This window comes from Hevea brasiliensis, chromosome 11 (assembly GCF_030052815.1).
Source record: "Hevea brasiliensis isolate MT/VB/25A 57/8 chromosome 11, ASM3005281v1, whole genome shotgun sequence".
In the NCBI taxonomy this organism is placed as follows: domain Eukaryota; kingdom Viridiplantae; phylum Streptophyta; class Magnoliopsida; order Malpighiales; family Euphorbiaceae; genus Hevea; species Hevea brasiliensis.
The window spans coordinates 73,793,129-73,865,217 of record NC_079503.1 but is presented as its reverse complement, the minus strand read 5'-3'; the positions used below and the strand labels follow the sequence as shown (position 1 = coordinate 73,865,217).

The 72,089-nt window shown below is 31.7% G+C and overlaps 5 protein-coding genes and 1 long non-coding RNA gene across 6 annotated transcripts; 3 read left to right on the top strand and 3 right to left on the bottom strand.

Moving 5' to 3' along the window:
• Nucleotides 1-21,503: 21,503 nt before the first annotated feature.
• Nucleotides 21,504-22,084, top strand: LOC110664087 (uncharacterized). Its single transcript, XR_009141194.1, has 2 exons — nt 21,504-21,862; nt 21,943-22,084. It is a non-coding gene; the product is annotated as an uncharacterized LOC110664087 (long non-coding RNA).
• Nucleotides 22,085-28,739: 6,655 nt separating this feature from the next.
• Nucleotides 28,740-32,474, top strand: LOC110664084 (receptor-like protein kinase). The gene is made up of 2 exons (XM_021823614.2): nt 28,740-31,777; nt 31,861-32,474. The coding sequence occupies exons 1-2, from the start codon at nt 28,816-28,818 to the stop codon at nt 32,238-32,240; spliced, it is 3,342 nt and encodes a 1,113-aa protein (XP_021679306.2). The 5' UTR covers nt 28,740-28,815; the 3' UTR covers nt 32,241-32,474.
• Nucleotides 32,475-32,557: 83 nt separating this feature from the next.
• Nucleotides 32,558-35,469, bottom strand: LOC110664085 (uncharacterized). Its single transcript, XM_021823615.2, has 2 exons — nt 35,171-35,469; nt 32,558-32,978 (listed from the first exon to the last, which is right to left on the bottom strand). The coding sequence occupies exons 1-2, from the start codon at nt 35,369-35,371 to the stop codon at nt 32,778-32,780; spliced, it is 402 nt and encodes a 133-aa protein (XP_021679307.2). The 5' UTR covers nt 35,372-35,469; the 3' UTR covers nt 32,558-32,777.
• A 1,126-nt stretch (nt 35,470-36,595) lies between these two features.
• On the top strand, nt 36,596-46,314 carry LOC110664083 (glutamyl-tRNA reductase-binding protein, chloroplastic). Its single transcript, XM_021823613.2, has 5 exons — nt 36,596-37,082; nt 37,203-37,283; nt 43,014-43,118; nt 43,261-43,410; nt 45,894-46,314. Exons 1-5 carry the CDS (start codon nt 36,708-36,710, stop codon nt 46,131-46,133), a joined length of 951 nt encoding a protein of 316 aa, XP_021679305.2. The 5' UTR covers nt 36,596-36,707; the 3' UTR covers nt 46,134-46,314.
• A 3,883-nt stretch (nt 46,315-50,197) lies between these two features.
• Nucleotides 50,198-52,464, bottom strand: LOC110664082 (exocyst complex component EXO70A1). The gene has a single exon (XM_021823612.2). It carries the CDS (start codon nt 52,237-52,239, stop codon nt 50,263-50,265), a length of 1,977 nt encoding a protein of 658 aa, XP_021679304.2. The 5' UTR covers nt 52,240-52,464; the 3' UTR covers nt 50,198-50,262.
• Nucleotides 52,465-66,042: 13,578 nt separating this feature from the next.
• LOC110664081 (D-3-phosphoglycerate dehydrogenase 2, chloroplastic) lies at nt 66,043-71,412 on the bottom strand. Its single transcript, XM_021823611.2, has 4 exons — nt 70,772-71,412; nt 67,656-68,032; nt 67,469-67,579; nt 66,043-67,344 (listed from the first exon to the last, which is right to left on the bottom strand). Exons 1-4 carry the CDS (start codon nt 71,358-71,360, stop codon nt 66,577-66,579), a joined length of 1,845 nt encoding a protein of 614 aa, XP_021679303.2. The 5' UTR covers nt 71,361-71,412; the 3' UTR covers nt 66,043-66,576.
• Nucleotides 71,413-72,089: the final 677 nt, after the last annotated feature.

Sequence of the window (72,089 nt, the reverse complement as noted above, 5' to 3'; positions counted from 1 at the left end):
AAGAGGGGAGATCGGTAAAAAGCCCACAGTGCGGTTTGGCTTGGAAAAACCAATACTCGTCATCCTTTCGACGAGTAAGTCTATGCAGCTCGGCAAAAACCTTTGCCGTGGGCTTGAGCTTCTTGGCTAGGCATAAGCCTCTGAAAGCCACTAGAATTCACCATGAGTTCGGATGTACTTGCGCTATACATACTTGGTGGAATTTCAGGACATCCTTGAAAAAGCTATCAAGAGGAAACCGCAGCCCGGCTTTTAATTGCTCTTCATATATCATGATCACATCATTTTCTTCAAAGAAGTGATTGGCTCGGAGATCGCCATGACATCTAATAAGCTCGTATGAGTCAGTCTGAAGGTTGTATTCTTGGCTAATCGACTGCAGATCGGTTTCTTGGAGGATTGACGGCAACTCATCCATGGGAAGGTTTTCCCTCCCAGAGGAATGCGTTCGTCTTGAGGGTGCCGCTTGACCACGGGCTGAAACGGAGGTCGTAGGAGGTTTAGATCGCCCGCTTGGTCCGACCACTTCAACTTCATCCGATGACCACGAAACATGGACGGAAGGGGGGCTCGTCGATCTCTGATCCTCGGCGCCGCTCATTTTCAAAGAAATGGAAAAAATTAACTAAAAGAAAGATCAAAACCCTTACCGGAGTGTGATCGGTGTCGGAAGAACTTAAAAAAATGAGAGAATTTTGGAATCGCTCGCGAGATGCTGAAAATGACATAAGGGAGCAACTGGCTGACCCATCCCCTATTTATACTTGTCTGAGCATTCAATGTTCACGGTGTCCCAAGCGGCGCATCGGTTAACGGGATTCGCCAGCTTTTCTGACACGTCGCAAGAACGTTCCAGAAACTCCATAAATAAATAAGGGGAGATCGGCTAATTAAAGATCGGCGGATTAAGGTAGATATTCAAAATTACAGATCGGCTAAGGGCTATTCAGTTAGGAATCAGATCGGATAAACACATTATAGATCGGAAAATAACCATTGCAATAATAATAAAATGATAATTATCAAAATAAAATTTCATTTCCAAAAGGTCAGATTACATCATTTAGGCGATCTCAAGAGATCGGATTACATTAAAGGTCAGATTACATCATTTGGGCGATCTCAAGAGATCGGATTACATTAAAGGTCAGAATTACATCATTTGGGCGATCTCTAGAGATCGGCAGTACATCCTACCTAGAAAAGACCTATGTCAAAGCCTAGTCTCGTGGCTAAATCAAAAGATGTGTTTCATTAGGAAACCAGCCATTGACATCGGATAGATGTACAGCTCAGATGGGGTGACTATGACTCTCATGGTGATAGGAGAGGTCATCATCAATGTTATCGCTCGGAACCGAGCCGCTGTCGGGACACCCGATGTGGTGAGGAGCCAAGTGAACTTCGAAGGGCAGTCACCAATGATAAGAGGGAAATTAGCAGTCTTCTCGCCTGAAATCGGTTCGCCAATTAAGAAAAGTTTTTGTTCGGGTTCCCAGCGTTTTCGGATGCCCGAACCCTTTGTCTAAGGTTCTTACGATATACGATCATAATTAAATTTAAAGAGATCGGAGGAGAGTTCTTATCTGATTCTCAATCAAAATTTTAATAAATACGTGGAGATCGGAGGAGAGTTCTTATCCGAGATCCTCCATTAAAACTCTGAAATTACAAATTTAAAGAGATCGGAGGAGAGTTCTTATCCGATTCTCAATCAAAATTTTAATAAACGCATGGAGATCGGAGGAGAGTTCTTATCTGAGATCCTTCATTAAAACTCTAGAATTACAAACTTAAAGAGATCAAATGAGAGTTCTTATCTGATTCTCAATCAAAATCTTAATAAATATGTGGAGATCGGAGGAGAGTTCTTATCCGAGATTCCTTACTCAAACTTTAAACAGATCACCCCTAGAGATTGGGAGAGATTTCTACCCGGACTCTCTCAAATTTAAACAACACGATACGCAAAGTAATCCCTTAAACCAAAACGCTGTGCAACACCCACTCACTAAAGGTCGTCTCATGTACTTGTGTATTTGGGTAACCCGAAACAGTGAAAAATTAAATATTCCCTTTTATCAAAGGGATTAACATCTTCATTCTAACCCCCCTAACTTTCGATTTCAATTTATGAAGAGCATAATGTTTTATCTGTTTACCCTCATAGAGGGACAAGGCAGGGTGCCTAACACCTTCCCCGCCCGTATATGGATAGAAGGAATAAATGCTTTGACTGAATCAGCCCGGATAGAGGAGAAGGTTCTGGAATGGGAGAGATCGGGAGAGGGGCCCGGCATGAGAGATCGAAAAAGGATCGCATTAGAAAGATCGAAAGGAATGGGAGATTGGAAAGCAAAGAGAGGATGGGACAACTTCCAATAACTGTCGTCATAATCAGAGCCGAGGTAGTTAAAGCATTGCAGACGAGATCAAATCTCCACCGCACGCCTCATTTGCAGAACCGCCCACATTGCTGACAGGTGCCAGGATATGTCATGACAGTCCTGTACATCTCGATCTCCACCGTTGATCTTACTTGTAAGGACAAGCCCAGAGCCCTTGGATCAAAGAGAAGACGACAAGACCGGCGCCTTTTATTCCCGGCCCTCAAATCTCCCTTGATAAGAAGATTTTGAGCCGTTGGATTAGAAAAGAGAAAGGACAAATATTCTGAATAGGATCTCAGCCATTCATTTTGATTCTCTTCAATTCTCAGGCATCAGATCATGTCCTTTAAAATCCAAACCTTCCATCTCCCTCAGGGAAAATCGGGACCCTTCATTGGGAGCACCCGTTCCCTATAAATACCTGTATGAAAAAAACTGTTAGGGGGGACGGAAAAAAAGGGTGGTGATTATAGTGGAAAGGCTCTGAAACTTGATTTAGTCTTGCTACTCTGCTATTTTGAAGCTTTCAAAATAGAAAAACTTTAGAAACCAGTTTTCTAAAGTATTTCCATTGAAGGAGTGTTGAATACTAAAACTCTTCATTTTCAGTTTGTTCATTACTCTGTGATACCATCTCTCAGTTTCAGTTTTGTCTTCATCATCTCTGTATCCACTTTTTATTTTTCAAGCTCAATCTCATTTCAACCCGGTTACGGTTACTTCGGTCCGACTGCATTCTAACTTGGTATTCGTTATTCCAAGGCAAGCATTAGTCCCCAGGCTATTAGCATGCATCTCTATAACATTTGTGACCCCATGGTTAGCTCAACAGGTTCAATCCCCTACAGGTATGTGTTTAGACTGTTGCTTCATCAAGTGCTCGCTTTTTATTTTCCTTGTTTTTGTGCTCGTAATTCTCGTTAAATTTATGTTATGTTAAAGAGCCCTGCGTAGATAGTTATTCTCTTGAGTTTACCTTTATTTCATCAGTTCATGTTATTTATTTGTTCTTAACCTTTATCACCTTCAAATGTAGTTGTTCTGGTTATGAGTAATGTGTAGGTAGTTTGATAAAATGTTGGTAGCTGTATCTTAACATGAGAGTTTCTTTAAAATAATAAAAGTCTGGATAATAAATCGGGGGAAAAGTTATGAAGTCAAACCACTAAATAAGCTCAGGAGATAGCCTGGTATAGTGGGGGAATCGAGGTAAGATCGGATCCCAGACTAGTAAACGAAAGAGATAGAACATTGTCTATCAAAAGGTACTGGTAAGGCGATCACAAAGGAGATCGGAAAAGATTCAGTCTGGTATCCCCTACCTAGTTATAAGGTATCAACGGGTTAAGAAAAGTTTTTATTCGGGTTCCCAGCATTTTCGGATGCCCGAACCCTTTGTCTAAGGTTCTTACGATATACAATCATAATTAAATTTAAAGAGATCGGAGGAGAGTTCTTATCCGATTCTCAATCAAAATTTTAATAAATACGTGGAGATCGGAGGAGAGTTCTTATCCGAGATCCTCCATTAAAACTATGAAATTACAAATTTAAAGAGATCGGAGGAGAGTTCTTATCCGATTCTCAATCAAAATTTTAATAAACGCGTGGAGATCGGAGGAGAGTTCTTATATGAGATCCTTCATTAAAACTCTAGAATTACAAACTTAAAGAGATCAGAGGAGAGTTCTTATCTGATTCTCAATCAAAATCTTAATAAATATGTGGAGATCGGAGGAGAGTTCTTATCCGAGATTCCTTACTCAAACTTTAAACAGATCACCCCTAGAGATCGGGAGAGATTTCTACCCGGACTCTCTCAAATTCAAACAACACGATACGCAAAGTAATCCCTTAAACCAAAACGATGCACAACACCCACTCACTAAAGGTCGTCTCATGTATTTGTGTATTTGGGTAACTCGAAACAGTGAAAAATTAAATATTCCCTTTTATCAAAGGGATTAACATCTTCATTCTAACCCCCCTAACTTTCGATTTTAATTTATGAAGAGCATAATGTTAAATCTGTTTACCCTCATAGAGGGACGAGGCGGGGTGCCTAACACCTTCCCCGCCCGTATATGGACCCCGAACCTAGAATCTCTATTTTCGAAGTGGTTTTTATTAATTTATCCCTTTTTACAAATGGTTTCCTTTAATTTCCCTTAAAATTAAAGTGGCGACTCCTCACTCTTTCCCACTTCGGTGAGTGTTCGTCCAGGCGACCGCAAAATACCTTGCGACCGCAAAATACCTTGCGACAATAGTGAGAAGAAGGTAACCTTCTTATTCTCACTTTCTCATCTATACCCAAAAACCCATGTGCTCACTTCATTCTAACTGTTAAAAATGGTATCTAATTGTTCTTTTCATGATGTTCACTTTGTGCCTAATCGTGAGTAAATCTAGTATCAATATGGTTGGATGATTATTTTTATATTTTTCTTTTTCTTTACTAGGTATGCCATTTTTTTATCTAAAGTCTATTTTGTCAAAATTAAATGGGGAATTGGAATATGTATGAAACTGTGCATAGTTGGAGTATGAGATCTTTCGACATTAAGAGACAATATTTGGATCTTTTGAGATTATTAGGATATAGTTTTTCCTTTAAAAAAAAAAATTGAATGCACAACCCTACCATTCTCACAGGACCTCACTTGGGTATTCAACATATATTATTTCTAAAATTAGATTTTCATTTCAACTAAGAATTTTTTTTCTACTAGTTGGTAATCCATAATTTATAGTTGTTTTTGAGCAATAATTGTTGATTAATGGTTCAAAATTATACCTAGAAAGCTATTTCTCAGAAATTGGTTCAATGCATTTTATTTTCCTTTAGGGAAAATGTGATTCCACTTGAAATTAATGTTGGGATTGTTGTGATGGGTACAATTGATCTTCATACCATCACCACCACTCGATTTTGATATGACTGTGCCATTACATTCTAATGGAAAACTAATATGTACCTCACAATTGATTCAATTTTGTAATTAGGATCTCTTTGGTTAAGTTAATTAAAAATTTGTTTAGAAGCTGGCTGTAACTATTGAATTCCATCATTTTTTTGCGTCTACTTTTGCACAAAGCTTTATTGAAGAAAATCTCTTGTATTTGGCATATAAATGAGCATCCATTAGATATATGGTCAATATGTTGTCCAATATTGCAACTTCATGGAGATGAGTAGCTTGTATAATGTATGGGAAGTTTTTATCAACTATGGTTTAAAACTTGGCAAATTAGGAATTTGGAAAATAAATGGAAGTTTCTCTCTAGTGATTTTGGGGTTTTAATCTATTTGATGTGGTTTTATAGATTCAAACGACTAGCCAGTCTTCACCAATGCAGTCATGTAACCAGGCTATCAATGATCTATTTAATGAACCTGACCATTTTTGAAGGATGCATTTGAGGTATGACATCCTCTTTTCCTGAACATCCTTTTAATTGGCATTGTAAAAGTTAGGTGTTTTGGATATTATATTATATTATTAAACTCTATTATCATATTTTATAATTGGGCATCATTCTCCGATTTAATTTGTCATCTAGCATGATAATAAGCTTGAACTATATGGATTCACAATGGCATCCAAGTGCCATAATATGCATTCATAACATTTGATAATGGCGTCTAAGTTTAATGAAAAGTGTTGGAATGAATAATTATCAGGGCCGTTGTTGCTGTTGTGAAACTAGCTGGGTTTCTTGCTTTTTGGATCTTGTGCTTATTATGGATCTCATGGCATTTAGACCACACTCATCATTTATTGTATATATTTAATTTTTACATTTATTGTTATTTGTATTAATATTTCTATTTCATTATCAAAGTTAATATAACAGTGATATGATTTAATATAATATTGTTGATTGATTATTATAAATTGAGCTATATTATTAATGTTAAAAGTTCTTGTGTTTGTGTATAAATAATGTAGCAGTGGATGGTATAAGTGAAGGAGTGGAAGCATGTAAATTGTTAGATAAGAGCATTGAATTTAAAAATTTTCTTCTAAGGTTTCATGCATCATACCACATCCATTATGTGCCTAATTAATTTCAATACTCAATTATATATTAAAACACTTTTAATATGTATTAGGATCTACATTTGTCATTTAAGATTTTTGAATTAACAAATTAATTCAATTGAACCCTAGTTTAAAAGAAGAATATGTGCACTAACCTTTTGATGCACTGTTGATGTAATTGGCACCTTTAGAAAGCACCTAAGACCCCAAGTGTTGTCCCTCTAGCTTGTCCACACCAAGATCACCAATGGGCAGCCCCTTCTTTTGCTTCTCAAGCCTTGCCAACCATTTATAAATTGGGGTTTTGCCTTTAGGGAGGTTGTAGATGTTTATAGGACACTAGAAATAATTTCTAGCAATTTTAATTCAAAGTAACTTGGATAATTCTCTTTGAATTGATGAGAAAAGAAGAATAGGAGAGGAAGAACAAAGCGTGCCGCCACTTTGAGAGAAAATAAGAGAGAGTGTTTCTTCTTTTTTTTTTTTCCTTTTATAATTAGGTCATCACTTAAACTCTTTGCCACATGTCATCACCACATTGCATTTTAATTGACTTAATCACATTAAGCCAAGTGTCAAAACTAGATTTAATCTTGACTTTGATCACCTTGCATGATAGGAAGATAAATGGAAAACTTATATGATGCCATGTGTCACCATCTCATGGTGCCACATGTTACCCTGTGAAATGACCAAATTACCCTTATGTTGTAATTTTGAGTTCTCAATCCAAAATCATTATTTCTCCCTTTCTAATAAATTTATATCAAATATAAATTAATTAATTAAACTCCATTAATTAATTTCTCACAATTAAATTCGATTTAAACACTTTAAATATAAATCTAACTTATACTATACATTCAATAACCTAGATTTGATTTCAAGTCATGCTAGAGACTTTGTAATCTTATTACAAACCAAACCTAATTAATTAATTAATTAAACTCTTTAATTAATTAATTAAATCACATTTTAGTTGGTGATTATCTTGTGTATGTGTGTGACTCATTAGGCTCATCACTAATTGACAATGAGATATGATATTAACTCTTAATATCATCAGAACTCTTTCTTACCATAAATGATTTCTTTAAATCATTTTAGGCATCTCATAGACCATGGTTGACACTTAGCATAGCGTGCCATGGCCACCCAATCAGTAACAAGGAATACCTTAAATGAACCTTTAATCATATGTTACCATGCACTAAAATCTCTCTGTTACAAAATCCCAATTCAAGTTGGAGTCATGGTTTATGTCAAACCCCATTTGCTATGAATATTATATTCTCTTTTAATTCCAGTTTTTGATTAATTAGATTTTCTTGTCAAAAACTCTTTTCTGACTAAATCTATCTGTTCTGGCTAGGAATTTGAAACATCAAGAACAATTAAATGAACATAAGACTTTATCCCTATTTACTTAGGGTAACAGATTCCATTTTAATCAACACCTACCTCCATATATAACTAGTAGGAGCCAACACATGCCCATATACCCATACACAGTACAAGTATGAAAGTAATATCAAACTCAAACCACCTATATACAAGATAACTGTGTTATCTCAGGTTTAAAGACTATATGCACTGATATGATATATGACAATGCATTGACAAGAGTAAACTCCATGTGCTTGTCATATGCGTCACTGGTTCGGCCTACTTATCATGTATAAGTGCCTATCATGTTTGTTATATGGCATGAGACTCACCATTCCATCTTATTTATATCTCATATAAATACCTTGGGAACAAACATGATTATAATCTTTCTGGATAAGTCATATCCTTATTGTGAAGTATCCTCGATTATGAACCAATTTATAATACTGTGTGCTAGAAATACTATTACTCATATTCTTAACAACTTAAGAATAGAATTTCTAACAAAATATCAATGGACCTTTTCTATTACACATAAATACATTATGTAAACGGAAAAGTGAAATTGCCTTTTATTAATAAAATATGTACAAGATACATACTAAATGATATGCTCTAGGACATACAACTAACAATCTCCCACTAGCACTAGAGCCATTCATTACAATATCTTGGACCCATCTTCTCAAGATGTCGGTCTAACTGAGCTTGTGACATAGGCTTAGTGAATGGATCAGCTAGATTTTCAGCTGATGCTATTTTCTGCATGGCTACATCGCCTCGTCTAACTATCTCTCTGATAATGTGGTAGCGTCTTTCTATGTGTTTGGATTTCTGGTGAGACCGGGGTTCCTTATATCCAAACAGCCTCTTTTACAGTATCTGATGCAGCAATATACTCGACCTCTATAGTGGAATCAGCAGTCGTACTCTATTTGGAACTCTTCCAACTGACTGCACCTCCATTACAAATGAACACAAACCCAGAAGTAGACTTTTTATCATCGATATCTGATTGGAAGTCAAAATCAGTATAACCATCCAATTACAAGTCACTACCTCCATAAATCAAGAATAAATCCTTAGTTCTTCTCAAGTACTTAAGGATGTTCTTGACAGCTATCTAGTGTTCCAAACCTGGATTGGATTGAAAGCTGCTAGTCAAACTAACAGCATGTGCGATATCCGGCCTAGTACACATCATTGCATACATCAAACTTCAAATCGCTGAAGCATATAGAATCCTAGCCATTTTATCTCTTTCTTCAGGTGTCTTTGGAGACATCTCTTTAGAAAGGTGGTAACAATTCTCTCTTGAAATCAAGCATGTTAAACCTCTTTAACACCTTTTTCAAGTATAGACTTTGGGATAAACCAATTATTTTTTTTGTTCTATCTCTATAAATGCGAATTCCAAGAATATAGGTTGCCTCCCCTAAGTCTTTCATGGAGAATGTATTTGACAACCATACCTTGACAGTTGTCAACATACCTATGTCATTACCTATCAACAAAATGTCATCCAAATATAAGACAAGGAAAGTGATAGCACTATCACTAACCTTCTTATATATACATGGTTCATCCACATTTTTTATAAAACCAAATGACTTAATGGCTTCATCAAAACGGATGTTCCAACTCCCCAAAGCTTGTTTCAACCCATAAATGGATCGCTTTAGCTTGCATACCTTAGAACCATCTTGGGATTCAAAATCCCTAGGTTGTTCCATGAAAATGATTTCTTCAATGTATCCATTGAGAAAAGCTATTTTGATATCTATCTGCCAAATCTCATAATCATAGTATGCAACTATTGCTAATAGAATCCTAATTGATTTAAGCATGGCAACAGGTGAGAAAGTCTCCTCATAGTCAATTCCTTGCCTTTGGCGAAACCCTTTCGCTACTAGCCTTGCCATGGTGAAAATCAACTCAAGTTTAAAATATATTTGGCACTTAATATTAGGTCATGTTGCAGAAGATAGGATTGCAAAACTGGAGAAAATGGGGATTTTATCCTCATTGGGTTCTGAACTTACTCCAACTTGTGAATCATACCTTCAAGGCAAAATGACTAGATCACCCTTTGTTGGACAAGGACTAAGAGTTGAAAATATTTTGGAGCTAATACATTGTGATGTATGTGGTCCATTTAAAGTAATGGCTAGAGGCGGTTTTCATTACTTTATTACCTTTACTGATGATAAATCAAGGTTTGGGTATTTGTATTTGATGAAATACAAAATGAATCCTTTAAAAAGTTCAAAGAATTTAAATCTGAAGTAGAAAATCAAACAGGAAAAAAGTATTAAAGCTCTTCGATCAGATCGTAGAGGTGAATACTTGAGTATTGAATTTGATGAATACTTGAAAGAGCATGGCATTATTTCTCAGGTGACTCCTCCAGGAATGCCACAGCTGAATGGTGTATCTAAAAGGAGAAATCGTACCCTATTAGATATGGTACGCAGTATGATGAGCTATACTGATATGCCAGTCTCCTTTTGGGGATTTGCATTAGAATCAGCTTTACATATTCTGAATAGGATTCCATCAAAATCAGTATCTTCCATACCTTATGAGATATGGCATGGAAGAAAACCAAGTCTTAAGCATGCTAAGATTTGGGATTGTCCAGCTTATATCAAAAAGCTAAATACTGATAAATTGGAAACCAGATCAGTAAAAGGTCGATTTGTTGGATATCCAAAAGAGAGTTTTGGATATTATTTTTATTTGCCTACATCACAAAAGATTGTGGTAAGTAGAGATGCCACATTTCTTGAACAACAATTTGTTCAAGAAGGAGGCAAAAGAAGGCAAATAGAGTTAAAATTGAAGAATTCTGACTAACCAATAGATCAAATGGATATAGATCCATCTAGTCAATCTACACCTATTGATGAAACATCTACAGTAATTCCTCGTAGATCAACTAGGATATCTCACCCACCAGTGAGATATGGTTTTCTTCATGAAGAAGAACAAGAGTTGTTTACTCATGAAGAAGTAGATCATGGAGATGATCCACTTACCTATGAAGAAACTATATCAGATATAGACTCTTCAAAATGGATTGATGCTATGAAATCCGAAATTGATTCCATGTATAAGAATCAAGTTTGGGATCTTATTGACCCACCTGAAGGTATTGTACCTATAGGGAATAAATGGGTTTTTAAGAAGAAAATTGGTCTGATGGAAAGGTAGAGACCTAAAAAGCAAGGCTAGTAGTGAAAGGGTTTTGTAACGATCGGGCTCCAACCACTAGAGTAATTGTCCGCTTTGGCCATAAGCCTCACGGTTTTGTCCCATAGGTGGAATGGAGAACTTTCCAGGAGGTCACCCATCCTAGGATTTCTCTCAAGCGAGCACACTTAACCCTAGAGTTCTTCCAACTCTCCAGGCCATTCCACCAAAAAGCGCCTCTAGTGATTAGTTCCCTCATTTTATATATCATTAATTTTTGAATCCAAGACCATCTCCATGCTTTGTCGATATGGGATTTGCCTAAGGAACCTTTATTTTATATATTATTACTTTTTGAACCCAAGACCATCTCCGTGCTTCGCCGATGTGGGATTTACCTAAGGGACTTTTTGGAATCACCCACATCGGCAAACCATGGAGATGGTCTTGGGTTCAAAAAGTAATGATATATAAAATAAGGGAACTAATCACTAGAGGCACCTTTTGGTGGAATGGCCTGGAGAGTTGGAAGAACTCTAGGGTTAGTGCTCGCTTGAGAGAAATCCTAGGATGGGTGACCTCCTGGGAAGTTCTCCATTCCACCTATGGGACAAAACCATGAGGCTTATGGCCAAAGTGGACAATTCCTCTAGTGGTTGGAGCCCGATCGTTACAATTGGTATCAGAGCCGCTCGTGTGTCCTCTTAGGCGATGCTGGGGCAAACCTCAGTAAGGACGCTGAGTCCCGAAAGGGGGGGAGAAAGGTCCCTTAAGCAAATCCCACATCAGTAAAGCACGGAGATGGTCTTGGGTTCAAAAAATAATGATATATAAAATGAGGGAACTAATCACTAGAGGCGCCTTTTAGTGGAATGGCCTAGAGAGTTGGAAGAACTCCAGGGTTAAGTGTGCCCGCTTGAGAGAAATCCTAGGATGAGTGACTTCCTGGGAAGTTCTCCATTCCACCTATGGGACAAAATTGTGAGGCTTATGGCCAAAGCGGACAATTCCTCTAGTGGTTGGAGCCCGATCATTACAGGTTTCGTCAAAGGCAAGGAATCGACTATGAGAAGACTTTCTCGCCTGTTGTCATGCTTAAATCAATTATGATTCTATTACCAATAGCTGCATACTATGATTATGAGATTTGATAGATGGATGTCAAAACAGCTTTTCTCAATGGATATATTGAAGAAAACATTTTCATGGAACAACCTAGGGGTTTTGAATCCCAAGATGATTCCAAGGTATGCAAGCTAAAGCGATCCATTTATGGGTTGAAACAAGCTTCGAGGAGTTGAAACATCCGTTTTGATGAAGCCATTAAGTCATTTGTTTTTATAAAAAATGAGAATGAGCCATGTGTATATAAGAAGGTTAGTGATAGTGCTATCACTTTCCTTGTCTTATATGTGGATGACATTTTATTGATGGGTAATGACGCAGGTATGTTGACAACTGTAAAGGTATGGTTGTCAAATACATTTTCCATGAAAGACTTAGGGGAGGCAACCTATATTCTTGGGATTCGCATCTATAGAGATAGAGCGAAAAGAATAATTGGTTTATTCCAAAGTCTATACTTGGAAAAGGTATTAAAGAGGTTTAACATGCTTGATTCCAAGAGAGGATTATTACCAGTGAGACATGGCATCCACCTTTCTAAAGAGATATCTCCAAAGACACCTGAAGAAAGAGATAAAATGGCCAGAATTCCACATGCTTCAGCTATTGGAAGTTTGATGTATGCAATATTGTGTACTAGGCCGGATATCGCATATGCTGTTAGTTTGACTAGCAGATTTCAATCCAATTCAGGTTTGGAACACTAGATAGTTGTCAAGAATATCCTTAAGTACTTGAGAAAAACTAAGGATTTATTCTTGATTTATGGAGGTGGTGACTTGCAATTGGATGGTTATACTGATTCTGATTTCCAATCAGATATCGATGATAGAAAGTCTACCTCTGGGTTTGTGTTCATTTGTAATGGAGGTGCAGTCAGTTGGAAGAGTTCCAAACAGAGTACGACTGCTGATTCCACTATAGACGCCAAGTATACAGCAGAGATAGTTGGGCGAGGCGATGTAGCCATGCAGAAAATAGCATCAGCTGAAAATCCAGCTGATCTATTTACTAAGCCTATGTCACAAGCTCAGCTAGACCGACATCTTGAGAAGATGGGTCTAAGATATTGTAATGAATGGCTCTAGTGCTATTGGAAGATTGTTAGTAGTATACTCTAGAGCATATCATTTAGTATGTATTTTGTACATATTTTATTAATAAAAAGGCATTTTCACCTTTTCATTTACATAATATATTTATATGTAATAGAAAAGGTCCATTAATATTTTGTTAAAAATTATATTCTTAAGTTGTTAAGAATATGAGTGACAATATTTCTAGCACAAAGTATCATAAATTGGTTCACAATGGAGGATACTTCACAATAAGGACATGACTTATCCAGAAAGATTGTAATCATGTTTGTTCCCAAGTTATTTATATGAGATATAAATAAAAAGGAATGGTGAGTCTCATGCCATATAACAAACATGATAGGCACTTATACATGATAAGTAGGCCGAACCAGTGACGCATATGACAAGCACATGGAGTTTACTCTTATCAATGCATTGTCATATACCATATCAGTGCATATAATCTTTAGACATGAGATAACACAGTTATCTTATATATAGGTGTTTTGAGTTTGATACTGCTTTCATACTTGTACTGTGTATAGGTATATGGGCATGTGTTGGCTCCTACTAGTTATATATGGAGGTAGGTGTTGATCAAGATGGAATTTGTTACCCTAAGTAAATAAGGATAAAGTCCTATGTTCATTTAATTGTTCTTGATGTTTCAAGTTCCTGGCTAGGACAGACAAATTTAGTTAGAAAAGAGTTTCTGACAACAAAATCTAATTAATCAAGAACTGGAATTAAAAGAGAACATAATGTTCAAAGCAAATGGGGTTTGACATAAACCATGACTCCAGCTCGAATTGGGATTTTGTAACAGAGAGATTCTAATGCATGGTAACATATGATTATAAGTTCATTTAAAGGTATTCCTTGTTACTGATTGGGTGGCCATGGCATGCTATGCTAGGTGTCAAGCATGGTCAATGAGATGCCTAAAATGATTTAGAGAAATCATTTATGGTAAGAAAGAGTTCTGATAATATTAAGAGTTAATATCATATATCATTGCCAATTAGTGATGAGCCTAGTAACTCACACACATACACAAGATAATCACCAAGTTAAATGTGATTTAATTGATTAATTAAAGATTTTAATTGATTAATTAAATAGGTTTGGTTTGCAATAAGATTGCAAAGTCACTAGTATGGCTTGAACCAAATCTAGGTTATTGGATGTATAGTATAAGTTAAATTTATATTTAAAGTATTTAAATATAAATTTAATTATGAGAAATTAATTAATAGAGATTAATTAATTAATTTATATTTGATATAAATTGATTAGAAGATGAGAAATAATTATTTTGGGTTGAGAACTCAAAATTAAAACACAAGGGTAATTTGGTCATTTCACAATGTGACATGTGGCACCATGAGATGGTGACATGTGGCACCATGAGATGGTGACATGTGGCACCATGAGATGGTGACACATGGCACCATATAAGTTTGCCATTTGTCTTTCTATCATGCAAGGTGATCAAAGTCAAGATTAAATCTAGCTCTGACACTTGGCTTAATGTGATTAGGTCAATTAAAATTAAGATGCAATCAGGTGATGACATGTGGCAAGGGTTTTAAGTGATGACCTGATTATAAAAGGGAAAAGAAAGAAAAAAATTAAAAAATATTCTTATTTTCTCAAAAAGGTGCCACCACCTATAGTGCACTCCTCTCTTCTTCTTCTTCTTCTCTCATCAGTTCAAAGAGAATTGCCCAAATCTTTTTGAATTAAAATTACTAGAAATTGTTTCTAGTGTCCTATACACATCTACAACCTCTCTAAAGGTAAATCCCTAATTTCTAATTGGTTAGCAAGGCTTGAAAAGCTGGTTTAGTGGCTACCATTGGTGATCTTGATGTGGACAAGCTAGAGGGACAACTCTTAGGGTCCTAGGTGCTTCACAAAGGTACCAATTACATCTACAGTGCATCAAAAGATTAGTGTATATATTCTTGTATCAATCTAGGGTTCAAATGAATTGATTTGTTAATTCAAAAATCTTAAAGGGAAAATATAGATCCTAATACATATTAAAAGTGTTTTAATATGCAATTGAACATTGAAATTAATTAGGCACATAATGTGTGTGGCATGATGCATGAAACCCTAGAAGAAAAATTTTGAATTCAATGTTCTAATATAACAATTTTTATGCTTCCGCTCCTTCATGATGCTACTTCGAACTCACAGGATGACGATTCATAGGAGATCTTAGCAAATGTGAATCGCCTATACTTGGTTATTGTGGGTGGAGAGAAGAAGCGGCACGTGTAAGATTTGGGCTCCTATGCTTTAACTTTGTACCCAGACTCATTCAATAGCTTTGCCACTTCATGCAGGACAGCTGCGGTGACAGAGCATGTTGCTGATGAGTTCATTAGAGTGCTTGAGGAGGAGATCGTGCGCATGAGTGAATTCTCTAGCAACGCGTTAAGGAGGAGTTATCGCGCCTCAGGCAACAGAGTAAGGAGCAGTTTCTGTTAGTAGTATGCCTTAGAGCATATCATTTAGTATGTATCTTGTACATATTTTAATTAATAAAAGGCATTTCTACTTTTCCGTTTACATAATATATTTATGTGTAATAGAAAAGGTCCATTGATATTTTGTTAGAAATATTATTCTTAAGTTGTTAAGAATATGAGTGACAATATTTCTAGCACGAAGTATCATAAATAGGTTCACAATCGAGGATACTTCATAATAAGGACATGACTTATCCAGAAAGATTGTATTCATGTTTGTTCCCAAGTTATTTATATGAGATATAAATAAGATGGAATGGTGAGTCTCATGCCATATAACAAACATGATAGGCACTTATAAATGATAAGTAGGCCGAACCAGTGACACTTATGACAAGCACATGGAGTTTACTCTTGTCAATATTTTATCATAAATCATATCAGTGCATATAATCTTTAGACCTGAGATAGCACAGTTATCTTGTATATAGGTAGTTTGAGTTTGATACTGCTTTCATACTTGTACTGTGTATGGGTATATGGGCATGTGTTGGCTCCTACTAGTTATATATGGAGGTAGGTGTTGATCAAGATGGAATCTGTTCCTCTAAGTAAATAGAGAAAAAAAAATCCTATGTTCATTTAATTGTTCTTGATGTTTCAAGTTCCTGGCCAGGACAGATAGATTTATTCAGAAAAGAGTTTCTGATGAGAAAATCTTTTTAATCAAGAACTGGAATTAAAAGAGAACATAATATTCATAGCAAATGGAGTTTGACATAAACCATGACTCCAGCTTGAGTTGGGATTTTGTAACAGAGAGATTCTAGTGCATAGTAACATATGATTATAGGTTCATTTAAGGTAAACCTTATTACTAATTGGGTGGCCATGGCATGCTATGCTAGGTGTTAACCATGGTCTATGAGGTTCATAAAATGATTTAGAGAAATCATTTATAGTAAGAAAGAGTTCTGATGATATTAAGAGTTGATATCATGTCTCATTGCCAATTAGTGATGAGCCTAGTAAGTCACACACATACACAAGTTATCACCTAATTAAATATGATTTAATTAATTAATTAAAGAGTTTAATTGATTAATTAAATATGTTTGGTTTGCAATTAGATTACAAAGTCCCTAGCATGACTTGAAACCAAATCTAGATTATTGGATGTATAATATAAGTTAAATTTATATTTAAAGTGTTTAAATATGAATTTAATTAATGAGAAATTAATTAATAGAGATTAATTAATTAATTTATATTTGATATAAATTAATTAGAAGAAGAAAATAATTATTTTGGGTTAAGAACTCAAAATTAAGACACAGGGGCATTTTGGTCATTTTGCAGTGTGACACGTGGCACCATGAGATGGTGACACATGACGTAACACATAAGCTTGCCAAATGTTTTTTTAATCATGTAAGATGATTAAAATCAAGATTAAATATAGGTTTGACACTTGGCACAATGTGATTGGGTCACTTAAATCTAGAGCTAATCAAAGGGTGACATGTGGCAAGGGTTTAATGTGTTAACCTAGCTATTTAAGTGTTGTTATGAGAAAATAAAATACAACCAGCAGCCACACTCCTTTGTCACGCCATTTTGCAGCCCTCCCTCTATTCTTCATCATCTCTCATCAATTCAAAGAGATTAGCCATCAATCTCTTGAATTAAGAACGCTAGAAATTGTTTCTAGTGTCCTGTTTACATCTCTAATCTCTTAAAAGGCAGAACTTGAATTTCTAATTAATAGAAAAAACTTTAGAAGCTGTTCAAGGGCTGCCATAGGTGTTCTTGGTGTGGACAAGCTAGAGGGACAACATTTGGTGTTCTGAAGACGAATCTCAAAGGCGCAGACACGCTGCAGTATATCAAGAGGTTAGTGTAATCGTTCTTGATTTAATCTAGGGTTCTAAAATTAATCTGATTAATTTTAAAATCTTAAATGGCAAATACAGATCCAAAAACATATTAAAAGAGTTTTAATATGTTGTTTATCATTGAAATCAAATAGATAAAAATAAATCTTGCATGATGCATGTGACCCTAGGTGAAAATTTTTGAATTTCAATGGTATAAACTTGTGTTTTCAAGCTTCCGTTCCTTCAGTTTCACTCTATGCAGGAGGAGATGAGGCGTATGATGAGGCAGATGATATCATCATGCCGCCCTTCAAGTGATTCTATTGATCCCCATGATCAAAGCACACCAAATCTGTAGCATGATATTGTTTATATATATTTGCTAACTGAACTTGTTATTTATACAGTTAACTTTATATTTTATATAATATATGGTATTTTTATTTACTAATTATTTTACATTTTAATATTATATTTATTTATGCTTATTACTAACTATATAAATATAATAATTTTTAATTCACTATTATTTATTTATTATTAAAAAATTGAAAAATTAATTTTCTAAAAAAATTTAATCCTCACAATTTTGTGACGGACTGACTCCTCACAATTTTGTGACGGAAAGATTTTCTTCACAAAAAAATTAGTCACAAAAAATTTGTGATGGACAATGTTTTGTGACGGATTTGTCGTCACTAATCCATCTCAATTTTGTAACGGATTTGTGTTTGGACTGGCTTACATTTTGTGACGGATGTATAAATTCTGTCACAAATTTTGATAGATATTCTGTCACAATTCTGTCATAAATTTGTGATGGATTTTTCTTAGCTGTCACTAAAAATTTGTGACAAGCAAAATTGTGACGTCAATTTTTTGTCAGAAATCCATCACAAAGTTGGATTTTTTACAGATTTGTGATGGATTTTTCCATCACAAATTTGATTTTTTCTTGTAGTGTGAGGTGACGAAAACTATTACCGCAGATCCAACCAAAATCCCTATCTGACGTCTATTAGGTCTTATCACCTGGACCTGCGAGAGGAGAAACCATCGCGCTAAGCATTTTTGCTTAGTGGTGCACTAGCATAATGAAAATATCATATACAAATAAAAATAATTTCAAGCTTGTATGAAATAAGAGAACGCACATTTAAATATTCATAAATCATTTTAATGAGTATATAATTTTATAACATCAATTTTTGTAGTTATTTCATTGGTTTAACCACATAATTAATTTGGATTCACAATATTTTTCTCTCATTTTCTCATATTTCCATATTTTCATGATCTTTGGAAGAATTTTTCATAGGATCTTTCCCTTCTTTTATTTCGATATTCAACTTTCTTAATTTAGTTTGGTGCCCAAAGTAATCTTTAACAGAACTGTCGAGACTGGATACGCGGGTTTTATTGGCGCTGGACACCTAGTGCCTCAGGCTGTCATACCACCGGATACATCAGTGCCTGTTGGGTATGCAATATAATTGGGCATAAAAGCCATAGGAATAATCATATCGGACACTCGGTGCCTGCTAACTCGGTGTCTGCCAATGGTATCTTAGCATAAAAGCCATATACAATACTGATAATCTCATCACTTTTTGGCATGCCAATCTATCCAACCCATGCACTACTATCTAGGCATACTCAGGCTAATTTATTATCATTAGCAATTCAAGTTCTCATTATTTCATCATTTAGGCACCATTCTTTCATAATTCCTTCATAATCTTAATCATTATGGGAACATAAGTCCCAAACACAATTTCACATGCTATTCATACTTGACATGTCATTGGCATTAATCATAATTCACAATTTACACAATTATGCTTGCATTTCATAAATTTCAGGTTTGATACCTCAACTTTTTTAATATATTTGAGAAGGTACAATAGGAATTAGGCCATACCCTTCTCATGAGAGTTATATATCTATGTCTTATATTTATTTTGGCTTTGAAATCATTCAATTTGCATTTATATAGCTTGAGTTATGGCCATTTTGCCAAAACTGTTCAGGTGACCAATTTCCAGCTTTCAGGTCACTTCCAAAATCCAGGCTGATTTCTGAACTCATTTTTCAAGCAAATTTGGATATGTTACTGTCATAATTTAGCATCATAGTCTCCGTATGAATTGTTTCTCTTTGTCTCAGGATTACACAGGTTCAATAATTACTCAATTTGGAGTTTTGTAGAGTGAGTTATACTCAATTTAGTGTGCACTATTCATTTAGTTATTTTTCAGGGTTCCGGGATTTGCATTTTCGGATTCTAGCCCTAATTCAGGTTTTTTCTAGTCAATTTCAGGTTAAGGGTTTTTCATGAAAGTTATTCTTCTATGTCTTAGCTTTGCAACAAAGTAAATTTACCTCATTTAGAATTATATATAATGAATTATGTCTAAGTGAACAGGACATGTTCAGATGCATTCTTTACAGGGTTTGGGCAATTTTTGAAACCCAGATTTGAACAAGTTTCACTTTGAATTTGTCATTTTATTCTTCAGGAAAGTTGTTCCTTTATATTTTATCTTTTCAACAAATCAAGAATTACCTAATTTGGAGTTTCTTAGAGTGAGTTATACTCATTTTAATCTGAGCTATCCAGGGTGTCTTGCTCCTAGGTTCCAGTTATTGTAACTCAATTTCTAGCAATTATTTCAAGTATCTACACACAAAATTAGGGTAACTTGTCTTCATGAAAGTTTTAGTATATTGTCTTATCTTTAATTTGCCTTGGTTTCACACTAATTGGGGTTATATAGCTCAAGTTATAAGCATTTAATCTCACTGGACTCAAGTTGTCCAGAATTTCCACTTAATGCACAATTCCAATTCATTTGATTTCTTTACCATATCTTTAATGTTTCTCAATAAATACACACCAAATAGTCATAATGTAAACATAATAGTATTAAATAGGCTTTATATAATAAAAACCCTAATTGTATAGAAACCCTAACTTCATAGGAAAAACTTTGAAAAATTCAAGGGATATCTTAGCACTAACCTTGATTTTAAGTCCTAAGCACTCTCAATCCACCTTCAATTCACCAAAGACTTTGATTCTCCTTCTTGGTCTCCCAACCGAATCTCCCTCCTTCAATAACATCCATGATTCTAATCAATTTTCATAGAAATTCCCAAAATCAAACTTGAATTCTATAAATTCATTAATAACTAAGCTCAAATCACCACTTACCTCAATTGGCCAACAAGTCTCCTTCACTAATCTTCCAATTTCTTGTAATCCTTACTTGCTCTCTTCAAATTAGGGTTTAATTCAAGGTTTTCTCTTGATTTCCTATGAAAATTATGGGAGAATTTAAGGGTTTTGAAGCTTGGAATGAAGCTTTAATGGAGTTTTAGAGAGGGAGAGTGGACGGCAATGGTGATGGGGGGAAGAAGATGAAGATGAAGTTGAATGATAGTGGTGATGAGGTGTGTGAAGAGTTGTCTACTTAAATTAATATGTTTGTCTTATTTGGATAAATATCTAAATAAATTTTATTATAATTCTAATTATAATTATTAATTTTTACAATATTTTAATTATTAGTTTCTAATTTCTATTTATAATAGTCTAATCATTTTATACTTCTCTAGGCTAATTTAGTCCCATTCAAATGCATCAATATCACTTAATTTAATTGACATTTTGGTCAAAAGTGATCAAAATGTCATTCATCGGGTTATAGTCCATTTTTTTTAATAATACCGATTAAGTCCATAACTTAATGGTCACTTCGGTTTTTATTTTACTTATCTTAATTAATTTCCATTTCATTTTTAGTCTTCAAGCTGACTTTGAATAATACTATTCACATATTAAAAATAGTACTTTTTAGAGTTTAGAAATTCTCAGGATACTACATGGACGCTGCCTTTTCTATTCTCTCTCTCTCAGTTGCTAGACCCCAGTAATTCTTTTGGCATCTTTCACAATTTATCTATCTCATATCAATAATTATATTCTTTGAATAATATTTGCCTTTGTCTTATCTTGTACTTCTTGTTCAATCTAGTACAATTTTTTTCAATCTTGTATATCAAAGCCCCAGCATCCAGTACATCCTTTCCTCTCTTTATTTGCTTAACTTCTCTTTTCCTCCATTTTGGTTTGCTTTTTTGAAAATGTCTTTCTACTTCTGGCTATTAGCTTCATTTGTTCACTACAGTTTGTTGTAATCATTCATTTTTATTTTATTTTCCTTTGATATTATTGCAGAATAGAGAATATCAACGAGGAAGAACTGTTGAAGGGTTCAACATGTAAGAATGTCTTATTCATATAATTTTTATACTTCTGCTGATTAAGATTTGTGATCATTTTGTACATTTTGGTCTTCCAGGCAACAAATGTTCACTGTACTTTGCAAAATGCTTTTATCCCAAGCTCTTGTTCTGTTGGCATACAAACACAATACCTTTTTTAGACTCTGTTTATTTTGTGAAAAATAATTTATATATGAAAAATATTTTTCATGGAAAATACTTTTTTAAAAAATATTTTCGTAATAATATTTTTCATTATTTGATTGTAATGTTAAATTAATAATATATATTTTAATAAGATTATCAATATCAGCATTAGCATCTCTTCTCATGTGCATGAATGCACAAATTTCTACCATGAATGCACCATCTGGTCATCTTATACTAATTTCTCCAGGACATGCATTTGCCAGCAGCATATGTTGATGTTTGGATAACCGAATAGGTGCTGAAATATATTTACCACTTGCAGAAGTGGTGCTTGCATGGCATTGTTAGGGATGCTTATCTAGATAAACAAAATTTTCTTGTCATCACCCCAGTCTATTATGGATCCAAGATATAAATATGTGGTATCTATATATTTAATAAGTGAGTTTCACCTTCATCTTATATCCTAAATCCATGATAAACCGAATATAGATAATAATTTTTCTAGATAGACATCTTTCTAGTTGTGAAATTTCTCATGATAGTCTTACCTACATTGTTACATTACCTAACATGGCATCCTAAGGCAATTTTTTAAAAATATTAATTAGAGAGTATTAAAAAACATTTAAAATTAAAGTATTCTAAAATAATAAAATAATTTTTTTTAAATTGCTTTTTTCACTAGTATTTAAAATTTTGTTTTTTTTTCCTGAAAAGCATTTTTTACCCTTCAACCTTAATGACAACAGACAGATATATAGAGGAGTATGAGATTGCAACTTTGAGAGAGGTTGGTGGCGTCATTTTCATATTTTCTTTACCATCTTCTTAGTGGTGCTCCTATAATGAAGGGACTTTTAACTCAATCCTTGTGGTAGTAGGTGCCATTAGGCAAACAATAATGGTTTTGAGGGAAAGATATCATAGCAAAGGAGTATAGTTTTATTATTAGTCTTAAACACTAAGTGGGTCTTTCTACCTTAACCCCTCAATTTTTCTATCATGAAAAGCGTTATTGTTCCAATAATATGGTCTTAATTTCTGCTTTTCATAGCATTTTGTTTTTCAAATTTCTCACAATGTTTTCAAGATGTTTCTGTGAGTGATATAAGAGAGAGATATTAGAGGCTTAGGGTTTTTGGTTTAACTATTTACGATTTAAAATGTACTCTTAACTTACAAGGCTAATCCATCCATAGGCCTAATCAGGGCATGTGTATATATATATATATATATATATTCTGAACTAGCGGGTATAAAACTAGCGAGGCCTAAGTTTACATACAGTTACAAGTCCATAATTCAAAAACAAAAGGCCCAGGCACTTTTCACACCTAAAAGCCCATACCCATCTCTAACCCTAGCTATGGCAAACTACAACCAAGCAGCAGAGATAATTGTTGGCTAAGGAAAGTGTAGCTGCCAACTTCAATGGGCAAACTCCGGGTGTCTTTGAACACCAATTAGTGCAAGAGGTTCAAAGTAAGAATAACATCGCAGCAAGAACAACAGGAGCTCAAAAACCAAACCCCTAATAACGATGAGCCGAGCCTTGAGTCTTAGAAACCAAAAGACTCGCATAGAGCCATGGGAATGCTAGGAAATCATAAAATGTAGGGGCAACACAGCTCATTCAGTTTCTTTTGGTTGTTGAGGGTCGGCCACCAATGCGGGGAGACTCCATAGTTTTCGCTAACCTAAGAAATAAGATCCTATTAGTATTTATGCATTATAGCCAAGTCCTAATCTAATTTGGATTAATTAATTAATTGAAGTCCTAATTTAATTAGGATTTAAATTAATGATACACTATAAATAGAGGTTTTAGATAGCCCATAATGGATGATGATGACTCAATTGAAAGAGCTAGTACTCTTGTCTGTTCTCTCCCCTCTGCAGTTCATGTGATCATTGTTAGAGACCAAATGTGTGGATGGTTAATGATTTACAATAATTTAATTGAGTTTATGTTCATCGTAGAATATGCGTTATCTCATAGATTTAATTTAAAAGTATAAAAAATCTGATTGATTATTCTTGTAACATATTCGTTCAAATAAGATCATGTGGAAATTGATTATTTTTATTTTTATTTTTGCTGCATTATTTTTACTTTAATTCCCAACATACCCAGCACCAAGAACCACATCATGGAAGAAACCTGACACCAGCAATAAGATAGAAACTGCAACCCACCAGACCAACTCACAATTCAAGAATAGTTGGGAGTATCAATGCTAGGAACACAAACATAAGCAAATCAAGTAGTAAATCCCTTTCATAGAAGCTTAAATTTACAACCAACTAAACAATAAAAACACTATTTACATCACACCAGATAGTGAGGAGGAACATCCACTACCAAGCAAGAGGAGGAGGAGGCCTCCTCTACACCTCCGCTAACTCGACAAGGGCAAAGAAAGTGTAGCCCCCAAGAAAGAAAAAAAAAGAAAGGTTTTATTTATTTATTTATTTATTTATTTTTATTAAACACATATTTTTTTTTTTTCTGTCGGAGAGATAAGAAACATACACACACTAGATTCAGTGACGGAAATGGACCACTACCAAAATATGGCAATTTTGATAGGATCCTTATTCTCATATAAATACAATTCACACACACTTCCATAAGTGATATGAGATGCCAAAGTGTCAGCCCATAGAGCCAGCAGGAACACTTACACACATCACTCTCACACAACATACTTTTTGTTTTTTTCTGTCGAAGAGATGAGAAATACACGCACACTGAGTTCAGTAACAGGAATGTATCACTTCCCAAACCATGACAATTTTGATAGAATTCTTATTTCTAAATAAATTTAACGCACACACACTTTCACAAGCGATATGAGACGCCGAAGCGTCGACATAATTTTTACTTAACCTTTAATTAGTCTATTCTTGACATGTTGACTCAAGATGACCCATCAACTAGAAACAACCGTAGTCCACATGACAATACCAAAAAGGAAAAGTGTGAAATAAAATATATAACTAAGACTTGATATCAAAGTCACACTTTTATTTCCTAATCAAGCTCATGCATCACTGAGGCCCACACTTAAAATTTAATTAATCTCTTCTTAGCATTTTGGCATGGCAAGCTTAGTCCACATCAAATAAAATATTTAATTAAATATAATTAAGAGGTCAATTCAGACTTTTTATTTTCGCTTTTTTTACTATTTATTTCCTTTGTCAAAGTCATGCCCCAAAAATAACGATAAAGAAAATTTCCTGTGGTGAGGATGGTTTTCCTTTCACGTGCCGTATGGGATATAAAATTTTGATGTCGTTTTATGAATACTTAATTTCATATAAAGTATAATTATTTTATTATTAATAAAATAATTTAATATAAATTTATAATTTATTTTATAAAATTTTTGTGAAATAATTCTTTTTATTTTTCACAAAAATTTTATTAATTTAATTAAAAAAATAAAATTTCCTCACATGAAAAAGTGCATATAATATTTTTAAAAAATTTAATAAATAATATTTAACAATCCCACAATTTTTTAACAAAATTTACCATATATAATTTGTCTCTTAGATTTTAAAAAAATATTATATATGTTTTTGTATATGAAGAAATTTTATTTTTTTTCAAATTAATAAAGTTTTTGTAATTAATTATTTTACAGAAAAAATTATTTTAAAAAAATCTTATGAAATAAATTATAAATTTATATTGAATTATCTTATTTTTTATAACAAAATAATTTTACTTTGTATAGAATCAAGCAACCATAGAATATTCCTAAAATTTTATTAGAGTTGCTGGGATAAGTTGAATTTAATCCAAATAATTTAAATTTAAAATTTAAAATTTAAAATAAAAATATATTCTTTATAAATATTCTTATTTAAAAATATTTTGGAAAAGTTGAAAAATTATATTCCTTCATAAATATCCTTATTTTTCTAAATTTTAAACAGATATTGAATTATACATTCTCTCTCAGCTCTCTTTTAACTCTCTAATCTACATTTTTTCAACTCTTAAATTATTATTTCTCTTTCTCATTTATTTTATTTACATAATCTATTAAAAATATAAATATTTACTTGTATATTAATTAAAATAATAAAATTTATCATATTAGCCATATGAACATGAAATATAAGTATTGTTAAAAAAATACTTTACAAATATAAAATATTAATTAATTATTTAAAAAATATATTTATGATAAAATAAAAATTTAAAAACAATTATTATTAAATTAAATAATTATAAAATTCAAAGAAAAATTTATCATAAAATTATTAATATTTATATATCCAATTTTAACTTCCTACCCTTATATAAAAAAAAAAAAAAAATCCCCAATCGATTGTTAAAAATTCAAATGTTGACAGGTGAGGCTTCAGCAGGGGGTTTGATAAGAGATTCCAGCAGAGCTTGGTGTCGAGGATTTGTAGCGAATTTAGGCCATTGCTCTGTTCTTGCTGCTGAGCTTTGGGCAATTTTGGAAGGGATTAAGATGGCTAGCTCCATGGGTATTCGAAATTTGTTGGTAGAAAGTGACAATAAGGTTGCTGTGTCTATTTTGCAAGAACAGTTTGCTTGCCCCCCAAGTAATTCCTCTTCTTCATCGCATCAAAGTATGTATTGGCGTGGACTGGTTTGTTCAATTTATTCATGTGTACAGGGAAGCCAATTTCTCTGTAGATTGGATGGCAAGCTATGCATCCAACTTCCTTTTGGGATCTCATGTTATTCGGTCTCCACTGATGGATATAATTCCTTGGTTGCTGCATGTTGCCTATGCTCGTAGTGCAGCTACTTAGATTTTTTTTTTCTTCCTTTATTTTTTTAGCCTTTGGCTCTTGCTATCTAAAAAAAAAAAATTCAATTGCTATATATATTTATTTTATTAAAGAAGGGGCAGAATAATTGACTAATTAACAGGATGACGAGATGGCTATTAGTTATTATAGTAACTGTCAGTTATTTAAACTGTCAGTTATTTTACTAACTGTTAACGGTTAGATATTAGGTGTTAGTGATTAGTTGTTTATATAACTGTTAAAGTAGAAGTGTTCAGTAAAAATAACTGTTAGATTAGCTGTTAAATGTAAAAATAGTGCAAAAATCTTATTATCCTTAATCAAAATGTTTTTTCAACCTCTAGAAGTTATAAAAATAGTTTTTTATGAATCACTCCCTCAACTTCTAAAAGTTAATATAAACATTATGTCACCGAATAATAAAAATAAGAGAAGTAGTATTTTAACTCTGATCAAAACGCTAAATATCATAATAAAAGTTGTTACCGAACAGGGTCTAAAAAAGTATTTGCTTGAATACTTACTTTTAATTTTTGACTTAAACTATATTTTTTAACTTATAAATTAATTTAAAAATTAACAGTCAGTTGTTTAGTAAAATTATTGAGTATTGTGATAATTAAAATGAAGATAATATTGATATTTTTAAAAATTATTTAGATAATATAATTTTTTAGAATAATTTTAAAATAAATTGATAAATTATATTAAAAATATCTTACTTATAACTCCTGACTTATTTTAAGTAATTTTTTTTAATTTTATAAGTTAAATTAAATATTAATATATTTATAACTTTCTATTACTAAAACATATAGTTTCAAGTTTGAACTCAAAACATGGTAGGTAGGGTACTATATTTGTGGAAGTTGAGTTTGCAATACTAAGCATTCAATGAAAAATATTTTTTTCATTATATTTATAGCACTTAAAAAGTTATAATAAATATATCTTAATAAAAAAAAAACTAAGTTTTTTTAAGAAACAAAAGAAATTTTTTAAAAATATATTTTTAAAATTAATATAATAAAATATTTATCTTTTATTTGTTCTCATTTATTTTGATTTTAGTTCAATTCTTAATTCAAATTCACCAAAGAATTTCTTTAAAGAAATAAATTTAAACCTTTGACTGATTTTAAATTCTTAATTTAATTAGATTAATTTCAGTTTGATTCGAGTTTCAATGATATCAAACGTTTGAGTTTTAGAATTATTATGTCAAAGCAATATATGTTAATTATTAAAAAATTGTGTTCAATATTTTAAATTCCTTATTCCATTTAAATAATTAAAAATTCAAATTGAAAAAATTTTACTTTTTTAAATTCTAACAATAATTAAATAGTAAAAATTTTAATTGAAATTTAATCACCAAGCTCATTCAAGTAAAAATAAGGTGTCATTGTGTCATTTAGACCTATTTGACATTGAAGTTTTGAAGACGCTAATAGAAAAACAGTTTTAAAAAAATTACTTTATTATTTTGAAATTCTTATGAATAGAATATATAAAATTTTATTTTAAATTAAATTTTAATAATTTTTAATTAATATATTTAAAAAAAATATATTTTTTTAATTGCAGTTACACCAGCAATGTTAAACAATAAAACTTTCTTGCATGGAAAATGACACAAGTCAAAAAGAGAGATTCCTATGGTTAGTGGGTTTTAGAATTTGACCTGTGCTCTCAAAACCAGAAGGACTTGACTTAATCAAGAACAATTCAATAAAAATCAAGAACATCGTCACCAAAGAAAAATCAAGAACAAAGACAGCAGAAGGAAAGTAGAAAAGCTGTATGAACTCTGAACTAACCTTGGAATTCTTATCAGATTTCACACTAGCAGGAGACCTATTTATTCAATGCTTGCCAACTGTCCAACAAAAACCAAGCCCAAGCCCAAGCTTACCAACGCCTGCTTGAGCTAACTGAGGGTGGCTTCTTTCTTCCCATTTCCCAAACTCCACCTAGCTAAGCTCTCTTCAGCTATGTCTATTGTTTTCAATCATTTTTTTCTTCTACATTGCTTCTTTCTATCTGTCTCTGCTGTTTCTGCTCTCAACTCCGATGGGTCCGCTCTGTTATCGCTTACCACCCACTGGACTTATGTGCCTCCTTCTATAGCTTCAAGTTGGAACGCTTCTCACTCTACTCCTTGTTCTTGGGTAGGCATACAATGTGACAATGCTTCCCACTCTGTAGTCAGTGTTCAACTCTCTGGTTATGCAATTTCTGGTCTTCTGGGACCAGAAATTTCACAGCTTTCTCGCTTGCAGACCCTGGATTTGAGTAACAACAGTTTCTCTGGTCAGATACCCTTTCAGTTGGGCAGTTCTAAGCTACTTGAGCGCCTGGATTTGTCCTACAATGGCTTTACTGGAGAAATACCTGATGATCTTAAGTACCTGCAAACTTTACGCTACCTGAATTTGTATTCTAACTCCTTGTCTGGTGAGATACCTCAATCTTTGTTTCTAATTTTGAGCTTGGAATGTGTGTATTTGAACAACAACAGTTTCAATGGTTCAATTCCTAGTAGTGTGGGTAACCTGAATCAAGTTTTAGAGCTATGGTTGTATGGTAACAGGTTATCTGGTACCATTCCAGAGTCTGTTGGGGATTGTACTAAATTGCAAGGTCTCTATTTGAATGACAACCAGTTGGTTGGTTCGTTGCCAGAGACTCTCACCAATCTCAAAAACCTTGTGTATTTATCTCTCAGCAATAATAGTTTTCAGGGTAGCATTCCTTTAGGTTTTGGCAATTGCAAGAATTTGAGTGTTATAGATTTTTCATACAATGAATTTAGTGGGGGTCTTCCACCAGATTTGGGAAATTCTAGTAGCTTAACAACCTTAGACATTGTCCATAGCAACTTAACAGGCTCCATCCCCTCTTCGTTTGGCCTACTAGACAATCTTGTTGCTCTTGACCTCTGTGAAAATCAATTGTCTGGGAGAATTCCCCGTGAACTTGGGAATTGTAAGTCCTTGAAAAGCTTAAAGTTATACTCAAACCAGCTTGAGGGAGAGATTCCTGGTGAATTGGGAATGCTGACCGAGTTACAGGACCTTGAATTTTTTAGCAATCGCTTGAGTGGTGAAATTCCAGTTAGTATTTGGAGGATTCCCAGCCTTGTGCACTTCCTTGTGTACAATAACAGTCTATCTGGTCAACTACCCCTTGAGATGACTGAGCTCAAAAAACTAAAGAACATCTCATTGTTTGACAATCAGTTCTTTGGAATCATACCCCAAAATTTGGGAATCAACAGCAGCTTATTGCAGCTGGATTTCACTAGGAATAAGTTCACTGGTGAAATTCCGCCAAATCTTTGCTTCGGAAAGCAATTAAGGGTTCTTAATATGGGTCAAAATCAACTCCAAGGCAGCATTCCTTCTGATGTTGGAAGTTGTTCAACACTTCGGAGATTGATCCTTAGCAAGAATAATCTCTCAGGGACCCTTCCAGAATTTGCGGAAAATCCAAGCCTTTACCACATAGACATCAGTAAAAATGGTATATCAGGTTCAATTCCACCAAGCCTGGGGAAGTGTACTAGTCTCAATTTTATTGATTTTTCCATGAACAAGTTTACAGGGTTTATACCCCCAGATCTAGGCAGTCTTGTAAAGCTCGAGCTTGTGAATCTTTCATATAACAAACTGGAAGGTTCTTTGCCATCTCAGCTCTCTAATTGTTACAAATTAGGTAAGTTTGATGCGGGGTTTAATTCTTTGAATGGTTCAATTCCCTCAAGTCTGAGGAATTGGACAAGTTTATCCACCTTGATTTTGACAGAGAATGAGTTTACTGGGGGCATTCCAGCTTTTCTATCAGAACTTGAAAAGCTTACAGAGGTACAAATTGGTAGAAATTTGTTGGGAGGTGAGATTCCTTCATCCATTGGATCGCTGCAGGATCTGCAATATGCCTTGAATCTCAGCAGTAATGGATTGACTGGTGCAATTCCTTCAGGGTTGGGGAATTTGATCAAGCTAGAGCGACTTGATATATCTAACAACAATCTGACAGGAACTTTAAAAGTTCTTGATAAAATCAATACATTTGTCCTGGTAAATGTCTCAAACAATCTCTTCACAGGTCCAATACCAGACACAATGATGGATTTGCTTAACTCATCTCCCTCATCATTCTTGGGCAACCCTGGCCTATGTGTCAGTTGCATTCTATCCAATGGCTCAACATGCATCAGAAATGGAAATTTTAAACCATGTGCAAGTCAATCTAGTAAACGAAAAGGCCTTGCTGAATTGAAAATTGCAATGATAGTCCTTGTTTTGCTGGCTGGTTTTGTTCTTCTTGGACTTGGTTGTATGTTTGCCTTGCATAGAAGACACAAACAGGATGTTGAGATTGCATCTGAAGGGGGGTCAGCTTTACTACTCAGCAAATTGATGGAAGCTACTGAAAATCTAAATGACAGATATATCATTGGGAGGGGAGCTCATGGAACTGTTTACAAAGCTTCATTGGGCGAAGATGAACTTTTTGCTGTAAAGAAAATTGCATTTAATCATAAAGGAGGAAACAGAAGTATGGTTAGAGAAATTGAAACAATTGGGAAAATCAGGCACCGGAATCTGATAAGGTTGGAGGAGTTTTGGTTAAGAAAGGATTATGGTTTAATCCTTTATAGGCACATGCAGAATGGGAGCCTCCACGACGTTTTGCATGGAACAAATGCATCAACTCTCGAGTGGAATTCACGCTACAGGATAGCCATTGGAACTGCTCATGCATTGTCATATCTCCACTTTGATTGTGATCCTCCTGTAGTGCATCGAGACCTGAAGCCAGAAAACATTCTGTTAGACTCTGATATGGAGCCTCATATCTCAGATTTTGGTATAGCCAAGATTCTGGATCAGACTTCTGATTCAGGGCAATCCACCTTAGTTGTGGGTACAGTAGGGCACATTGCACCAGGTAATTTTTTTTTCCTGCAAACTGTTAGTTAGCACTTGATTGTATATTCATATTCTAAAACATATCACTGTTTGCTTTGACAGAAAATGCATTTACAACAGCAAAGAGGAAGGAATCCGATGTTTACAGTTATGGAGTTATTTTGCTCGAACTAATAACCAGAAAGAAGGCAGTTGATTCGTCATTCACAGAGGGAACAGATATTGTGGGTTGGAGTAGGTCTACATGGAGAAACACAGAAGATATTAGCAGGATTGCTGATTCAAGCCTTGCAGTGGAATTCTCTGATACCAGTATCATGGACCAAGTTATTGATGTGTTTCTGGTGGCCTTGAGATGTACCGAAAGGGAGCCAAGCGAAAGACCGACAATGAGAGATGTCGTCAAGCAATTATTAAACGCAAATGTCTCCATCAAACCATTGCACATTTGCTCTGGTAAGGACATTAAGAGTTGCTTTTGAGTAGAAGAGATTGGCTAGGCTAGGCTAGCTAGGCAGATCAATGTTAGGACTTGGTACTTCTGTTTAATTAGATAGGCCTTCTTGTCTTGGTTGAAGACAATTAATAGAGTACATGTTGTATATATAGTTGTCTTACGGAAATTTTAATTTCCTGCCGTGAAAGCAGCTTTCTTGGTTTATTCCATTTGCTCAAGGAAAACTGCATCACTATTGTGGAAAATTATAGAATGAATCTTTTGTATGCACAATAGATTTGTCCTTGAAAATTGATTATAGTGGGTTTAATATCTGTTGAGATTCATTTACAAGACCCGGAATCAAGCGTAAGTAATGAAATCCATCAGCTACCAAGAAAATTGTAACATGGATTGGACAGCAGGTGAGAAAAAAAAAAAAAAAGCCCTAAAAATTACAGAATACAAAACAAACACACGAGGTTTGCATGACACCAAGAAAGTGATAGTGTTGTTGCTCAGCCACCGTATAATAATACTCAGAAACAGAAAGTCATATATCAGCAAAGACCCATATATTAATCTACTTTTTGTCCCTTTCGTTCTTCTGCTCCTTGTCAGGTTCCGTGTTGCCCTGCTTTTGTATCGGTTGAATTCTTACGTAAGGATTCCTGGTTAATGTCTCCCCTCTCAGAGCAGCAACATATCGATCATTTGTATCCTGCTTTCGCTGCAGCTCCCCCAAGTATTCTGCTAGTCTCTCTTGATTAACTTTCCCCATCATCTGATTTAGAAATTCAGCAAATAAAATTTGTAAAGATGTAATTACATGATATCAGGAAGAGAAAAATGCTTAGAACAAGATAACATTGTGTACTAACATAGTTAATGAAGGCACAAAAGGGTCCTAGAGGGAAAGGTCAATACAAAAAAATTATATCTTGCAGGAAAAATTCAAAATTAAGACCTAATATTCACAATAAATTCAACATATCAGCACTATTTAACCAAACTGACCAAAGCTGACAATCTTCAACGTATCAATCAAAAGAAAACAATCTAATTACCAGCAAACAGAATACAAGATGAATACAAGATGAACACAGACTTTACCAAAAACATGAATCTTCACCATCGCTTGCTCTGATGACAGCAATTTGAGAACTCTAAAACACAGACCTACTAAAAATGACTATCAAGACTATTCAAGAGTAACAAGTACTAAATATACAGTTTTTTGGGAAGTATAAATATGTGGTATATCCTCAAACCAAAAAAGTCTTGTCTTGTTTGGGTTAAAAAAAAAAAAACACTACAACAAGAACAAAGTTAAGCCTATGAGGGGGGCACAATAAAGATTATGGCAACGAGATGGCATTTCCAATGTGCATGAACACTGGATTCTGGTAGTTCAAGGATTTTAAGTCCAGTGGTGGTATCCTTTAAAGGTGAGAGAGAGTTCTAGTGACAATAGCTTTGCCACTGAGAGAGTATGACAGTGGTGGTGGCTTGCAAGATAAACCTTTCATGTGCCCTGCACCTGAAAGAACATGTGCTCCTAGCCATAAATCGCATGCTTGTTGGAGGTCACTTTGCCCAACCCTAGTAGAGGCTTAAAACTACTTTAGAGTTGATTTTTACTTGATTTGAAATGCATCTGCTACAATTAACCATACATTGCAACTTAAACAAGTTCAACCTCAAATTTGTCCAGTAATATGTTGCATTTAGTACATGGATAGAGGAGTAACATTTGCATACAGGTTAAAGAAAAGAAGACGAAAAGTTATAATGGTGAAGACTCATTTTGGCAATAGAACAAGTGATAGGAACTATAGGCAATAGCATTAAAAAAAAAAATTCTCCACCCTTTCCTCCTGCCCCAAAGGAGTGGAAATTAGTAAAGCTTGTCATGAGATACTTGAACTTGGCTCGCAAATTATTTGAATTAAACTCAATTTTAATCAAGTAGAACTCGAGCTTAAGTAGCGAGTTGAGTCAAATTCAAGTATTAAAATGCTCAACTTGAGTGGATCACAAGCCTAATCAAGCATTTAAGTTTTTATATAATTTTAAATATATTTTAAATTACGTGCAGTTTTTAAATAATAATTTATGAAATTATTCGACCTTCAATTCACGATAAGTATATGGATTTAAAAAAAGTTTTAATGGCAATTGTGTTGAGTCAATTTAAATTACATATCCCATTGAATCGAGCCCAAGTATGAAAATTAAAATCATATAGGATTCAATTTGATCTTTGAACCTCAAGTTTTCTAATCAAATCATATTCAAATAGTATATTGGACTAACTCAACTAAGTTTGATTACATCCATATGTATTTCCCAATAACCTAGAGAGAGAAGGGTTACCATGAGAGATGAATGGTATAAAATGGGTTAGATGTTTCTTTTATTCATTTGCCTATAATCAGTAGACTTAGTTGTTGTTGTTAATTGATTGAAGACTAGGGAATAATTGTATTGCATAATATATTCTCATCTTTATTAAAAAAATTACTAATATTTTCACATTTTAAATTCAATAGTTCATTAATAATAATGCAAATAAATACTATAATTGTGTCAAACGACAAACAAGAGCGAAAGCTCACACTAGAACAGAATCTCACACCATACCAGGGAACTAGAGGATCACTCAGATTTTCAATAAAAACAAAAATAGCTATTTTCTTGAAAGAATTTAAATTGAAATGATTATACCCCATAAAGCTAATCATCACACCTCAATATTCTAGAACACTATAAAGATCAGAATTAATCAAATACAATCCCATCACCTCCAACCAACAAATACCAATTTACTCCAATCGGATCACCACTGAAAGCAATAATAAATCAAAGGGTTTAACAAATTTGTAAAAGAAATTAAATCCAATAGTAGATCCCGAGCAATGAGAGGGGGGTTTAAGAGTTAATGCATTTTATATAACAGATGTAATAAGAGCGTACTAGGGATTCAGGGCGGGCGTTCTGACGGAGGCGGGCCTCAAGCTCAGGGTTGCGGGAGTTTGTGAGCTGCATAACGCAATAGCCGATGACACCAGGAACGACGCCGCAGACGGTGGCGAAGGTGAAAAAGAAAGACTTAGAGTCCCTTGTCTTCCTCACAATCCATCTCCATGTTTCGCTCTTCTCCCACAGAATCGACATTTTTCTCACCCTTAAAACCCTTGCAGCTGCAGCAGCAAGTGTATTTTGGGTTCTTCCCCCCTTGGGTTTCTCTCCTTAATGCTAAAAATATTAATAACATATTATAAAAAATATCACATTATAATTTTAATAACCTCAACTTAATTATTATTTTTATTATCTTCATTTTAATATTTCTCTATATTCATTAATCATATTTTAAATAAAAATATTTTTATAAATTTATAATAATAATAACAAAATTTTAAATATTTAATTTAATTTAATTATTAATTTTCTTAAATTAATTTACTAAAATATAATTCGACTAACAAAGATTTATTTATAAATTTTATAAATTAATATATAATATTTGATAAAGCATATTAAGAACTTATAAAGAATAATTTTATAATAAATATATATATATTTTAAAATGTATAAATATTAAAAAAATTATTTACATTTTTTCATGAAAAATAATATAATAAAAATTGAAGGTAAATTTAATTGATTGATAAAGAAACAATCAATTAAATAATAGAATTAAAATATAAATTAAAAATATAAATTTTAATCATAATTTAATAATAGATTTATTTTTTAAATTATAACATTAAATACATAATATATAAAAATAATTATCTTTTAATAAAAATAATAATATATTATTATATAAAGTATATTATGAAAAGCCTTCTCATTCTCACCTGCACAGTATCAAAATAAAAAATTAGTTGACTTCGGGCTCTTCACGAGAATAATAAAGAGAAGCCCTAGGCTCAAACGCTAGCTAACCCTATCACTTAGCCCACAGAGAAAGGAGCCGTCGCCTGAAACCACCGCAAATCCTCCGTTACGGGTGATAAAGCTCTTGCACGGCGGAAGGAACCAAGCTTAGTACAACAAACCCCCACCTGATCAAGCAGTAGACTTCTCATAGATAAGCCAACAGAACCCCCAAAGCCATAGATGTTAAGTTAAATACTTGATGAAAGAGTGTACAGAATAAAAGCACGGATATTAATTATTATAATTTTTAAAACAAAAATTAAATAATTAATGTTATTAAAATAAAAAAATAAAAAATAATTTTCCTTACTAACAATTTTGATTGCCAGCCGTGACACAACCTTACAGAAAAAGAACCGGCTTTTTTTTGTCAACCGGTTATGCCGGTACCAGGTGCTGCATGAAGGGCTAAGATTGCTTTTACTCGATCGGACGGTTGAAAAGGCCACAGTAGTGGTACTCCTGGCACGGTAGAAGGACTCCATTATCAATATCAACATCCTTCAATCATTTCAGTCAATTCAAGACTCAAATTGGACGCCAAAATCTTCCTCTGCGTCTCTCAATGCATCTCCATACCCAGTCTCTGACCTCATATTTTCCTCTTTCTCAATTCACTCTCCCAAAACCCATTGCCAAAGTCCAATTTGCTCCTCCTAAGCAAAACCCATTTCGCCGATTCTCCTTAAAATGCTCACTTTCCACTGTTTCAGAGCCTGCCCATCTGGGATCCTCCATCGACAAGCCGTTTCCTGCCGAAGTTTCAAGAACCATCATGGAGTTGTCTTCAGTTGGCACTCTCTCTACTTTGACCAGCGAGAGTTGGCCTCTGGGTGTTGGTGTTCGGTTCGCCGTGGACGATGATGGGACGCCGGTTTTGTGTTTGAGTGATCGCAACGGTCAGTTCTCCGTTGACAAGAGGTCTAGCCTTCATGTTCAGGTACTTTAAAGCTCTTTTTTGTTGTTGTTGTTGTTGTTTTGGTAAAAGCTTTAACTGTAATGTAAATTAGTTTATGAAATCATTTGGTTTATATATTAATGGGGGTTTGTTATGGAGCAGTTGGAGCAGTGTGGAATGCGGACTCCACAGTGCACAATTCAAGGCAGCCTACAGAAGCCAGAGGACAGGAAGGTTTTGAAGGTAACTTACAATGCCTGTCTCTGGTTTTCAGTGGCAAACTGTAGTGATTGTATGATTGTTGTGTGACAAGTACTAAGGTTTTTGGGAATGATTTGTTTTTTAACAGTTGAAGTTCTTTTCATCATTTTCTGTAGAACTCAAACTTTAGCAAAATTTGAAATGAATTTGTGTGATCCCAATGTTTTAAGTGGGAGCTTAACGTGGGTAGATAAGGTTTTTAAGTCATCTTCCCCTAATGGCCAACTTTTTCGGCATAGATTAAGTCACTATTGTGGTCGTGTGTAATGGAAATGGAGCTGTTGTGGCTGTAACGAATCAGTAATGGCCAATTGCTATGCAAAACGTAGTAATCTATTGTGCATTGACAGAGTTAACTAAAGTTAAGAAAGACGGCAAATTAATTTTTACAAACACATCAAATAACCACATTAATTCCATGATTTAAGTGGAATAACTAACACATCTATTTCATGGAGATTGAAGAATGCTCTTCTTACTTCAGTTTTGCCTTGTTGAATCGTATTAATTTTCAAGTGGTAAGATTTTTAAACGATTTAACTAGAAGAAAAACCAAAATGGAGGCCGCACAATGACCGGAAGGGTTGGAGGCATTGATTCTTATCTTTAGTAGAAAAAAACAAGGAAGCCATTAGACATTTTATATAGGTAACAACTGTTATCTTATTGGTAACAATACAATAATGCCCATTACCTCCTAATCCCTTTCGAAAAAAAAAAAAAGCCTGTTATATTTAGGCGGCAATGGTAATGCCACTCCCAGAAAATTTTAAATAATGGTTGTTATTTAAATCCATGTTTTAAGGTCGAGTTCTCCTAAAGCATTTATAAGAATTCCATGGTTGTTTATTGTAAATTGCTATGAGTTTCTTATTTATGCATGGCTTTGCACTCAGTGCTGGACATGGGCAGGCAAAATTGAGTAAAAATATCTTGCTCCTTGTAATTATGCAAGTGAATCCCAATGTTGCTGGCATAGGCAACCATCTAACCAATAATTGGCAATTTAGGAGACTTAAAAAAACTTGATGCCCATTATTTGATTCTTTGTGTGATTTTCCTTTCTACAATGGGAACTAGTTCTGGTGGTTTTGGCATTAGCATGCAAAAAATTTTGCTATTGTGATTGACTTTAATTAGGTCTTTTGTGGAAAACAATATGGACTCAAAAAGATTTACACATCAATGTAAAGTTTATGGATGTGTGATGTAGGATGGAAGCACAATGAAAAACTTCGATCATTTCTAAGCCTTATACATCCATTAGTTCACAAGGAAAATAAATTAGAAGTCCCCTAGAGAATAAGGAAAGACTCAAATTAATTTGATTATCTATCTAGAGGAATAGTTAGTTTGGATGGAGTGGTATTGTCCCAAAGTAATCACTTTAAATATCTCGGTTCAGTCCTTCAAGTAGATGGGGGATGTGAGGAGAATGTTAGTCATAGGATTAAAGTCGGATGGTTGAAGTGGAGACGTGCCACTGGAGTTTTATGTGATCGCAAGATTTCCAATAAGTTGAAAGAAAAATTTTACCGTACAGCGGTAAAATACGACCAGCTATATTATATGGCAGTGAGTGTTGGACACTGAATGAGTCGTATGCGTCTAAGATAAGAGTTGCAGAAATGAGAATGTTAAGGTGGATGAGTGGCCATACTAGATTAGATAAAGTCCGTAATGAGAGTATTAGAGAAAATGTATGAGTAGTGCCAATTGAGGATAAGTTGAGAGAAGGGAGATTGAGGTGGTTTAGTCATGTGAAGCGCAGTGTTATCAAGGCGAAAGGCGACACTAAGGCGATAGAGCATTCTATTGCCTTAGGCGAGAGGCGAGAGGCGAGGCGAGGGCCTTTTTGAAGCGAGGCGCCATAACCTTAATTGTTTAAATTATATATATATATATACTTAAATTAAACAATTAATTAATAAGAACAAAAAGTAAAATCATCAAATTAATAATAAATTAATAATACCATATAAAATAAACAACTAATGTCTAATTAACAAGACAAAAGTAAAACTAATTAATCTAACAACTAATTAACAATAATAAGAAGTAAAAAGTAAACTAATTAACAACAAAGTAATAATGTCCATATAAATTACACAATTACTTACTAAGAACAAAAAGAAAAATAATCAAATTAACAATAAATTAATAATATCCATATAAAATAAACATCTAATATCTAATTAAAAAGAAAAAAGTAAAATTAATCAAATTAAAACTAATTAATAATAATAACAAGTAAAAGGTAAACTAATTAATAATAAATTAACAATACTCATATAAATTAAATAATTAATTAACAATAATAAGAAGATAAAAAATTAAATTAACAATAAATTAATAATACCTATATAAAATAAATAATTAATTAATAAATAATGTCTAATTAATAAGGTAAAAAGTAAAACTAATCAAATTAACAAGAATAATAAATAAAAATTAAACTAAATACCAACAAATCAACAATACCCATATTAATTAATCAACTAATTAAATAAGAATACAAATTAAAATAATAAATTCACCAATACCCATAAAATTTAAATAATTAATTAATAAAAATAAAATAATTAAATTAATAAATAAATAAATAAATAATAATAACTAATTAATTAAAAGGAGGAGAAGGGAAAAAAAAATAAAAAGGTGTGAGATCGAGGAGCAGAGCAGAAAGAAAAAAAAAAAAAAAAAAAAAAAAAAAAAAAAAAAAAAAAAAAAAAGAGAGAGAGAGAGAGAAAGAGAGGAGAGAGGAGAGGAGATCAGAAGAGAGAGAGAGAGAGAAAGAGAGAAAAAGAAAAAGGAGAGAGAGAAAAAAAAAAAAAAAAGAAAGAAAAAAAAAAAAAAAAAAAAAAAACAAAAGAAAAAAGGATCCGAGAGAGAAAAAAAAATGAAAAAAAGAGAAAAAAAAAAAAAAAAGAAAGGGACGAAGAGAGAGAGAGAAGAAGAAGAAGAAGAAGAAGAAGAAGAAGAAGAAGAGAGAGAGAGAGAGAGTGAGTCGTTGAGAAAGTCGAGGTTGAAGAAAAGGAGAAAAGCTTTCGTGAGGTTGAGAAGAAAAGTGGTGTGGTGGAATGGTCGATGCGCAGATAAATTTATCGATTTTTAATTTAAAAAAAAAAAAAAACTTACCGCGTCGCGCGCGCCGCCGGCGCGCGCCGCCTCGCCCGCTCCGCGCCGAGCTCAGCGGCGGCAGGCGCCCGAGAGGGCGAGGCGCGCTCGCCGGCGCGGCGCGCGCTGGCGCGCAGGCGCCTTTGATAACACTGGTGAAGCGTAGACATACGGAGGCTCCAGTTAGACAAGTAGAGCACATAAGGTTAGAAGATAGAAAGAAAAAACGGTGTAGACCTAAATTGACTTGGAGGAGAGTAGTACAATATGACCTAGAAGCATTACACATTTTTAGGATTTAATTCAAAATCGTTTAGAGTGGATAAAGCGAATTCATATAGCTGACCCCAAATTTTTGGGATGAAGGTTTAGTTGAGTTGAGTTTATTTATCTAGAGGAATACATAACAAGCTAATTTATATATCCTTGAAATCCTAGTCATACTTTGGAAAATTTCTTGAAATGTAAATCCTAATGACTCATTTAATAATTAAAAATTAAGGAAAATAATGCCTAAAATAACTAAATAACTACAATTAGAATAATTAAATTAGAAAATTCTATATAATAATTATATAATCTATGTTGACACCCTAAGTCCAATCCTTCCACTTAAGGATGGACCTACAATGTGGGCAATGGGGGCACTTGCCCCCATTGCTCCCAAAGAGATCCTTTTAAGTTTTATAGTAGAATTTTTTTTTCTCTTTAATTATTGAAGTTTGCCCCTACATTTAAGAATTTATACTTGTCCGATGTCAAACATTTTTTTTTACTTGATGTGAATTTGTCCACAAACTTAAAAATTTAAATTATTCATTGATTATATTTTATTTGCAATTACTTAAAATTAAACAATATATTTTGACTTAAATAAAAACTTATTATATGAATGTTTAAATTAAAACAAAACTATTCATTACACATTGTTTGTTAGTTTATTTTAATTTGATCTTATTAATTAAAATAAATAATGCTATCAAATCTTTTTTATACGTGCTAATATCACTATTTTTATAAAAAATTTCTTAAACAATCACTTAATAGTTTACATTAATATACCTAAGAGGGAGTGGGATGGAATTCAAATCTCACCCATAACAAATTATTATTATTACTTAATACTATATTAAAAAGATATTTTTTGTAGTTAAAAAAAATATTACCTTAATGTAATGGGTAAAAGTGATATTAAATTGGAGCAAACACTTGAGTTAAAATTTGTCCTCCTTCAATATTTGAAAGAAAATTAATAAAAAAAAATTAACAATAGCTTCAAAATATAAAAATATTGAAAAAAAGGACAAGTAATAAAGAATATTATTCTAGACTTGCTTTTATCTTTGAACATAAAATAATTATGAAAATTTTGCTATTATATAAAATAAATATATGTGTTCCAACAAAATCATTGTGTTGTGACTCATCAAAAAATTGAAGAAATAGCAAGGTTATGAGACTAGTGGTTGTGGGTTTAACTTGACAATCAACAATTTGATCTGCCTATAATTCACCCATACCCTCATCATTACTTCAAATTTTCTTATAATTTCCTTCAATGTGTTGGATCTCAACAGCCACAACTTTTTCTACTCTTGCTTAAATATTACCAGTGTATTTCCCCACATTTTTTTTGGCTTGTATGGATTCATGCCTAGGTGTGGTTACAAACTAACGATTCAACTTCTCATATTCAATTCGATGAAAATTGTGATCTATTAATTTTTTACTAGTTCTGTGTCTTCCTTGATTTCTTAACGCCTGAGCAAGCCTTTAAGTTGGTTGAATAGTTTCATACTTTTATAGTATTCTTTGCTCCTGATTTTGTGAACTTGCATTAAAACTTGGAGGACCAATAAGAGAATTCCTAACATCATGGTACAGGTTCAACCATTTATTTATGTACAGAGAATATATTCTCATAACACCTATAAAATTTTCATTCTTGATCAGATACTAATTTTAATATATTTCAATTGAAATTCATCATCCCATTAATCATTTACATAGCTTTTAGTTTTAAAGAAGCCAGTTTAACCTCTTTCTCCAATAATTTAATGAAAATCAAGATGTATCTCTTGGTCAAACAACCATTGTAATCTTGCTAGTGCTAATCACCATAAAAAGAATAAAAAGCTGTATAGTTAGGAACATGTCAGCAAGGGGACTGATTGCGAGCCAAATCTTTTATGCAGTCTCCAAGAACCTTAGAATTTCTTTTTGAGGGAGTCTTCGCCTTAACGATTTTCATTGTTGAATATGTTGCTTTAAACTTTGCAGTACGGCATTGAAAAGCCAAGCAAAATCTCACTTTTATATTACTTCATCTGGGATGGAAGCCTGATGACAAGGTTAAATCATTTATAAGCTTAAACTTCATTGAATCCATGTGAGGCCTTATTGTAAGCAATAGGCATGCTTGTACTTGCACACACACACACACACATCATATAAACTAGTAGGTTTTTGATGTTTCCTTAACCTGAATGATATCCAATTAATGCAACTGAATGCTTGTTTTCCATATATATTACTGTGATATCGTTTCTTAGCTCAAGCATCTTTGTTACCGCTGTTTATTTGCTATTTTAAAAGTGGCATCAATCAATATGGAAAAAGAGATTTGGAGAAGAAGTGGATGATGAGCTAATGTATCTGATTGCTGTGGAGCGGGTACTTCAAATGGAAGACTTCATGGAGGTATTTGTTTTTTCATTTGTGTAATTCCTTTATGAATTTGTTTTATCTATGCTGAATACTAATCTCATAACCCTTTCCTGGGATAGGTAATTAGTTGTCACTTACTTCTCCTATGTGGAAATCTATGTCTGAACTATTTCAGGATGGCGTATGGGTCTCTTCATCAGATTATGGCAAGGGAATCCCTGATCCACTCAGAGCGTCTGCAGAAGCAATTGTTAATGAGATAAATGACAAGAACACTGAAGATGTTTACCGCTTTTGCAATGTATACGTTGATTTGGATTTCCAGGTTTGCCACTAATCCAGGGTTTTTCATATTTGCTGGAATATTCATATTCTTGTACAATTACTCAGGCTCAGAAGTGGAACCTTTTCTCTAACTTGCTTGAGAGTTAAGACAGTATTTATATTGATTTTCTTCTGACATAATTGCAAATCCATCCTAGGTTCTGCTGGATGGAGCAAAAAATAAAGCCAATATTAACTCCTTATGTGGGGAATGTAGTGTGATTAACTAAAACATAATAAAAGACATAGTTGTTTAGTCCCCTTTTCTTATCAGAAAGCGATGTGAATGTGTTTTGTGTTCTTTTGTAAATTTCTTTGTCACTCTTCTGTGAGAAGCTGCCCTTTAGTTTCCTGGATCTTAATTCCTTCTTCTCTCTGTGAGGCCCCTTAGTTGTAACTGCTCTTTCTGTTTTTACTCAAATGGACTAATTTACTGACTACATATGGTCTGTTTCCACAAGCCTGGCTCTAGTTTCTTATGTGAAAGGGGTTTGTGTCACTTAAAGGATATATTAAACCGAATGTCACTTTGAGCCTCCTCTGATCTCTTATAAGGAAATGCTCTTTAAATGTTTAATTGAGTTTCTCAATGTTCAATTGAGATCTTGATGTGCCACATCATGGGGCATACCTAAACCACTTCAATGCGCACTTTCATCTTTGGTGTCCTTTAGGCACATCAGATCTGCGCTCTTCAGCTAATGCCTCAAACTTCTTAAAAAATCCCTTTAAAATTAACAGTTTAAGATTCAGAGTTATAAGACACCTCAATTTATGAGTTGTGTCTTTTGCTGCCTTGATGTACCACATGGTTATATCATCCTTGATGACTCATGGACCAATCACCTTAAATTATTTCACATGGATCAACTATTTTTTGTCATGCATCAGTTATCATCCTTGATTGTTATGGTTGGGATAACCACCTCAAGCTTAACCCAACATGTCTGAGACTGAGATGCATAATTGTCTCAATCAAAATAATAATTGAGGTGATTTTCAAGGCTCTTAAGTTGATTATTTTTTGGATCGAGCTCATCTTTTTAACATGTTTCCATCTAGAGGATGACTGTGCTTAGGAAGGAACAATCAAAATCAAAATAACAGTAATCATGGGAAAAAGTATCAAAATCATTAATAACACTCCTCTTGGTGTTGACTGCCAACTCTTACATGTGTGTCACGCTTTAGTATTTAATAAAATGTTCCTTTAGGTGTCTATTGATTTGATATCTTGCATATTTAGTTTAATCCTTGTTTTTTTTGTTGATTTTAGCCATTTTGCTATTTGTTTAAGAAAATTCACTGTACGGGGGCTGCTTCAGTATTTATGTTTGGACCATTTTAGTAGGGTTCTGATACATTGTTTCTGATTCTGGATTGTTTTCTACTTGTTATTTAAAACTTCGGGTGGTGGTGTCATGGATTTGTGGCAATAGTATCGTGTTGGGGGGTATGGAACAATTGAAACCGAGAGAATGACTATGCATGGTAAATTTAGAAGATATGGCCTTAGTGCTTCACGTTCATCTTTGTGCTCTGCGCATATGTCAATATTTCATTTTTTTCTTTCTTTGAGCCTGGAATTTGCAGTAACAATATGCTTGTGATCTCTTTATTGTTGTATTTGTGTTTCCTGTGTACCCTTGGGATCCATTTTAACTATTCTAAGAGTACGCTAGAGTTCTTTCTTTTCTTCTTTTTTTTTTTGTTTATTAATTTTTTAGGTAAGATGGTCTCTAGGTCCTTGCTTTATTTACTGGCACGTTGGCACTGGATTGAAAGTTGAAGAGTGGTTACAGGTCTGTTGTTGTTTCATGGATTTTCCCCCTTTCTTCACTTTGGGGTTGGGTACCTCTACCCATCTCTGTCCTAATTTTTTTTATCTAAAATAAGGCAATTACTTGCGGCCGCGTCCTGCAAGGTGGCGGTGGCTTCCCTGTTTTCTGGTTATTCTCAAATATCTACCTTGCTGCTTCCACTTCACTTTTTATATTTTTAAGTTTGGCCTTTCCTTGTTTAGAGGACCCCAACCGCACCCCAAAGGGAAGGTAGGGAAAGTGCATCTCAACTTTGCCTCTCTAGAAGGAGGATCCACCAACTTTATATAAGCAACACTTGACTTTTAAGGCGTGAAACATGTATCCCCATAGTCAGAGGAACCATGCATCAAACATGTCTCCCCCATAATCACTCCCAACTTCAAGTTTGGTTCAAGTAATGTGCAACAGATTTCAAGTTCAAATTGGGTCAAGCAAAGTATTTTTAGCTGACCTGACCTGAACTCGATAAATTCCCAGTAAAGATGAATGATTTTGAGTGACACAAAATCCTAGGGCATCTAATGCCATAGGATCAATTTTGGCCTACTTTAATTAGTGTTCCTAATTGCATTTAATTTTCATTGTTTGAATCTTTTTTCATTCCATATATTAAAACAATGAAACTAGAAAATGGGTATTAAATTTAATTGGTATTGATCAGGTATCAGAAGCAAAGATGATATGGGTTGATAGGCTTGGTTTCGACATTCGTCTCCACTGTCCTGAGAGAGGTGTTTACGATGTTCGAATACCTTTCCCAAGAGAAGTGACGGATGTAAAAGGTGCCAAGTCGTCATTCAACGGCATGTCGCAGCTTGCATGGGAGGTGGAAAGAAATTATCGTATGCCTGATTTTAAGAAGGTGAAGCAATTGAAGCGGATAACATATAGGGGATTGTAAAATCTTGAGAAATTTTTGTTAATTTCAATTTCATTTAGTTTCCTTTTTTTTTTTTTTTATTGATTTGCATATGCTACTGAGCAAAGATTTGGTTGAAAGGTTCATGTTTGCAATTTAAAAATTGTGTAATTCTATGTGCTACATGTTATTGAATTAGCTGCAAGTGCTAGTCTCAACACCATACAAGGCAAGGTAGTTGGATGCCAAATCTGTGAATTAGCTCCAAGCTCTAGTCTGATTCCCATACAAGGGGCCTCTTTTTTTTTTTTTTTTTTTTTTTTTTTTTTTGTAATTGAGTTAAATATAAAAAATTTGATTAATCAAATTAGTTTTTATTATTGAAAAAAATTAAATTAAATTATATTTACTATCAATCAAATCGAACCTTTTGATTAAATGCGGTGTTTTATTAATATTTTGATTTGATTTGATTTAATCTTTTTGAAATAAAAAAATGAAATTAAATTAAAAAAATTAAAATTTTAAATCCAATCAGATTTTGAAATAAATCTAAACAAATTTAGCGATTTAATTAGTTGATTTGCCCTAATCACAATAATGAAATGTTAATTGTGAGTAGATATGGCAACCGTAGGGTACTATTGAAAATCGTTGTACTTCAATATGATCAATAATTTTAATGCTTAAACTTATTATGAACTTAATCTTCATTTATTTTGTGAAAAATATTATAAATATTTTTTGTATTCTTCAGTCTTTGGAGTAATTAAAAAATGAGTGAATAGAAATTACTTTTATGGTTCAATAGAAAATTAAATTATTTTTTTTAAATAAAATTTTCTTAATAGAAAAAATTATTTTCTATACTTTGACAATATTCTTAAAATGTGAACCCTTATATATATAACATTCAAATAAAAAAATTTATAGAAAAACTTATTTTAAAAATAACTTTTATATAAAATATTTTTCATGTACCAGTTATTTTTTTGAAATGAATAAAATTTTAGTTAAAATTCATTCTAAGCTAACCAAAACCTTTCTAAACAATTTGCATAAATAAATATTTTTATTAATATTATATAGTTTAAAATTTTAATAATTTTATAAAATTTTAAATTCTATTTATTTAAATATAATATTTAAAAGTTTATAAATATTATTATATCACTATAAAAACCAATTAGTTTTGCAATCAAGTTTTATAATCACTAAAATTATTTACTATTAATAACTAATTTTATAACTAATTTGTGATTTTATTTTTTTAGTAAAATAATTAATTTTTAAAAATTAAACAATTAATTTAAAAATTAATTGTTAAATCAGTTATTATTAATAATAGATTTATAATTAATTGTTAATTAATATTAAAAAAAATATTAAATACATGATTGCAAATGATTTAACGGATCGGTTATTAAATTAAAAAAATTATTTTAATTTACTTTAAAGTTAGCAATCGATTTGTAATTGATTACTAAATTTTTCTCTTAAAAAATTTTCATGTAATTTTTTTATTTTTTAGTTGTTATTTTTCTTATTTACAATGATAACTTATTTTTGCAACTAATTAAATTCGATTGCTAGTTGCAAACGATTTTGCAATTAATTTTTATGCCAAAAAATTTTTGCTTAATTTTTTATTTTATCTTTTTTATTTGTAATCGATTTACAAATCAATCGCCAATAATAATTGATTTTTTCCCTTAAAAAATTCATGCCCATTTTATTTTTTATTTTAATTTGCAACCGATTGCAAATCGAATATTTTTTCGTTTAATTTTTAAAAGAAATTTGTAATCGACAATCTATTGCTAAAATAAGTTATTAATTCTCTAATGTAAATATTTACTCTTTTTTTTTCATCACTATTTTTTTTTCCCACTACTTCTTTTTCCTTTTTTCTTCCTTCTCTTTTCGCTCATTTTTTTATCATTTTTTTCATTGTCATCTATTTTGTTAACCATCTTTTCCTTTCTAACATATTTTTATCATCTTTTTTTTTTTCTCATTTATTTTTTTCATTATTTTTTTCTCATCCATTTTCTTTTTCATCTTTTTTTTTCTCATATATTTTTTTTATCATCTTTTTCTTTCTCATCTGTTTTCTTCTACATTATCTTTTTTTTTTCATCTATTTCTTTATCATCTTTTTCTTTCTCACATTTTTCCTTCTTCATCATTTTCTTTTCTTTTTATTTTTTATTTAATTTATTTTTATCATAAAATTAAAATTTTTGTATAAATATATTTTTTGTTTGTAAGTTATTTGTAGTATTAATTTTTAGTAATTTTTTTATTATTATTATATATATATATGCTAATTTTTAAGTAATTTATCTTCTAAATATCTTTTTATATTTTTTATAATAGTTATTATTAGTATTTTTTTATAATATTTTTATATTAATTTGTTAGTAACAATGTCTCATTAAAAATTTATTATTTTAGTAATTTTTTGAAAAATTATTTATTTGAATTATTTATTTATTATTTAAAAATTTATTTTTTTAAAATTTTTTTAAATTAGCAATCAACTTTTTGATCGCTAAATTAGTTACAAATAACAACTAATTTACAAAATTATAAAATTAAAGACACCAAATTTATTGCAACTGATTATGTTTCGATTACTAAATTGATTTTTAGTAGTAACCGATAGTTTTTTCTTATCAAATATTTTATTTTTTTAATTTAATTCTTTAGTAACTAATCTAATTATTGGTTGCTATTTGCAATCAGTCTTATTACAACTGACTAAATCGGTCGCTAAATCATTTGCTAAATCGATTAATAACTGATTTTAATAGATTAGCAATCGATTTTGTCAGTTACTAATTTAATTTTTTTTTTGTAAGGTATAAAAATATATATTACATTTAGTTAATAATTTATATAAATAAATTCAGTAATAACTACTATATATATATATATAAACTTATTATAAATATGATTATATATTATCCAAATTGAACTTAATAAATTAGGTTGCTATTCCTAGTTGTAAGAAGATATGATGGGAGAAGGGCTAAGCAGAGAGCATGAGATTGGCAAATGGTGGGTCATCTGATGCAAAATTTGATCAACTAATTAAATGTCTCATTCTTAAAGAAAGGCAACCTAATGCCACTTAGATGTGTCTTCTTTTTTTTTTTTTTTAATTTTTTTTTAATCCCTCTGTTTTTTAATTCTTCATTGGATTGGATACAACTTTCTCACCCAACTCACATTATCAAGGAAACCTAAGATTGTGAAGCTAAAATGGGAATATGATTGAGCCACTATCACTATCAAGGTTGGTTTTATTCACTCTTCCTACACTTTGTTATGTATGGGAAAAATAAAATAAAAGAAATTAATACACACAAGTTGACTTTGTTTATAGTGTTTGGTTTCTCACTAAAGCTTGTGGAATTATATTATTATTAGAAATTTAAATTATATTCTTAATTAATTTTGAATTAAAAGTTGGACTGTCATTTGAAATAAATTATATGTAAAAAGAAAGAATTAAATTAAATTCTCACATAATTATATTAGCTTTAGTTTGATATTTATTTATTTTTTAATGATTTCTTTTTTGTTAATTAAAAGAATTGAATTCTCTTATATATTCTTTCCTTTTGAAAACTAGAATTTTATAAATATTTAATTTAATTGAATTTTTTTAAAATTCTTATGTTTGGAGACTTAAAAGGTGAAAAAATGTAATTTTTTAACTTAAAGAAAATTTCATTTTAAAAAGAAATAGAAATCATACAAAAAAATAATATGATTGTGTGAAAATTGAATTAAATTCTTTTATTTCAAATGATTTTTTTCAAATGAAATCATTATGTTTCTAAATATAAAAAATAAATTAAATCAGATTCTTACAAATTTATAATTTCCAAAAATGTTGATTATACAAACTAAGGAACTTCAATTTCCAGGACTTCCTAGTAATCCCCAACAGGTGAAATAAGTTTGAGAAACAAGCAAAGACATAATTTAAGTAAATGAAGGATGCATCACTCACTAATTTGCAGAATTAGTACAATTAACTTTTTTTTTAAGAAAAATTTAATTCTAATTGGGACTTCAACTCATCAGAAGCCAAGTTGGAATTCATAAATGATGCAATTAATTTGAATTTCTAAAAATCAATAAATGGATATAGAAAGAGTTACACAGCCATAAGAGTCAAGTGATGAAAGTGATTTTTCTCTATATTTTTCACTTCATCAATCCAATGGGCTTGTTTGTTGGTGCCATACATTCTAATCTTTGGCTGAAACAGAGAGCTAAGCATACTTTCCAATCCTTGTGCTGTATATTTCATACCTTCTTGTTCTAAAAGGCTAATATTCTGCAAGTAGCTCTTGTAAACAGGCACAAAAGCCTGGACAGCCACCCTGCACATCTTTAACCTCAGCTTCTCACTTGGGACAACCCATTTAGATTGCTTCTCATACATTTCATCCAATGCTTGATTGAACTCCTTGAGTCTCTTCTTCACAGAATCACTTTTAGGTGAACCTTCTTCATCTTGGCTAAGAAGAGCAACAATCTTTCCCCATGTTTCTCTCAAGTAAAGTGTCATGAAATAGTCCTTGTACTGCTCATGACCTTTGAACCATGAATCACCCATCAATTCTCCAACTTTTGTTCCTTTCAAATTGCAGAAATGAAAATGGTTATTCATCATGAAAAGGTAGGAGAGTGCTGTATCGTCGTAGGCTTTCGACCATGTATCTAAGTTTAAACCAATTTCCTTTATTATGCAGTGTATCTGGTTTGTAACAAGTGTCTCTTTGTACTCTTCATTTTTCCAGATTTGATAAATTGTTAGAACCTTGATCAATAATGGCTTGTAATCCTCTCCTAGAAGGAGATTACAGTAGTCCGTTACAAAGCTTACTAGCCTTGGAACACTTCCATCTGAAGGAGAAGAACTTCCCCTTTCATGCTCCACTTGAAATGGAAATTCCCAGAAAATCTCACAAGCACCACAAACAACTTTCCTGATGAGATCCCTTGTCTGCTTTTGGATTTCGGCACAGTTTTTGCCTCTGAAAAGCCGGTTGAAATCTGCTCTCAAGTTTTCAAGACACTCAAACATGTCTAATAGCTTCAAGAGCTTGACAGGATCTTTCTTGCATTCTGTAACTCTTGCTCCAAATTGGAGGAAAGAAAGAATCCCAGATTGTGTAGCAATCTTAGCAAAACAATACATCCCAATATCTGATCCAATCTCTTCGAAAACCTCATTGCAGAGCTTGTATTCAACTTCATAAACATGCTTCACAGCAGACTCCATATGATTGCACCATTGATTTATGAAGCCCTCTATCTCCTGAACATCATCAAATTCTGTTACTGACTTCTCAAGGTAATTCAAATCAAGAGCTTCTAAACTTCTTCTTGCATTCATACTCCGAACTTGCACGAAAGCTGATACACATTTCTCAATCCGGTTGCTGGCATTTAGTCTGCCAATAATGGCCTGAAGCTTCTGCATAACAGCTGCAGGCAAGGGTGATGGAGCAATACAGGCTTGTTTTCCAATGAAAAAAGGGAAAGCAGCAGGACTGCAATTTCCTGCAAGAAGCTGCTTGAATTCGATTTCAAGTTTAAAAAATGCAGCACAGAGAATTCCTCTGCCGAGCCGAGCTTGTTCTTCAGTTCCTTGCAACTTTTGCAGAATACTTAAACACATATTAACTTTGAAGGAATAAAAATCATTGGAAACCACATTATCTTCAAGAAATTGTAGAATACCCTCTAACCATTGAATTGCTAGCCCACAGTTACTAGCCAGAAATTTTAATGCTTGTTCAAGTTTTGTAACCAGCAAGAGATGAGCAGAAAGATCAGAGCCTGGATGGTATGATAGAGTTGACCTTTCAAGCTCCTGAATGGCATTGCAGACGTTTATTACTGCCATGGCAGGGACAATGGCACGATCAATCTGGTCTTTGATTGCACAAAATTTGCAAAGTGGAGCAGCAGATTCCATCAGGGAAGGCAAACTTTGGTTTATCTTCTCCAATCTTTGGCCAGTTTTGTGTAGAGCAGAGGAGAGAGCTCTTGAATTATCTAAGCTGGTTTTCAGGAACATCCTAGCAGAAGCAAGATCATCAATTTCACAAAGGTCAGCCATTGCCAAAAACTTGTCCTACTAGACAGAATCATGATCACTGGAGTTTATATAAAGCTAGAAAAGATCCTTAATTTTCTTGTGTGTCACTCATTTTTTCTCTTTTCTTCACCAAACTCACCAAACTAAGTAAAGAGATGAGTAAACATATTCAAACCAAACCTCACTTGCAATACAAATACATCTCTCAACTCTCAACCACCATGCAATGCATTGCATTTTCTAGTTATGGAGTACTGGCTTTAACAGAAGTGAAATTTTAGGATATAAAGTTTGGTGGCGCCTTCTATGGTTATTAGGTTTCATATAAAAAAATAATTATTTGTTTCAAAAAATAAGATAATTTAACATAAATTTACAACCCATCTTGTAAAATTATTTTTTTTTCCACAAAGTAGTTAATTATGGACTTTATTAATTTAATAGAAAAAAAAATTTGCTCACATATAAAAAACATACAATATTTTTTAAAAAATCTAATAAATAATATTTAATAAACCTTAAACCTGTTCCTATAATTTTTTAACAAAATTTACCATATATTATTTATCTCTTAAATTTTTAAAAATATTATATGTGTTTTTTTAAATGAAGAAACTTCAAATTTTTCCTTAAGTTAATAAAATTTTCAGAAAAAAAATATTTTAAAAAATCTCATGTGATAAATTGTAAATTTATGTTAAATTATTTTATTTTCCATAATAAAATAATTTCTTTTATATGAAATCAAGTAATCATAGAATACACTCCGTTTGGCTTAATAAAATTCGATATTTGCTAATAGAAGTAATTTTAAAAATTTTATAACATGTATAAAAAAATAAATTTAGGGCTTTAATAAAAAAAAAAAACTTTTAGGAGTGTAGGTGTAACTGTCCCTATGGGAAATGCATTTTATGAACATAAAGTAATATTTATGTTGGAAACGTGTTAATGAATGAAAATAAAACAAATATTGGGGCATTGTGTAAAATAAAATAAATAATGGACATTATAAAATGAATTATTTAAATTATAATTTCTTTTTATAGAAAATGAATTTATAATTAATATTTATTTTAATTATGTATATAGACTCTTCATTTTTGCATTTTTAATATTAAATTAATTACTATAGCAATTGTATTATACATGCAATTTTATTATTTTATTATGTGATTATTTATAACAACATATAATTTATTAAATAATAAACTACTCATATTAATTATTAGAAATTCAATCCGTTAAACATTTTTTATCCTTTCGTCTATTTAGCCATTAATACTTAAAAAAAATATCAAAATTTCCTTATAGAAATTGACAATTATAGGATGTTTTAATCTAAGGAAATTTATAATTTGATTCATGAATTTTACTTTATATTATACTTTAGTTCCTAAATTTTATATTATATTAAATTTTATACTATATTTTGCCGTACAGCCATACGACCGGCTATGTTATATAGTAGTGAGTATTGGGCACTGAAAGAGTCGTATGCATCTAAGATAAGAGTTGCAAAGATGAGAATGTTAAGGTGGATGAGTGGCATACTAGACTAGATAAAGTCTGTAATGAGAGTATTAGAGAAAAGGTAGGAGTGGTGCCAATTGAAGATAAGTTGAGAGAAGGGAGATTGAGGTGGTTTGGTCATATGAAACGTAGACATACAGATGCTCCAGTTAGACAAGTAGAACACATTAGGTTAGAGGATAGAAAGAAAAAAAGGGGTAGACCTACATTGACTTGGAGGAGAGTAGTATAACATGACCTAGAAGCATTACACATTTCTGAGAATTTAATCCAAAATCGTTCAGAGTAGAGAAAGCGAATCCATATAGCCGACCTCAAATTTTTGGGATAAAGGCTTAGTTGAGTTGAGTTGAGTTGAGTATTAAATTTTAATCCTTGTGTTTTTAGAAATTACTTATTTAGTTCTTAAATTTTTTATTATATCACACTTTAATTTCTATAATTTTAATATACAAAATAATTTAATCATTCTGTCAATGAATAAAATTATTATAAATATTAAATTACAGGAATTAAATTATTTTATATGTTAAAATTAAATAAATTAAATAATTAATTTCTAAAAATCAATGGAATAAAGTATAATATAATATAAAACTTAAGGACTAAATAATTTATTTTTCAAATTTTAAGAACTAAAATGTAATATAAAGCAAAACCAAGAAATCAAACTATAAATTCCCCTTTAATCTAATTTTCTAAAATAAATGGATGAAAATGTTAATAATAGCAAAATTCAAATATTAAATAATCATTTATTTGAAATTTGATTTGTGAAATATATTAAAATATAAAAAAAAATAAATAAAAGGACTAAAATGTCTGGCAAAATAAAAAATTAATTTTTTTTTTTTATAAATTTCTAAAAACACAAGAATGGACTTATTAATAATAAATATTCAGAGATGAAATTGTAATTCACCAAATTAAAGCCACAGTTTTTGCAGGAAACTCATCTATCAATATTCTTACCATTTACATATAAAATATTATAAATATATTCAAGTTCATCAAAGAACAAAAAAATTATAAAATAAAATTAAAACTAAGTAATTATATATATATTATTTATAATTAAAATTTAAAATTTCATAATTTTAAAAATAATTTCAATATTATTATTAAATTAAAATTTATTGATATTAAAATATTACATTTAATTGTATGTACTAATCTATATCTAATTTCATTAATTAAATAGTTTGTTTGGTGAAAGTGAATAATATTGGAGAGTACAGTAATTCAATTCAATGACAGTTCAACCGTCAACCTCGGTTTCATTTTTTAGATTTATAGAAGCTCTATATTTAAAAAAAGAAAATTCATATTATTCTAAATGTAAAATTATAAAAAAAATTTGACCAACCCAATTTTTTTTTTCTAGATTAATTTATGATCATTGCAATTAGAAAAAGCGAAATATATGTCTTTTCTATTGGGCAAAAGTCTAAAAAAAATTTTGAATTTTAGCACTTTTTTCAAAAATATTATATATTTTTTATTTTTTATAATATTAAATTTAAATTCTGTTCATTTTAAAGAAAATATTTTTTAGAAAATATTTTTAAATTTTTTAATATTTAAATCACTCAAAAAATAGGCTAAGGGAATATTTTTATTGTGAAAGAATTAATTTTTAAAATTTTTGATAATTTTATTAAAATATAAAAATATTTATACATATATAATATAAATATAAATTATTAATTTAATATTATAATCAATTAATAAAAAATATTTTTATGAAAATAAATTAAAAAATAATATATATTTTAATAAAAAATATATTTTATATATAAATTATTTTTTACGATAAAAACTGAACATTAAAAATTATAAGTTTTATTTTCTAGTATTTATTTTTGGTGAAATTTTCGGTAGAAGCAGTTTGTGTACTAGCTGTCCAGTAGCCAGTCATGAGCTTACTAGGCTAGTTACCGTTCTAGGAACAACATTAATAAGCCTGTGGCTGCCAAGGTACTCCTTAGTTGAATTTTTTTTTTTTAAATCTTTCTTATAAATTCATATTTTATGTTGGGTGTGCATTTAGATTTTTAATATATCTACTTATTTTCTCTATAAATTTTTTTAATATTTCATCTGTAAATAGGGTTTCCTTACCCCTATAGAGATTATCTTTTTTAAATTCATCTTCCACCCATAAAATAAAATTTTCTTTACTTTTTCTACTTGTTCTTATCTTTTATTATTATTCTTTTATAATACATTATCAGTACGAGATTTTATCATTTTGAGCGCCTGTTTTAAAATAGACTTAAGATACTTTATTCATTATGATAAACCTTACAAAATTTGAATTTGTGACCCTTGACATTTAGGACAAGAATTATCTGGATTTTAGATGCTGAAATTTACCTAGATGCAATGGGACTTGGAGACACTATCAAGGACAAAAATCAAGTATCAAAACAATACAGTGCTAAAGCAATGATTTTCTCTCACTATTACCTTGATGAAGGATTGAAAGTTGAATATCTAACTGCGAAGGATCCTTTTGTTATGTGGAATAATATAAAAGAAAGATATGGTCACCAAAAAATAATTGTTCTTCCAAAAGCAATGTATGATTAGATGCATTAAGGCTACAAGATTTTAAATAAATTAGTGAGTATAATTCTACTATATTTAGAACAACTTCTCAACTAAAATTATGTGGAGAAACTATTACTGATAATGATATGTTAGAAAAAACATTCTCCATTTTTCATTCTTCGAATATGCTCCTGTAGCAGCAATATCGTAAGAAGGGTTTTCAAAAATATTCTCAATTAATTTCATACCTTCTTGTGGCTGAACAAAATAATGAATTGTTAATGAAAAATCAAAGTCAACCAACTAGTTCTACCCCATTCCCTGAAATGAATGAGGCTTCTACTTGTTATTTTAGACGTGGAAGAGGTCGTAGCCCTAGTCGTGATCGAGGAAGAAATATGCATTTTAAACGTGGTGATCATATTTGTAATTCATTAAATTACAATAGTGTATCTCACCACCAAAAGTGGAAAAATACATATCACCCCTAAAAGTGGAAAAAGAATGACGAGAAATAAGAAATAAGACAATATAAAATTCAGAAGAAGTATAATATTGGTGTGGTATAAAAGGACACTAGTCGCATATCTGTCGTACGCCAAAACATCTTGTTGATATTTGTCAAGCACCATTAAAAAGGAAATATCAAAATATAAAAGCAAATTTTATTTCAAAAAGTAATGATGCTAATATTGATATAACTTATTTGGATGTAGCAGATTTCTTTGAGCATCTTGAAGGAAAAATTGATCATTTGATTGGTGATGGGACTATCCGTTAAGTCATTTAAAAGCTTTTTAATTTTATTTGATCATTTTAGTTAATACTGTCATGATATTTTATTTTTCATATTTTGTTTAAGGTACTTTTTGTCATATCATATTAATAATATTATAAAGTTTTATTTTGGTAATGATATTTGCTGACCCCATGAGCTCAAAGGAGCATAGATTTTGATGATAACAAAATTCAACTAGAATCAAACTAACCTTATTTTAAGTGTTGCGCTTCTCAAAGAACAAAGAAAAAGACTCAAGGAATTCATGATGGATTTGTGCTTTTAAAGAAAGGATGACATTTTAAGATAACACAAGATGAATCAAAGGAGATAAAGGAAGAAAAGGTTACCTTCTAAAGCTGCATTAAAGATCAAATTTGATGTTACATGTAGTATAGAAGTTAGTTTTAATTTTTAGGATTGCTTATGAGAAGAATTGAGGAGTAGAAGCTAATGATACTTATTTTTAATCCCTCAGTTTTTTTTTATCCTAAGTTTTCAAAATATCATCAATGGCCTAAAAGCATTTGATTATGATTTGGTGTAAAGTCTTAAAGTTTTCAAAGTTATGTAGAAAAGCTTTCCTGATATGCTAACTGGTTTGCTACTAAGTCTGGTATGCTAACTGGTTTGCTAACTGACTCAACTCTGCACAACATCGCAGAAAACGACAAAATAATGGCTATTTTCTTGAAATTTGAAATTGTAACATTCAAATGAGGTCTCAAACAGTCAGAAATGATCCAAAGCTATAAATACATTTACTCTTGGCCATTTTGCACTTAATGAAAGTCTCTCTACTGTTCTTGACCTTTTAAGATCATTAAAGCTTTCATTCAAAGTGCTCTAAATTGGTTTTATTGCTCATCATTGGCTTACCTACTCATCTCTTCTTTATAGATTCTGTTGTATTGAGTGAGATTGAGTTTTAAACACTTTCTTAGCATTTATGAGAGGTCATTCAAGCACCTATTGAAGCTTAATTGTGAAAAGTATTTGGGATAACACTTGGTAGAAGTGTGAAGCTACTTGTAAAAGCTTTGGTGAGAAGATTTGTAAAGGGCTTTTGTCTCTTGCCTTTAAAAGAGAAGATTAGTGGAGTGAAGACTCAAAGTGGGATCTTTGAGAGAGTGGATGTAGGCTAGTTGTGGTCGAACCACTATAAAAATTTAGTGTTTAATTTTCTCAACCCTTACTCTTTAAATTTATGCATTTTTATTTTTTGGTTGAAGTATTTTTGCTAAGTTGAAAATTGATACTGTTTACTGTCAACACTGCTGCAAACTGAAAAATTTTGTTTACTGTTGAATATACTGATATCTGATATATTATGTTTACTACTCTGTTTGCTGTGCTGTGATTTTATTCAGATTACTGAAATTTTTACTGAGTGACAATATAGTCTGTTAGATCAGTATACTAAATGCTTATGAGCCAACTTTGTATTAACTTATCAATTGAGCAGTATTGCACATATTTCACAATAGAAAATTAGGTTGAACCAAGCTACAATTTTTCAAAGGTTTTGAGCAAGAACCGAAAAATTGTTTTAAAGTCTAATTCACCCCCCTCTTGGACATATTTTGGGACATCAATTTGGTATCAGAGCTTGTCTCTCTTGCTTGAGGATTAAACACCTTAGAGTGATCCATACACATGGCTGGTTCATTTAGTAACTCGGCTGGTATACCTGCTCCCTTAGCTGAAGGTTATTCAATCACTAGACCACCACTTTTAAATGGCACAAATTACTATTTTTGGAAAACTAGAATGAGAAACTTTATACAAGTTTTTGATATTGATGCTTGGAGAATAATCAAAGATGGTCCTTATGTTCCTTATAAAACTAGTGAAGGAAGTGTGCAAAATCCTAAAGCTGAAGTTGAATTTGATAATAATGATTGGAAGAAAATTTCTACAAATGCTAAAGCCATTAACTTTCTTCATTGTGCTCTTGATATTAATGAGTATAATTGTATTTCAAGTTGTCAAACTGCAAAAGAAATATGGGATAAACTTGAAGTCACATATGAAGGAACTGATGTAGTAAAAGAATCAAAGGCAAACCTCCTCATTCGTGATTATGAGTTATTTGAGATGAAACCTGGTGAAACTACTGCTAAAATGAGTACAAGATTCACAGATCTTGTTAATCTTCTTAAAGCTCTTGGAAAGAAATTTGAGGAACAAGAACTTGTAAAGAAAAATTTGAGATCTCTTCCAAAGTCATAGGAAGCAAAGACCACTGTTATTCAAGACACCAAGAATTTCAGAAAGTACACCTATGATGAGCTAATTGGTTCTCTCATTGCACATGAGATGATTTACAAGAAAGATGAAAATGAAGGTGATCAAAAGAAAAAGAAAGGTATAGCCTTCATATCCGAAAAGTTAGATGAGAAAAAGAAAAGTGTTGCTTTCAAAGCTAGTTCAAGAGATGATTCAAGTGCTTCAAGTGATGATGATGAAGATATGGCTATGATAGTCAAGAGATTCAAAAGAGCATTTAGAAAAGGTGAAAGCAAATACAAGAAGTTCACAAAGAAATATGCTCCAAAGACTCCAAATCATTCAAGTGAAATAGTTTGTTATGAGTGTAACAAACTAGGCCACATTAAGCCAAAGTGTCCTACATTAAAGAAGAAAAACAAGTTTAGAAAGGATAAAAGTAAAAAAGGCAATGGAGGCAACATGAAGTGATAGTGACTCTTCATCAAATGGTGACACAAGTGACAAAGATATTGCAAATACTTGTATGATGATAATTGAAGAAAAAGGTGAAAGCTCGCACATTGAAGATAGTGAAAATGAGGTCTGCCTAAGGAGTATGCTGGAAACAGAACACTGGTACATAGATAGTGGCTGCTTTAGGCACATGATAGAAAATAAAGGCAAATTCTCCTCTCTTACTTTGAAAGAAGAAGGTTATATCAAATTTAGTGATAAAAATAAAGCTAAAATTATTAGATGTGGAACTATTGATAAAAATTCTTGCATTGAGAATGTTGCATTAGTAAAAATCCTTGGATTAAAATATAATATTTTAAGTGTTAGTCAACTGTGTGATAATGGTTTTAAAGTCATTTTTACTTCTACACATTGTGAGATTCATGGAAATAATGTTATGTTTGCTGGTGCTAGAATAGATAATATTTACCTACTTGATTTAACAAGTCTTGAAGAAAATTGTAAAACATGCTTTATGACTTCGGATGATAGTGCATGGTTGTGGCATAGAAAATTAGGACATGCTAGCATGAGTACACTTGCTAAACTTTCTAGAAGAAGTCTTGTTAGAGGCCTTCCAAAGTTAAGTTTTGAAAAAGAATTTCAATGCAAAGCATGTGCACTTAGTAAGCATACAAAGTCATTTTTTAAATTAAAAAATGTTGTAACTACGTCTAGACCATTGGAGTTATTACATCTTGATCTTTTTGGTCCAATCACACCTAGAAGTCTAGGAGGCAAGGATATACATTTGTAATTATTGATGATTTTTCAATATTCACATGGACTTTCTTTCTTGCTCATAAAGGAAAAACTTTTGATGTATTTGAAGCTTTTTGCAAAAGAATTCAAAATGAAAAAGGCTATTGCATTACACTTTTGAGGAGCGATCATGGAAAGGAATTTGAAAATAGTTTGTTTGACAATTTCTGTTCTCAAAATGGTATTTATCATACATTTTCAGCTCCTAGAACTCCACAACAAAATAGAGTTGTTGAAAGGAAAAATAGATCTTTACAAGAAATGGCAAGAACAATGCTGAATGAAAATAGTTTACCAAAATATTTCTGGGCAGAAGCTGTAAATACAGCATGCTACATTCTGAACAGAGTTTCTATTAGAGCTATTTTAAAGAAAATTCCTTATGAGCTTTGGAAAGGAAAAAACCTAATATTGCATATTTTTATGTCTTTGGTTGCAAATATTACATTTTGAATAACAAAGACAGCAATCTCAAATAGCAAAAGATTGCTAAATCTTGTGAGGGAATATTTCTAGGTTATTCAACAAATAACAAAGCATATAGGATTTTGAGTAGAAAAACCTTGACCATGGAAGAATCAATGCATATACTTTTTGATGATGCTAACACTTCCTTGCAAAGGAAAGATTCTTATGATGATGAAAATGAGCAGATTCTAAATTCAAAGAATTCAAATAAAGATGAGCTTGATCCAAAACAACTAGTAGAGGATGATCAAAATAACAAAGAAGAAGAACTTCATTGTTCCACAAATGTTGAAATTCAAGAAGACTCCCAACCAAATGTGGAAGAATTACAAATTGAGGAACCTCAACATCAAGACATTCCACAAGAATGGAGATACCATAGAAATCATTCCAAAGATGACATTCTTGATAATCCTTCACAATCACAAAGGATGATGACAAGAGCTCAACTTAGAAGATATTTTGATAATGTTGCTTTTGTCTCTCAGTTTGAACCCAAAACATATGATGATGCTTAAAATGATGAGAATTGGCTTCTTGCTATGCAAGAGGAATTAAATCAATTTGAAAGAAATAAAGTGTGGATACTTGTTCCTAAATCAAAAAAGCATTATAGTATTGGAACTAAATGGGTATTTAGGAATGAGATGGATGAAAAAGGACATGTAATTAGAAATAAAGCTAGACTAGTAGCTCAAGGATACAACCAAGAGTAAGGTATTGATTTTGATGAAACCTTTGCTCCGGTTGCTAAAATTGAAGCTATTAGAATGTTGTTTTCATTTGCATGTTTTAAGAATTTCATGCTTTATCAAATGAATGTTAAAAGTGCATTCTTAAATAGATATATTGATGAAGAAGTTTATATGGCTCAACCTCCTAGTTTTGAAGACCCTCATTTTTCAAATCATGTTTACAAGCTTACTAAAGCTCTCTATGGTTTAAAGCAAGCTCCTAGAGTATGATATGAGAGACTTAGTAAATTTTTGCTTCAAAATGATTTTAAAAGAGGAAAAGTGGATACTACTCTTTTCATTAAGAAACTAGGAAAAGACAAGCTTATTGTGTAAATCTATGTAGATGATATCATTTTTAATGCTACTAACCATTCCCTTTGTAAGAAATTTTCCAATGAATTGAAATGAGTATGATGGGTGAACTTACTTTCTTCCTTGGATTGCAAATCAAACAAATGAAAGATGAAATTTTATAAATTAGTCCAAGTACATAAGGGATATGCTAAAGAAATTCAAAATGGAAGATATGAAAAGCATTGGAACTCCCATGAGCTCAACAGTTAAATTAGAGAAAGATGAAAAAGGTAAGGAGATAGATAATAAACTCTATAGAGGTATTATTGGTTCTTTACTCTACTTGACAGCATCTAGACCAGACATTCATTTTAGTGTATGTTTATGTACAAGATTTCAATCATGTCCAAAATAATCTCATCTTGTAGCAGTTAAAAGAATTTTTAAGTACCTCATTGGCACACACAACATTGGCTTGTGGTATCCAAAATGTGAATCATTTAATCTTATTGGTTATAGTGATTCAGATTTTGCTGGTAGTAGATTGGACAGAAAAAGCACTTCTGGAACTTATCAATTTCTAGGTTATGCTTTAGTTTCATGGCACAGTAAAAAGCAAATTTCTATTGTAAAGCACTTTCTATAGCAGAAGCTGAATATATTGCAGCTGGAAGTTGTGTTGCACAAATTTTGTAGATGAAACAACAACTTGAAGATTTTGAAATTAAATTTAATCACATTTCCATAAGATATGACAACACTAGTGCTATAAACTTGTCAAAAAATCCTGTCCAACACTTTAAAAGCAAGCATATTGAAATTAGACATCATTTTGTTAGGGATCATGTTCAAAATAGTGATATTCAAATTGAATTTGTCCCTTCTGAAAAACAGCTTGCTGACATTTTTACAAAGCCACCTAATAAGGAAACTTTTTGCAAAATAAGAAGAGAACTTGGTATGACTGATGCTCTTGCTTAACTTTTGATGCATACTCATATTTCTATATGAAAATGAAGTGATATATGTTGGTTTGTGGTGTTAAAAATGTGTTCTGATATTTCTGGTGCAATTTGAAAATTTCTGGGTCTGATATGATGTGAACAGTATTCTGCAGAATTTAATCACAGTAGCATACTAATCTATTTGCTAATTTTCTTGTTTGCTAAGTGCTTTACCAATGCTCATAATTTTTCGCTGGCAAACTGGTACTCAGGTCTGATTGTATTGAAATTCTAAAATTATTTATGCCTGAGCGTTAATCCAATAGTCTTAAAAGTCATATTACTTAAATACCCCTTTATTTAAAGCAATGTCTCATTATGTGTTTAGAGGGCAAAATAGACTTTTCATATATTAATTTCTAGCACGGAACTCAAAAATTTGCAGAACCATCAGTCTTGTCTACTTCTCCACTGATACACGGTATCAATCACTCTATAAAATTTCCATTTATGTCTTTTCAAGTTTAAATTTCAAAATTTTTCCTTTTCCAATGCATCCCAAAATCTGTTTGAATACATCACTTCTCCATTGATTAACTCGTTTCACTCACAACCCTCTCAACCACCATCTCCTTTCATTTTCTTTAAAAATTTTCGAAACCCATTTGCTCTGTCACAAAGCTTTCTTCTCTCATTCTTCAAAACAAAAAATCCCTAAAATTTTTCTTACTCATTCCTCAACATTTCACTCTCTCTGCCGAAGGAAATCACTCAAGACTAGTTCTTTTTGGGTTAAGTTTTTCGATACATTCTCTCCTTCTCTTGCCTTTCACTGATTATCGTTTGCTCTACAAGTATCAAGTAATTTTTTGGCGACATTATTGTGGCATTTATCTTTTTATATGCATCTTTAATTTTTCTTGAAATTAGTTGATGGGTTTTCTTATTTTGAGCATTTCCAAGACAATAAAATACATTATTTGTTAAAATTGTAAATTTGTTATTGATATTCTCAAGAACCCTAATATTTCGTACTGTCAAATCTATTTTTTTTTTTAAATACATGACATTGTGTCAAAAATGTGTTGATATACTTCTAATAGTTATATGTTGGTTGCTCACATTGTTTATTTTGAGAACCTAGTATCATCTATCCCTACTGCCAACTTTTTTTGATTTCGTCATGGCATGGTCAAAAGGAAAAAGAAAGGAAAAGGTTACCACACCCTCATCATCTTCAGATTCTACCAATGCTAGTGTCCCTGCATCACCTCCTCTACAAAGAGAAGCTCCTCTAGTCATTGGAAAATCAAAAGAAAAGTCCAAGAAGAAGACCGGTGAGCCTGTCCAGAAAAAAGGTTCTAAGAAGAAAAAGACTTCAAAAGCTCCAATTGTGCTTATGGAAAAGGGCCATTCATGAACCAACGTACATTCATTGGCCTGCTTTTAATGAAGTCTCTGTTCCTTTACAGTCTCTGTTTGAATATAAAAAATGAGACAAATTATGCTCTAATACTGAGGGAATATATATGGATTTAGTTCAAGAATTCTACAAAAAATTGAGAGTTGATGATGCTGAAAGTGATGAATCTTTTAAGGTTAAAATGAAAGGAAAAGTTTATGAGGTGACAGTAGAAAGGTTAGCCAGAGCCCTAGGCATCCCAAACAGTGGAAATAGAATCTATTCTCACAAAGAAATATTTGTTGTTGGAGGGTTCAATAAAAGAGATTTTGAGGCAGAGGTATTTAAAGTATTTAAAGGAGAAGTGAAAGATAAGACTAGCATCACTCATTAATTAAAAGACATTAATAATAAATATATCAATTAATTAATTAAAAGAGATAGAGTGAAAAAAATCATGCATTTTCCACTGTGAAAGTAAAAATGTTGTAATTGGGATAAAGTTAGTATTTTGGAGGCAAATAGAACTCCCTTAACGTCGGTGGTGGTGGGTGGGTGGTGGTGACTTTTGATTGTTGCGTTTTATAATTTTTTTTCTTTCTAAATAATTTTAAATTTACAAACAAACGGTGGTTTTTGATCTTTGCTATTAAGAAATCAAAAGGCCAAAAAGTTGCTTTTTAACATCCAATAAATGCTACCTTAGTTTTATATTGGCATAATAGCAAAAAAAAATTGCATTTTTTTAATTATATTTTAATTTTTTAATTTAATATTTTGACTTTTTTTTTGTTAATTTTAAAGGTTAATTATGATTCTATTCAATGGTTAAAATTAAAATTAAGATAATTATATGATAATTGTTTAGAATGAAAAAAAAAAAAATCATCTCTCTTACTGTTAGAGGGTAATTTTGAATTTTAAAAATTTCTCTCATTTGACCATTTTGTAAACGACAAAAATAGAAAAAATTAGAAGATTGGATAAAAGGACTAATTTGTTAAAAATAGAAAAGTTAAGGACATTTTAATGTATTTTTAAAAATAAAGAGGTTAACTTATTAATAATGATAATATCTAGAAATTTTATTGTAATTTACCCTAATACATAAAGCCTATTTGGGTATTACTTCCTAATTCAAATCAATTGCCAATGGTATGATATTAGAAAAAAAATCACTTTAAATTCGATTAATAATTTTAATATTTTAATTTATTTCACACTCAATTAAAATTCATTATAAATTACTTGAATCCTTTTGATTAATGTTACCAAATCTGTTTAGTTTTATATATTTTAATTAATATTTAATATAAAAATATATTTTTTATTATTAATTTATATTTAACAATCTTAATAATTCTATAAAATATTTAAATTCAATTTATTTAAAAATCATATATAAAAATTAATAAATATTATTATAAAAATAAATATTTTATATTTAATTAATTATTTATATAAATGATTTGAGTAATGGATATACACTTAAAACACAAAAACCGAACGCAACTCAATTTCGGTATGTGTTATCTGAATTTCTCTTAAATTTGATTATATACCACTTGAATCCATCTTAAAATAGATTATATATTACTCGAATTCATCCCAATAAGATTCGATCGAAATCAATCAAGATAACTAAAATTGGGCTCTTTATAATATACTCTCGACCACTATAAAATAATGCATCTAACACATTACAATTATTTCTTAACTTCACAAGTCTCATGCGTTATAAAAGAGAAAGCATGTGTTTGAGGAGGAGTACTCAATAATCTCTTCTAAAACCACACCCTTTTGGTAGAGAGGATAACAATAACACAACTAAATATAGCAAGGACACAACATGACATGCACAAAGATACATGTCTTTTTGGTTGATTTAATTCAAGTTCTCACAAAAGCTCCGAATGGTTCCATACCAAAACTAATTGAACTAATATATATAGCTAGGTGAAAAGATGATGCTATGGTGAACTTATTATTTACTATTTGGAAGCTGCAGAAATTGCAGAGCTTGATGATCATCTAAGTTTGGTTACCATCCTTTATTCTTGATTCACCGGCTGCACGACGTACATGCAATAAATCTGAAACCAATTTCTAGCTTCATCTTCCAAGCAAGAAAATTTCAGCAATATTTTCTTCAAGTCTACATTACAACTTGAGGAACACAAACTCTTCAATGGCACTTACATCTCCTATCTTCTTCAGAGCTTCTACGTTAGGTTCTTCATCGACCCCGATCGCCATTATGGCTTGATTCCTCCTAACAGTTCTTCCCACACTCATAAAGCTGACATTTACATTATGCTCGCCAAGAATGTTTCCAACTTGGCCGATCATGCCTGGTTGATCGACCTGCCTGCACAAAATGAGGTTCCCTTCCAAGCTCACATCAACTCCAAATGATCCCAGTTGTGTCAAATGAGGAATTCCATATTTCACTCTTCCTTCAATTGTTATATGTCCATTCTCAGAAACAGCACCTGCAAATTTAGAATCTACGTTGAAGATTTGCACTTGAATTGAGTGGACTGGGAACTCAGGGGCTGTGTCAACAACCACGCGTTCCTCCCTAATGCGTAGACCTTTTTGCTTGGCTATGAAGTCTGCATTCACAAGGTTGATAATTGAGTCCGAAATTGGCTCAATGATGCCTTTTGTGACCATTGCTCGGAGAAGTCTTGTGTCCAAGTCATCTGGGTCTCGAGCTGATTCGTAAACCACTTTCACAGATTTGATTCCACTCCCTCCAGCCACTAATTGTACAGCTAGCTTACCAAGCTTCTCAGCTAGCAACACATAAGGAGCTAATTCTGATAAAATCTCTTGAGGAACCATGGGGGCGTTTACAGCAGTAGCAGAAAGTTCCCCTTTCAATGCTCCTGTGACAGCCTCTGCTATTTCAATTGCAACACCTTCCTGGTAACAATTCATGTATTAGATAATCGCAAGTTATCAATGAGTTCTAGTGCACTAGAGTCGTTTTTAGAATTATAAGATCTCGAGTCTAGCCGAATGAGCAAATGAAAAAATGTATACATACCTGTGCTTCCATTGTGCTTGCTCCAAGATGAGGCGTAGTAGTGACATTCTCATGTTGCAGTAATTTGCTATCTTTGGGTGGGGGCTCGTGGGCAAACACGTCCAGTGCTGCCTGTATATGAGTTGATCATGAGAAGAAACTGGTGTAATAAATCAGCTAATGTTAAGTTGAAGAAAATAAAATAAACCTGAGCAACTTTTCCAGAATCAAGGGCTCGGACTAAAGCATCTTCATCAATGACACCACCTCTAGCAACATTAACAATGCGAACACCATTCTTCATCTTTGTAAAAGTATCATCATTGAATATATTATGGGTTGTAGGAGTAAGAGGCATGTGGAGAGAGATGAAATCAGCAGAAGAAATGGCTTGATCGAAAGAGACCAGATCAACCCCAAGAGCTCTAGCTCGTTCAGCAGGAGCATATGGATCATGAGCAATCACATTCATACCCAATCCTTTTGCTCTTCTTGCCACTTCTGATCCAACTTTTCCAAATCCCATCACTGCTAATGTCTTCCCAACTAGAGATACACCCACATACTTGCTTCGTTTCCATTGTCCTGTATAAAAATACTCATAATTCAATCAACTTAATTAAACATCAAATTAATTAGCTAAATTATTCTAATTATTACTCATTATTTGATCATTCAACTTCAATTTTGTTGCAGCAATAGCAGGGATAGCCAGTGATAGTTGCATATATGTTGAATCGGGTTCGCTCACTCCTTCACATATGTATTAAAAATAAAAAAAAAAACCTTCAGTTTTATTGCAATTACATACTTGGCCTGAATCCACCAATATTCCAATATCAGTGTTGCTAATAATGTTATTAAACTTATGGATAATTTACAATTTAATCCTCGATGTATGATAAAAATTATAATTTATAGCCGCTCTATTTTTTATGAGAAACAATAATATAGTCCTCCTATTAAAATTCATCGATAATGAATTGAAAATTATAACAGTTTTTTCATCACATCTTATTTTTTTGTAATAGTTTAGTCTCTATAATTTCAACACTTATAATGATTCAGTCCCTTAAATTTGGACTTACTATTTCGATTATGGTTGATTAATGATGAATTTCAATATAGTCCTCTTATTAAAATTCATCGTTAATGAATTAAAAACTATAACAATTTTTTCATCACATCTTATTTTTTTGTAATAGTTTAATCTCTATAATTTCAACACTTATAATGATTCAATTCCTCAAATTTGAATTTACTATTTCGATTATGGTTGATTAATGGTAAATTTCAACAGAATAACTATTTTGTTAATCAGAAATATATATAAGGATTAACTTATTTTTTTAAAAAAATTATTAAATTATGATTTTTTTCATATCTCATAAATTAAATTGTAAAATACTCTAAATTTATTTCCAAAATTAAATGAGGACACTAAAATTTGATTAGTGCAACATGAGGATGTGATGAACTTTAATAAATTAAGTGATGATATATGGATACATCTATAAATGATAACATATGCAAAGTCGATAGCATATAATTCAACTAATCATCATATATTATTCTTTTAATTGCAATCATCATATAATAAACAATAGCAAAAATGGCATATATTATTATTATTATTATTATTGTTATTATTATTATTGATGGTACGTGAGGCATTGGGCACGTGCATTATAGGTGTATAGCATGTGATGATGAGGAATAATGCATCTGGCCCTGCTTAAAAAGGCACCCAATGATTTGTTCTTTTCTTAGTAGTTAATAATCAAATAAAATGATGGATACTGCACAGACTAAGAAATCGGGAAATCTACCCCACCAATATGTAACTCTACATGCTACAGTACTTTATCCAGAAAAATATCATAGATTTTAAATATAAATATATAAAAATTATATATTTAATAAATAAATTTTATCATACATTTTATATCTCGAATACTTTATATTTTGAATGTATAATATACTCAATTTTAATAAAAAAAATCTCATCATATATCTTTTTTTTTTTATAAATTAAATATATTTAAAAACTTATATAGTGTTGATCTTTAGTTTTTATATGGTGTGCTTAAGTCCAATCTAAGGCAATGCTCCATTATATCAATTGGAAAAAAAAAATAAAATTCAATGAATTTATTGAAAATAGATATTGAAAATCAAAATTCGTAATTCATTTATAAAAGCAAAAAGATTTGATTTGAGATTAATAAAAGATAATTATTACTCTTTTAATTTTTAATATTTTATTAATATTATTTAAATTTTTAAATAGACAATATTAATTTTTTACCTTATTAATATTTTACCCTTTTGATAAGTTAAATGTTAATTTTATAAGATTAAATTAATAATTATTAATTTTAAAAATTAAAATTTATAAAAATAATATTTAACTCTTAATTTTTTAACTTTTATTAAATGCACCTTAAAACTTAATTATGATTTAACAAGAAAATTAATGTTCAAAAAATTTGAAATTTTAACTTAAAAAGTAAAATATATAAGAAAGTAGGAAAGCATTTTAGCTTTTGTAATTTAATTATAATAAGAAAAAACCTAATTAAGAAATTATTTAATAAAAAAAAAAAAGAAAGATTCTCATATTGTGTGGTTGACCCCATGAATTTGGAAAGTATGCCCATCATGCACCAAATAGTAGTTGGTGGCATTAATTTTTACTCCTAAATTTTTTAGACTTTCTTTCTATTATTAATGATGGGCATTTTCGGTACAAAATTTTTATTTATATTCAAGATAAATTACTCAATGCCCTTAAAATATATGCTCTCTCAATAATATATAAAATTTATTTTAATTAATATAAAAAATAATTAAAAATATGAGTTTATAGAATAACTTCATTTTTCAGTATTTCGAATATATTTTATAAATTTCCTATATTTAAATATATTGTTTATTATATATATATATATATATATATATATATATATATATATATATATATATATATAAATTAATGTAACTTCAAATAGATTTTATTATGATTTTAAATATAAAATGTATTATGATAATTCCATTTGCAAATTAAATAAGTATACATATAATAAATTTAGGAAAAAATTATTTATACTTAATTAAATTAATTAATCTGATATGTAAATTCCATCTCTTATATATAAGTTTTTATTATATATATAATTAATTAGATTTATACAAGAATTTTCTAAAAATAATTGTGAGAGTAAATATATGATTGAATGATAGATAAGGAGAGATAGATTGTAAAATTTAAGACACAAACACTGTGTGATTGCAAGAATTTTCGGAATAGGATATTTTACGTACCGGCTTTAATGGAGGCATCGGCCTGGGCAATATTTCTTGCCATGGCAGTAAGCAAGGCGATCCCATGCTCTGCAGCGGCAACAGTGTTCGCAGTTGGTGCATTAACAACCAAGCAACCAAATTCTGTGGCAGCTCCCAGATCCACGTTATCTATACCAACCCCAGCCCTTCCTACCACCTTCAACCTCCCTTTCGCAGCCTCAAACACCTCTCTGCTCACCTTCGTCGCACTCCTCACGATCAACGCATCGCATGTTTCGATCTTCTTGCACAGATCTTCATTCGAAAGATCATAACAGCACTCCACGTTTCCAAAGCTACGTAGAAGCTGCAAGCCTGCATCTCCAAGTTTCTCAGAAACCAAAATGGTGGGTCTTGTTTCTTGAAAATTTGGGGTCTTGATTTTTTGCCCAGATGGGGATCCAGTTGCTGGGCTTGTTACTGCATTCTTGATGGATAAAGATTGAGAATGGGAGAGTTTGAACGAGATGGGTATTGAGGAGGTGATGATCTTAGTATGCAGAAAAGGTCTTGATGATGATCTGAGAAAGCAAGGAGTTGGAATAGGTTTGGTAGAGGAGAAAGCCATGGCTATAGCTTGTATGTGTGTTTTGAGAGGGATTGTACTTTGATAATGAGTAGAAGCTTTTTTTAAGAGGAGTTTTGATGGCCAATTTGGGAATATGGACAAATTTTGTTGCAGTTATTAGGAGCTGTGTAGGCCTTGTAACTAAGAATAGATGTATAATAATTGGCAAGCAATAATTTACTTGGATAACATTTGCTCCCATTTTTGGCCAAATTAAGAACAATTGTCAAAGTGCTTTTGAAATTCTTTAGGCTGTTATTTACTGGGTCAGAATTTCAAATCTCAAAACATGATTTTATTGTTTACACTCAATTTATTATGGATTAAAAATAATTTTAATATTATTAAATTAAAATTTTAAATTTATAATCTCATAGCTTTAGAACAATTTTAATATGAAAAGAAAGGTCAAATTCACCCATAAACTTTGAGGTGACGATCAAATAAGCCTATGCTTAAGGTTCTGTCCTAATAAGTATAGAACTTCTCTTTTAAGGCCAAATTAGTCCTAATTATGTCAAAAATGATGCACTTATTTTACACGAGTAGTTGAAGAGAGTGATTGAAAAATTAATTGATGCTACTCTCCTCTTCTACGGCTTATGGATGTTGGGTTTAAGTATTGGATCTATAAGGAAAGAGAGTACTGGGTGAATTAGTTAACCACCGCTTTGATACCTAAGTCAGTAATGAGAACTGGACTATGATAAGATAGGTCAAAACTGATTA

Coding starts and splice junctions, on each gene's coding strand:
- LOC110664084 (XM_021823614.2), top strand. CDS start 28,816: ATGTCTATTGTTTTCAATCATTTTTTTCTTCTACATTGCTTCTTTCTA. Junction 31,778..31,860: donor AGTAGGGCACATTGCACCAG/GTAATTTTTTTT, acceptor TTGCTTTGACAG/AAAATGCATTTACAACAGCA.
- LOC110664085 (XM_021823615.2), bottom strand. CDS start 35,371: ATGTCGATTCTGTGGGAGAAGAGCGAAACATGGAGATGGATTGTGAGG. Junction 32,979..35,170: donor ACGCCCGCCCTGAATCCCTA/GTACGCTCTTAT, acceptor TTTCTAAATCAG/ATGATGGGGAAAGTTAATCA.
- LOC110664083 (XM_021823613.2), top strand. CDS start 36,708: ATGCATCTCCATACCCAGTCTCTGACCTCATATTTTCCTCTTTCTCAA. Junction 37,083..37,202: donor GGTCTAGCCTTCATGTTCAG/GTACTTTAAAGC, acceptor GTTATGGAGCAG/TTGGAGCAGTGTGGAATGCG. Junction 37,284..43,013: donor AGGACAGGAAGGTTTTGAAG/GTAACTTACAAT, acceptor CTATTTTAAAAG/TGGCATCAATCAATATGGAA.
- LOC110664082 (XM_021823612.2), bottom strand. CDS start 52,239: ATGGCTGACCTTTGTGAAATTGATGATCTTGCTTCTGCTAGGATGTTC.
- LOC110664081 (XM_021823611.2), bottom strand. CDS start 71,360: ATGGCTTTCTCCTCTACCAAACCTATTCCAACTCCTTGCTTTCTCAGA. Junction 67,580..67,655: donor ATTCTGGAAAAGTTGCTCAG/GTTTATTTTATT, acceptor ACTCATATACAG/GCAGCACTGGACGTGTTTGC. Junction 67,345..67,468: donor CAAGCACAATGGAAGCACAG/GTATGTATACAT, acceptor AATTGTTACCAG/GAAGGTGTTGCAATTGAAAT.